The sequence below is a fragment of the Anastrepha obliqua genome, chromosome 6 (assembly GCF_027943255.1).
Source record: "Anastrepha obliqua isolate idAnaObli1 chromosome 6, idAnaObli1_1.0, whole genome shotgun sequence".
In the NCBI taxonomy this organism is placed as follows: domain Eukaryota; kingdom Metazoa; phylum Arthropoda; class Insecta; order Diptera; family Tephritidae; genus Anastrepha; species Anastrepha obliqua.
Window position 1 is genome coordinate 59,707,489 of NC_072897.1, and position 72,089 is coordinate 59,779,577.

Consider the following 72,089-nt stretch of genomic DNA (forward strand, 5'->3'; position numbering starts at 1 on the left):
TTAAATTTCAGATGAGGCATCCCCGTGCCTTACATAGAAGTGAAGAAATAAGATTTAAGTAGCAGATAGAAATGTGCTGGTAATATCTTTTTTACTTTGAACAGAAGTCCCTGGTGCCATACCCTGTCAAATGCTTGTTCAACATCTAAAAAGGCTGCAGAACAGTATTTTCACAGAGCAATGAGCGATTTTTAAATCGACCCGCCCTAATATATACATAAGTAATCAGAGCCTTAACACTGTCGACCTTCGTGTTTACGCCAACTCCAAATATTTTGGAATTGCGGAAGTTTCTGCATGGAATATTCAGATTTATTCGGTTAAGATGAAGAGGGAAATCAATATTGCCGGAGTACAAGGTCGAAAAGAAACAAAGCTGACAAGCTACATAGAGTGTATCTCCTGTAATAACAATAAATTGATTAATCAGCAACGAAATCAAAGGATGGAATCGGGTCAAAGCTGTCACATTACCGTATTCCGTGTGAAATCCGCTGATATCTGTTATAACTAAAAGCAAAATCAAAATATAGTACACTGAGTTTCGGAATATGAACATACGTGTGACATAGAATATTAATTTTATGAAATTAAGTTAAGCTAGTTTGATAAATTTAGGCATGTAGTAAAGCTGCTTTTTATATCCGCATTTACCCAGTCTGGTAACGTCGCTGATTTTTAAAAGTATATACATATGTACATTATGAATGAGAGAGTGGCTGTTTTTATGCTAGTTATTGGAAATAGTTTCTTCCTGCTACTCAAATAAATGATAATTCAACAACAGTGTTAACGAAATTGCGCTCGCTTGTTATCTCGGCGTTCGCTCTCCTTCGTAATTTCACGCTTGATGCGAACGGAGACGAAAGCTCTAAAGCAAGCCACGAATATTTGACCAAACAATGCAAACTTTACGAAGAACCAAACAGTTCTTACTTTTCGATACGTTTGAAACGTACGGCCGACGAAATCTGGTTAAACAAGTTAGTTATTTACAATTATATTATCAACAAATTTTTTTGATAAATTCACAATTGTTAAATAGAAGAAAATGTTCCAGTTTACGGCTAACGCAAATATTATGTGGAAGAAGAATACATAAGTGTGCATTTAAGGAGTTCTAATCTTAGCAGTAATTATGAATGTAGACATACCCACATACATATGTAAATTCCCTTAAAAATAAACCTACGCATAAACGTATATGCAATTTAATAGATAAAGAAAATGCACACATATGTAACTCACTAAGCTATCTAGTATGCAACAGAAAAGAGGAGAACAAGAGCTTCGCGGATGGAATGCCTGTGAGAAGTGGTTACATATATGATTGATACAATAAATAACAGACGTTAGCAATAAAGGAAAAACCATCGACACATTACTGTGTTTTTGCGTGTGTTTATGTTCATGTTTCAATGTTTATTCGTCAATGCGTGACTACAAGCTTTATGGATAATATAGTGCAGCGTGTACAATAGCCATACCTTCCCCATAAGATGTTTAAACATTTTTTGCAAGCACATTCATACATATGTGCATACGTATATGTGTGTATAATAAGGCAGTTATATTTGTAATATTGACAATATTAGTATGTTTCAAAGCCATTTCAGAAACAGCAGAATCCAGGATGTTAGGTGGGGTGTATTAGCAATTAAAGGAAATCGGAGACTGACACAGCCACACACCCCTAAGTTGCAGCTCATTGGAAAAGTAAATACAAATAGATAATATACATATGTAGTTTATGAAAAACCCTGACTGTTGGTTGCTACCATCGTTTAAATACAGTACGGTGACGACGCTTTGCAGCGAAATATCCATTACCATTAGGGCTCAATTTACGGTATCTACATACAATGCATACAGTATGTCAACAAAGAGTTTTGGCATAGAAAATAAATTCAATTTTTCTACTTCAATAGAAAAAATTAGCACTCTTTATTTATAATTGCGTAATATCAAAGATTATGTTTTGCCAGGCATTTTTAAAAAAAGTATTTAAATTTAAAGTATAAATAAAGCCGAAATTGTTCACTGAATGATAAAACGAACATATCAAAGTGATCATTGCAAATAGAAGTTAATATTGCATCCACACATCCTGAAGAAATTAAAAAAGCAACATGTAAAAACAGTTTATTGACGGTGTCGAAATAGTGTCTTATTTGTTTTTGTTACTCTAGATCATGTTTTTCCAAAGAATTTCAAGTTTTTTTCTCTTTAAATGCTGTGAATAAATATGATTCAGTACAAAAAAGAAGTCAAAGATAAAAAAAGTGTGCTATATTTTTCTATGGAGCATATTGACATACTGTATGTATGCATGTAGTATGTTTGAATCTCCAATGGTTTACCATTCTCTAAGTATGATTACAAGCTGGATTGAAATCTTACGAATTTTTGTACGCTGCTTGTAACTTACTTAGTTAAACATATTTTACAAATACATTTTCAGGGTAAGGATTAAGTCCAAGAGTAGATTTTCTTGATGAACATTCGGTTTTCTATCTGTAAAATGCGTATAAAAAATTACATTTCTAGAGATAAAATTCAAACACTCAAAACACCAAGGCCTCTAATCACGCAGAATTATTAGTATTTGTAGTAGTTAATGTACACACGGCTTTGTAACTAATCCAATTTTCCAATTTTTTTGTTTTGTTTGGTTTTTATTTGCTTGCAATAATAGGCGCGCATACCATTACTTATGCGATTAATATTTTTTATTTTGCAAACTAATTTCTTGAATTTTTTTCATATACATATCCAGAAAAGTGTGACGTTGATGCAAAATCATATATGTTATTTTATTTCTTTAAGTAATATTGCGCAAATTTATTGGTCTTGTTTAAATTTTCTTGTTTTAAAGAAAAATATTCTTTTGTCAGCTGACAAGGATTATCATTTTTGTTTAACTAGCCTGGAGGTGGCAACAAAGTATAAACAAGGTATTTACATATGTACATATGTAAGTTAATATTTTACATTTCGATTTTAATTTTTTAAAAAGGACAATCGGACTATTGTCCGATTCATTTGTCTTTATTCGTTTAAGCTCAACTTAAGATTAATTACATTATGTTTCTTACTTCTACATTACACCTATTTCGACCATCAATATGCTGACTGTTGTTGACTCATTATTGTTGCTGATCGATACATTTACTAATTTGATGTAAATGTTCGTGGAATGCTGATGCAGCGTCAGCGGTTATAACAAATTCACCGGATGTATTATCGGTGCCACTAACCCATGGGGTTATTGTCCAATTCGAGGTTTTGTAAGGTGTGGTGTTAACTCCTTTCGTCTTAAGTATGATTGTCCTCGATCATTAATAGAAGGGTAAGTCGTTGAATTTTACGTATGTTGGAATGTCATTACTTTCTTGTTGCGGGCTTCCTGCTTTAGGCTTTGATACTTCTTTCTCGATTTATTGTATCTTTATTGATTTTTTTCTTTAGCAAAATGAAAAGCGCAATGGTTATCACGGATGTTATGGATATTAAGCCTCCGATGGATAGTGTTGCCTTTTTGAGAGAATTTATTCTATGTGTGTTGTTTATATGTAAGTCCTTTAGGGACTCGAGCGAAAGTATCTCGATATGGTTCTTCTCTAATGGAGTTGGCTGTAATATTGCTGGGATAGATGTAATTGGCATTACTTCTATATTACTATATTCTTTGTTGTTGATTCTATTGGTAGCGTTGTAAAATATTACAACATGGGTTCCGTTTATCTCCTGTGCCATTTTATTGGCTTCTATTTTACCGCTGAATTTGTTGAGTAGAATTACGCCTTTGTTTATTTTTTCTATTGTTGGTATGTGGTGGTCATTGCTATTTATCATTCTAGATATACATAAATCATTACTAATATCTATGACATCTGCTTCTTTGCAAATCATTAAATCATTGTAAGTTTCACATTTATTTTTGATATCATATAATTTATCTTTTCCTTTTAGAATTTCTTTGTATTTTGTTTCAATTATAATATTATTCATTTTCTTAACAGGTCTTACAATTATGCCTTTGAATGTTTCACTTATTGTTAGGGGTATTTTAATAATATAAATGATTTTCATATCTTTACTCAAAACGTTTATTTTTGCTAATCTTAGTGCATCTTCGGCACTCGTAAATGGAACATTTTCCATTTTTAGTTTGCTAATTGAAAATTCGATTTCTTCTTTACTTAGTAATACAGAGTTAATTATATCGCTCTTTGCCCATTGAATGGCGTATCCTATATTAATTAATTCTTCTTCTATTAATCTAATTTTGTTTTGCAAATTTACTATAGTTTCCATTACAATACTATCATCTTTTCTGATGGTGTTCAACATCTTATTTACTATGCCAGATATAATATTTATACGTTTTTCAAATACATTGTTTATTACTACTTGTTTGTCGTTGTTTTCATTTAGATTATTCAAATTATTAGTTATTATATTTAAGTCTTCGTGATCAGGAGATCCGGCTATAAATTTCCATGCCTTTCCAAATTATCAATTGATATTTTCCTTTTAATGTCGTTAATAGGTTTTAGGGTATTAAGGATTTCGAAAGTTTGGATTGTTTCACGTTTTAGGACGGGATATAGGAGGTGTGAGGAACTTTCGTCGCTATGGTCTGTAGTTGTAAGAGTATTAATGTCCGTTTGTGGGGGTCTCGAAAGTGCGTCTGCTACGACGTTGGTTTTTCCGGGTTTAAACTTCATCTCGTAGTTATATTCTTCGAGGATGCACTTCCACCTTTTCATTTTTCCATTATGGTTTTTGTTGCTTAATGCAAAGTTGAGCGGTTGGTGATCTGTAAAAATTACAACTTTAGCGGATCCGTATAAATAGTTCCTCAGTGAAGTGAGGGCCCAAATTATTGCCACCATCCATTTCAATTTTCATTCGCGGCATAACTTTCCTCTGACTTATTCAGTGATCGGGATATGAAGGTAATTGGCTTTCCTGATTGTTCGAGGACAGCACCTAGCAGCGTAGTTTGATGCATCTGTCGTAAGGTGAAACTCCTCTTTGAAATTGGGGTATGATAAAATAACTTCTTCTGAAGTTAACGCTGTTTTTATATTCCTGAAGGCAGTTTATTGAACGCAACTAGCTTTTTGCTGGAGGCATTTTTGGACACTCGTCCATCTTCCCCTCTCAAAAGCGAGGTCAGAGGTTTTGCTAGCATGGCATAATCTCTGATAAAGCGCCGATAATAGCCTGATAGTCCGAGGAAAGGTCTAAGGTCTTTCAAGGTTTTTGGACATGGAAAATTTTGAATTGCACTTACTTTGACGGGATTGGTTTTTATACCTTGCGGGGATATGATGATTCCTAAAAATTCGACTCCCTTTCGAAAAAACTCACACTTGTCCAATTAGACTTTCATATTCGCTTTTTCTAGCGTGTGAAAAATTTGTTCGACATTTTGGAGGTGGCTCTGTTCGTCTTTGCCAAACACTATTATGTTGTCTATATAGACATAACATGTTTTACCGATATGTTCCTTCAAAATGTCGTCTAAAGCTCGCTGAAAAATAGCGGGTGCATTCTTTAGACCGAATGGGAGTCTAGTAAACTCATATTTTCCGTTATTAATTGAAAAGGCTGTCTTCTCAATGTCGCATTCCTTTAATGGAATCTGATGGAAGCCACTTTTCAGGTCAAGAACGGAAAAGTATTTGTTATTTCCTAGTTGTGAGATGACTTCGTTAATTTCTGGGATTGGGCTGCCTGGACTAAATTCCGTCCTTCTTGTCTTATAATATTGTTCACTAGTCCTGTCACTAAGATAGTCAGTTGGTCCATGTTAAATGAATTGGAGTTGCAATTCGAAACACCTGGTTGTAGGGGTGCGTTAAGAACAGGGGGTCGGACAAGATTATTGGGGTTTGCCATTGTTAAGAATTTACTTAATTTTGGCTTTTAAAAATTAAACTGAAAATTTGTTTTAAAAATTTGAATTAGAAATTTTAATTTCTTCATTTTAAATTTTTACTAAATTTGGTGTATTTTTTTCTTTTCTTAAAGTATTTTTTATTATGTTTTCCTTCATACTTCTCTGGAGGGTCCCTTGGGTGGTGAATCGCAGAGAGTTTATTTTTAACACACTTTTATTAGCTCGGGTTGTATGTATGAATGACTGTAACGGAATCTTTGAGCTTAATTTTCACTAGCTTCTAAAAATCTGATCGACTCGGAACACACAACATAGATGACTATATGGGAAACTCTTTTTCTCGTGAGAGCGCTGAAAAATGTGCATTTTTTATAACATTTGCCAATATTGCCATACCGGTAGAAACATGAATTGGGTATTTTTTTAAACAAAAATTGGGAATTTTTAGTTTCCACACCACCATTGAGGTTAGTATTCAGTGTGCGGTTGTGTAATATATTAGTATATTACTCGTAAACACCTACATATACTAAAAATAAAAAATAGTTAAAAAAAACTAAAAAACACGCTTTTTTGCTAATCGAACTAAAAAGTAGAAAATAAAAATAGTTTAAAAAAACTAAAAAACACGCTTTTATTGCTGATCGAACTAAAAAGTAGAAAATAAATTTTAATGACAAAGGGACCTATAATGAAGTAATAGCAAATCGAAGGATCAGTTATAGTCAACTACCTCAGAACAGAATTATAACAAAAATTAAGTTTCTAAAGAATATTTGGAAAAACACATTCAATCAATTCATCTATCGATTTCGTAATTGCACAAAAATTGTTCGGTACAGTAATCAATCCGTTGGTTCTGTCGATTTGTATTTTGCCATCACCAATTTGTAACAATTGTTTTGAAAACTCATGGGCAGCTGGATCATTTTGTAGGTGAATACGCATATTAATGTTCAGTGTCAATTTTTGTACATATCTTCAAAGAACTGATGACTTCAAACATGCATTTATTTCATCAGCAGGAGTTGACCGAGGAATGACAGGCAATGTTTGTCGAAAATCCCCTGACAGTAATATCAAAGCACCACCAAAAAGCTGTTGGTTACCACGTAAATCTTGCATTGTTCGATTAAATGCTTCTAGTAATTTTTTATTCGCCATTGTACACTCATCCCATAAAATAATTGACGTTAATCGCAGAACTTTTGCCATAGCAGAATTTCTTTAAATATTGCAAATTGGAGTTTCAATCACCTGTACATTCAATGCCAATATTAATGCAGAGTGTGCTGTCCGACCACCTTCTTATAATGTAGCAGCAATTCCCGAAGATGCAAGTGCCAATGCAATTTTCTGTTCCAATCGAATAGTGGCTAAAATCCGTGATATAACGAACGTTTTGCCTGTACCACCAGGTGCATCCAAGAAATATAACCCACCTGCATTATTGGAAATGGCTTGCATGATTGTGTCACATAAATGTTTTTGCTGAATATTCATTTTGGTTATATTCGATTGTACAAATAAACGCAAATCATTAGAATTGAATTCCTGCTCACGTTGCAATTCACGATCAAACAGATCATGCATGTCACGATTTGGTGCGGTCATACCCAATTGTACTAATGTTTTATTTGCAATCCGTAGACACATATCTTCAATTGTTATCAAAGCTTCGTTGTACATTTCCAAAGTTATCAACAAATCAGGATTTCTTGCATGATGACGCATACGAATTAAAATATCTTCTGCAATATTATGTTTATATTTGTTTCATAATTCAAGTGGATTTGATGGCATACATGTTGATAATATAACGGCAAACAGCATTCGTATTTATTGAGGATGAGCCGAAATAGATGCATCATGAAGTGTTGAATCCCAATGTGCATCATCCTCCAACAAATGCAAAAGTTGGCATGCTTCACGGTATGTTTCACACAAATGACTGTTGACTGTTCTCAATTCTTCAAATGATTTTGGGCCATTCACGTTAACTAATAACAATCTCAAATAAAAACACTCAACATTGTTTGGATGTACTGTATATATTCTGCCAATTGCATCTGTTTGGAAAATGCCAGGATGTCCATGAACTGCTGTTCCTTGTTTACGTCTTTGAAATTTTTTCGAAGACACATTCCATGTGTAATACTGAGGCACTTCAGAATATAACAAAGTTATCGCAAATGTATCAGTTTCGCATAATTTGAAAAAACCTGTTAACGTAGTTGCTGGGGGTTGCGCTGCTCTTTCCAACAAATTTGCTACATTAAAATAAACACGTTGGCCATTCTCAAGATGCACAGCCAAGTGAACAACCGCAGGATGCCTTTCGTGCATTGGAAACGACATAATCCTCCAGACAGCTTCATTGCTACTAATATAGCGACCCATTTGATACTGAGTAATTTCATCATTTCTATTATCACCACCAACACCGAAAATAGCCATATCGCTCCCTTTATTTACATACTTGAAAATATATTTAATGGAGTTGACAGAATTACAATATTCCACATTTATATGAGCGTTGAATATTTTCGATAATAATGGGCAATACGGAAACACCTAACGATTATCAACTTCAACTTCCTGGTTATGCATTCTAATGATTGCCGTTTTGCCATTATCATTAGGTGATCTACGTCGATACAACGGATATCCGCCATTGCCCGTTATTGTGTCTGAAGTAAATTTCCTTGGGTATCGTTTCGAACACTTTTCATCAATCATACATGGTGAATTCACATTTAGTTCACCGCACGGTCCATGTATCATGTTTTTAACGACAACTTGAAATAACTCAGGATCAGCAGTGTGGTTAGGAATTTCAGCTGATATAAGGATATCGATTTGATCCGGAGTTATTTTATGTACCAGCCAAATTAGTATATATGCGTGCGGCAATCCCCGTTTCTGCCATTCGATGGAGTACATATGGCAACGCACCTCCCCAAATACATATAAATTCACAATTAAATCCATAAGTGCTTTACATTTTTGCCGAAATGGATACTCATGTGGTTCAAACACATCCTAGGGCTATCCAGGTCCACGTTTTGGTCTATATCTCGAGACCCTAGTTACGGAGGGGCATTAAAAATACTCTATACTATAGAAATCATCAACGGCTCCCATTTGCTACCCATATTGTACGAACACATCCTTAAGTTATCGGGGTCCACATTTTGGCCGATATCTCGAGACCCTAGTCACGGAGCGGCATCAAAAATACTCTATACTATAGAATCATCAGCAGCTTCCATTTGCTGCCCATATTGTACAAACACATCCTAGGGTTACCCGGGTCCACGTTTTGGATTATATCTCGAAACCCTAGTCACGGAACGGTATGAAAAATACTCTATACTATAGAAATCATCAACAGCTTCCATTTGCTACCCATATTTTACAAACACATCCTAGGGTTACCCGGGTTCACGTTTTGGCCTATTTCTCGAGACCCTGGTATCCGATTCTTAAAATTTCAAAACACAAACCATCTACTGAATAGTCCAAACAAAGCCTAAAAATTTGGTTTGGATAGGTGAGCCCGTTCTTGAGTTATAAGATTACCAAGGAAATGTAACTTCTTTTTATATATATAGACTAGCATTACCCAGTGGGCTTCGCACCACCATACATAAAATGTTTTTTTTTTTTTATATCGCAAAAAATTTTTCATATTAAGTTTTCTTTATAGAACTTGTAAAATGTTTAAACAGTTGAATTAGTCACAATAACCTTTTCTGTACTTTTTTAAAATTTGATTGTGGTGGTCACCTATATACAGGTAAGGTGAAAGAGCCGATAAAAACTTGTAATTAAACTTTGATTCTTTAATATCAATTTCAATTTCTTACGCTAAATAAATTATGCTAAAATAAATAAAGTTAAAAATGTTTTTCCAGTTCCTCCTGGAGCATTCAATTTTTTATTATATTTTCGTCCAAAATGACTTGCAATTCGATAAAAAATTGATTGCTAAAAGGATTTGATTTGTGAACACAATAACGTACAAAATAAAATGAAATAATTTTTATTTTTATTTCGGAAAAAGAAGAGCAACGTTTAATTTAATACAATTGTATACACAACATTTTTTGTTTTATTGTGTGGTGCATAAATAAACAAATTTTGTGACGCTCCAACTCTCGAACATGCAACGTATAGTTGGCCGTGGGAAAAGCAAGTTTCCTCTAAATTAACTCCACAAACCTGGAGCGTTTGCCCTTGGGCTTTGTTTACGGTCATAGCAAAAGATAGCCGAACAGGAAATTGAAGACGTTTAAATTCGAATGGCATGTCCGTTGATATTAATGGGATGCGCGGTATTGGTACAATTTCACCTTTTGCTTTGCCAGTGAGAATTGTTGCTTGAATTAAATTTGGCATCAATTTCTTCACTGAAAGTCTCGTCCCATTATAAAGTTTCGGTGCATTAAGATTTCGGAGAAGTATAATCGATGAAACAACTTTCAAATTCAAATTATGCGGTGGCATGACTGGTGGTTCCAAAGAATTTAAAAATTCGACCGGATAATTGACTGCGTCTTCATTATTCATAGCAGTATCAATGGATTTATATGTTACCGAATCACCTGGCAATTTTTCCTGGATGTGGAAATTGATTTCATTGACATTGATATTTTTTGGTGCTAAAATTGCACGTTCTCGTAACCAATCATGGTTATTGTAATTTTGAACAATATTTGGGAAAACGCGATCAATGAGTTCTTGTTTTGATGATACAATTATGCAAAAATTATTCGGTAACATGATAAACCCATTTTGATCACTTGCAATTTTTCCATTGCCAATTTTCAGCAATTGCTTTGAAAACACGCATGTTGGTCGTCAACGAAAGCCTTTGTACGTGTGCCCACAAAAATGAACTTTTCAAACATGCATTAATTTCATCAGCTGGTGTTGATCTCGGAATAACAGGCAACGTTTGACGAAAATCACCAGATAACAATATTAATGCACCGCCAAACAGCTGTTGACTCTGTCTCAAATCTTGCAATGTTCGACTTAAGGCTTCCAAAGATTTTTTATGGGCCATTGGACATTCGTCCCATAAAATAATCGATGTTTGTTGCAAGACTTTAGCCATTCCAGAACTCCTTGAAATATTGCATGTTGGTGTTTCAATTGCTTGCATGTTCAATGGCAATTTCAAGGCGGAATGTGCTGTGTGGCCGCTATCAAGTAATGTAGCTGCAATACCGGAAGAAGCAAGTGCCAATGCGATTTTTCGTTCCGACCGAACCGTTGCCAATATCAATGATATCAAAAATGTTTTTCCAGTGCCGCCAGGTGCATCTAAAAATACAATCCACCAGTGTTGTCATTGACAGCTTGCATCACTTTGTCATATGCATCTTTTTGTTGATCATTTAATTGTGGAGTATACGTTTGTACGAACGCACGCAATTCATCACGATCGAATTGCTGTTCGCGTTGCAATTCTCGTTCAAATAAATCATGCATTGGACGATTTGGTTGAGTCAATCCTAATTGCCCTAATGCTTTATTTGCAATAGTAAGGCACAAATCTTCGATCATTATCAAGGCTTCATTATACATTTCCAATGTCAGCAGCAATGCAGGATCATTTGAACGATGTTGAAGTCGAATAAAAATGTCTTCAGCCTTGAAATCTTTGTATTTATTCCACAATTCCAGTGGATTTGATGGAAAACATGTTGATATTATGATCGCAAATAACATACGAATTTGATTTGGTGGAGATGGAATTGATGCATCACGAAGCGTAGAATCCCAATGCGTATCATCTTCCAGCAAATGCAATTGGTGACATGCTTCACGGTATGTGGCGCACATTTGACCATTGATAGTTCGTAAATGTTGGAATGATTGCGGTCCATGTACGTTCACCAACAAAAGTCGCAAGTAAAAACATTCAATATTAGCTGGACTAACTGTATAAATGCGTCCCAAAGCATCTGTTCGAAAAATACCTGGATAACCATCAACAGATGTGCCTTGTTTGCGACGTTGACATTTTTTTGTTGATGCATTCCATGTGAAATAGTAAAGTCCTGGCAAATTCATCCGTTTCACATAATTGGAAAAAAGCTGTCAGTGTAGTTGCTCGTGGTTCTACTGCTCTTTGTGCGGCATTTGCAGCAGTGAAGTAAACACGTTGGCCGTTTTCAAGATGAACTGCCAAATGTACAACAACGGGATGTCTGTCATGAATTGGAAACGATAAAATACGCCATACAGCTTCATTCGTACTAATATAGCGCCCCATTTGATACTGTAAAATTTCATCATGACTATTTTCAGGAGCCACTCCAAAAACAGTCATATCGCTGCCCTTATTCACATACTTGCAAATATATTTGATTGATTTTACAGAATTGCAATATTCTACATTTATGTGAGCGTTGAACATTTTTGACAGTATCGGTGAGTACGGAACTATCCACCGGTTATCGATTTCGACGTCTTGATTTTGAAGTTTAATTACAGTTGATTTACCGTTGTCTTCAGTTGATCGTCGACGATACTGTGGATATCCATCATCTCCTGTAATTGTTTCAGCAATCATTTGTTTTGGAAAACGTTTCGAACATTTGCCATCAATCATACAGGGAGAATTTCGATTAATATCACCACAGGGACCGTGAATCAAATTTTTCGTGACAACTTCGAATAGTCCTGGGTCGATGGTTTGATCTGGAATTTCGGCCGATATGGCAATATCAATCATATCAGGTGTTATTTTGTGTACCAACCAAATCAAGATATGTGCGTGAGGTAAGCCCCTTTTTTGCCACTCTATGGTATACATAAAGCACCGCACTTCTCCAAATACACGGAGTTTGACAATCAGATCCATTAATTTTTTCAATTTTTGTTGAAATACACGGGCCGTTATGCCATGCCGATCTTTTGGCACCTGACCATCAAATAAACAATCAGACACATCGACCCACTTCGGATTGCATGTAAATGTGATGAATAGATCCGGTCGCCCATAATTTCGTACATATGTCATCGCATCTTGCGTATATTCATGCATATGACGTGGGCTACCAACATATGATGATGGTAAAATTGTTAAACGGCCGATATCATTCACATTTTTATCCTTGATTATTGCGTCACGCAAATGTATGTATTCCTCTGATCTCAATCGGGCTTGATTGTGACGGATGAAATTGAATCTCTCACTTTCAATTTTGGCGTACATATCGACGATATATTGATGCGAAAGTTGATTGCATCGCAAAATAAAATTGTTTTCTTGAATCCTCGAATCATCAATCGATACGAATAAAAATTCATCGCACTGACGGCTTTCGTTGATTTTTGACCTGTAATGCAAAAATTAATTAGCGTATGAAAATTATTTAAAAATCATATTTAAACAAAAATAAAATGTGTATGTACCAGTTGTTGGATTTATCATTGGTATGTTGATATGATAGCCATCGTCCCCTCTCCAAAACAAAATGGGGTATTGCAATGCATCATAACAGCGATGGAGTTCTGAAATACGTTGTAATTGCTCATTTCTACGATACAAAACAATATTTCGTGGCCGAAACTGTTCACCAACCACAACAATGGCTACTTCATCAATCGTTGGTACATTAAATCGTCTGGCGTGCTCCCCACTTGGTGTTTTATCGGCTTTTATTATGATTTTGTGGCCATGGGTGGGCATCAGATCGAGTGCCACTTTGAACAATTTCACCAATTCATTGTGTTGACGGAACATTGTTTGCAATTCATTCACGATTGATCTTCTCGTATTCGTCGAAATTGCACAGCGCTGATCTAATTCACGATTCTCATCACCAATAAAATATATTTGCAAAAATTGATGGTCACCATCTGGGAATGGTAGTAAAGGCCCAGATCTATGGTATATTTGACCTTGAATCTGTAAAGTTCGAGAAATATATGTAGATAACGGATCTGAATATTTAAAAACATCGAACACATCAAACGAAGTAATAACCTTAAACGTCGGCATAAATCCATTTCTTATAATATTTGTAGCTCCAAAAGATTTCATTTGAAAGCATTAATTGTATTTTTTAATGTTTAAGAGGAAATGCTTCGACGTTGGTGAATTGCCAAAAACCAATGAATGCAAAGGTTCTGGCGGAAGTTCTAGCAATTTGACTTTCCCACCAGCACAGAACACACCAGGCGTTTCGTTTCTGAATTTAATTGCTTTGCAATGTATACATTCTACATTCATTTGGCCAATGTATGCATGCATGCTGTAATCAATGGTGGCATCGTAATTGAAAGCCGCACGTTCCATTTGATGTATATTAAAAACGGACGTACGCCCACAACGGTTTCTTGGTGCTTCACTATTAACCGACTGATTTCTCCGTTTGTGTCGTTGTGTTTCCACTTCATTTCGTCGAACACGATCTTCTTCACTTTGTGATCTTCGATTTAATGCTGTAGCATTTGATTGAAGTGAGCGTCTGCCAATGTTTGCTCCAATCCAACCAACCAACCAATACTCACATAAAATGTTAGGAACGGCTGCACCGATTTCAATCAAGCTTCACACAAACCACCTCCTCAAAGATAGAAAATAACTCTAAAATTCTTGTGTTAATCGGTTCGGCGGCTCTTGAGTTATAATATTACCAAGGAAATGTAACTTCTTTTTATGTATATAGAATGTTTGCTCGTCTTGCACGTGGCATTCTTTCAGTACAATATATTACTAATTAAATGTATTAGCACAATATTGAAAATTATTTCAAAAAACAGTATATTACAGGCATTTCGTATGAGAGGAAACCATTACTCACATAAAATGTCAGGAACGGCTGCACCGATTTCAATCAAGCTTCACACAAACCACCTCCTCAAAGATAGAAAAGAACTCTAAAATTCTTGTGTGAATCGGTTCGGCGGCTCTTGAGTTATAATATTACCAAGGGAATGTAACTTATTTTTATGTATATAGAATTTTTATGTATATAGAATGTTTGCTCGTCTTGCACGTGGCATTCTTTCAGTACAATATATTACTAATTAAATGTAATAGTGAAATATTGAAAATTATTTCAAAAAACAGTATATTACAGGCATTTCGTATGAGAGGAAACCATTACTCACATAAAATGTCGGGAACGGCTGCACCGATTTCAATCAAGTTTCACACAAACCACCTCCTCAAAGATAGAAAACAACTCTAAAATTCTTGTGTTGATCGGTTCGGCGGCTCTTGAGTTATAATATTACCAAGGGAATGTAACTTATTTTTATGTATATAGAATTTTTATGTATATAGAATGTTTGCTCGCCTTGCACGTGGCATTCTTTCAGTACAATATATTACTAATTAAATGTAATAGCGAAATATTGAAAATTATTTCAAAAAACAGTATATTACAGGCATTTCGTATGAGAGGAAACCATTACTCACATAAAATGTCAGGAACGGCTGCATCGATTTCAATCAAGCTTCACACAAACCACCTCCTCAAAGATAGAAAAGAACTCTAAAATTTAAAACTCTAAGATTTATGAAATGCTAAGTTCTAAGTAAGACTTAAGTTCAACTTAAAAATGTATTGTAATAATGCATTGTACATTGACAAAGTTATACCCGTCCCAAATAAATTAACTTGGTCACACCTAAAGCACTACATACAGGTATATACTCTCTGGGTTCAAGTTAGTAAAAACTAATTATTGCATATTTTATTCCTTATATTAGCATAGACGACTTCGAAAAAAGTTTTTTTTTGACAATTTTTTAAAACCTGAATATTTTGTATTTTCCAGACGCGTGCCAGCAAGTGAACTACAGAAAATTACAATAAAAATGTGATTCATATGTACCTTTTCTTAATGTAATGAAACACTAATATAAACATAGTAAGCACTTTTAACAGTCAACATAAAAACAAAATAATAATATTAATATAAAAATACTGGTAATAATAATAAAAAATAGTTGCAAGACAAATAAAGTTCAGCCGAAAAATTGTTAGCAGAACATGACGCGGAAAAGAAGCCTACTCCGACTATTTTATTTTTAAACATGAAAACAAGGAAACTTAAGTTTTGAGATCAAATTAAACAACTAAAAATTCACAAAAAGTTATAAATTTACCTACACGAGCAGTATAAGGACAAATTCGTTATGTTATAATAATACAAATGGTTAGGACAAAAACACATATGCGCAAATATGATAAAACAAAAATTGCCTTCAAATATAAAGTGTTGTCAAATACCCAAACCAAAGAGCAAAGTGAGCAATTCTAACTAACATTAGATACAATTAAATCAAGTTAAAGTTAAGGAATACAGAAGTATTGCTCCAAGTAAATCTTAAATCAACGAATTCAGAAAAGTGATCACGAATTTTTCGTAAATAAAACCAGACAAAAAATTAAAACGAAAACACAAGCATATATTTTAGGCTTAAGCGTTCTTTGTTATTAGTGATTTTTAGGCGTCGTTGTCGTTAGCCGTCAAATAACTTTTATGTAGATGTCCGTATTGTCAAATATTTTGCATATTTGCGCTTAGTTGACTAGTTATCCAATATATAAACCAAATTAAATAAACATAAATATTAGATGAAAATATTATGTGAATAACAGCAAAGTGCCAGTGCAACGGAGTTCCGATGAAAAACTAAAAGAAGATAAAAATATTTTAAACAAAATAAAAAAAATTCCTATAAAATATTAAAATGATATGCACTGCAATAAAAATAAAAACAAAAACATAACGCAAAATAAATAAAAGCAAAGTTGAAGCAAATATCCCTACGGAGTACAGGTCTAATGAAATGTATACCAAATACAAATAAATTTTAAATTTTGAATTTCCAATCAAGCTTTCAAGTTTAAATTGATTGCTGATAGCAAATCAAAAACGATTGCTTAAATGTGGGTGCAAAAATTACTAAATCAGAATAAATAACAGAATTTAAAGCAAGTTTATCAATATTAAAATTATCTGAAACATATTGAGATTTCAAATTTCAATTGCAAATACTTTTAAACTATTTCGAAAACACTTGTGAAACCTACAATCAAACACTAAATTAATAAAAACAAATACTCTGTATTTCAATATTCTGTATGAACTCATAAAAACTGCATTAGTAATAATAACATTCAAAGAGGCACGGAGAGACCAGATCCTTTCGAACAAGGATTTGGAAAGCGAAAATTACGATTCGATAATTTATGGAAAAACCGGGATTTGTTTCAACTCACGGACGTTAAGGTAGGTAAAAAGTGAAATGTGTGTGAATATGAAGGATTTTAAGGAAGCATGCGAGTGATCGGCTATTTCAAATTGACTTTTCACTAATTTCAGTGTTTTTTCTAAAAAGCATACATAAAAGATAACTATTAAAAACGCCAATTTTGAGATTAGCGTAATTTTATGTCAGTTATACAGCTTTGTTCTTTGACGGCTGTCGTGTGTGCATATGCATGAGTTTTAGTCCCTACAAGACAGCTGACTATCATATAAGCACTCATATTATCATCATCACTATCCTCATTAGACTACACATTTTCGTTCTAGCCATGGAAAAGTTCTGATAGTTTCCCCTTGTCTGTGTGATGTTTTAACTCTCTTTTACCAATAGCAATTTCTTATAACTGAAAAATATATTTACTATGCTCTAAAGGCAAGGCAACTGCTGACAACTAAACTCCTCATTGTCGCCATCACAAACTTCTCCGCACTAATAATCATACTTCTCATTTTTATTTTTGTTATCAAAAAGTGATAAAAACTCCACATTTTCGTTGAAAAGTTATAAGCACTGATGACAAAAACTCCTCATTTTCGTAATCATAAAATGTTTTATTTAGAAATATATAAAATCAATACATTTTTGTATTCATTAGAAAACTCTTAAATATCAATTCGGTGTTTCCTATATGCCTATATGAAATTGCTATTGGGAACAGAGAGATAGAATTCACACCGACAAGAGGAAAGGAATATCAAATGAAATATTTGATTTCCCTATTAAAAAATGTTGTATATGCCATTCTGGTAATGCGCATGTATTAGAGACTAATAAAATAATTGTAAATGTGTTGGAATTTTCGCCGAAAGTACATAGCACTGTCTTGTAGGGGTCATAGTGAATACACGGACGTTCAACGCACGAATATTGGGAAAATCTACATACATATAACCGAAATGGTTAAAGTTTTGCGGCCTAAAATTTCGTCATCTCACGCTGCGCGATATGAATTGCTGATCAAGATCATACAATTAGATGCATTGGATTTTTTAATTCGAGAAACAATTCTTAACCCAAAGAACGAAATTTAGCTGAAACAAGCCACAAATGTTATTGTAAATTGCATCATCAATTAAGAGGCGTTCTTTTATCGGATGTGTGATGATGCCTTTACTTTTTATTAAAATATAAACATCTGCAACTTTTAACCCTTGAGTTGCCACCCAAAAATCTACATACTCTGCCTCCCGCGTACCCCGACGACAATTTTTTGGGTAAAAGTCCTCTATATCCCGAAATATTTATTTATTTATGTTGTAAGCAACTTTCGTACTCTATATCAGGTATCAGCTGCACCCTAAATTTCGCGTTTTTGTGAGGGCTGAGTGGATTGAAGTTGAAAGGTAAGCGAAAAGATCGGTTTTCCTAATCTTTTATACCTAAGGTATTATTATTTATTATTATTAGAAGGCCATTACGCACTGCGACCAGAGTTGATCTATTGTGCAAGACCTATTTTGTAACCCTAGAGTTTAAGGCTTTTTATAAATTTTAGCACTATTGTGGGTTTGTTGTTCCAAAGATTACATGGAGATACTACGATACCACCAAGGTGGTGAAGTCTTTGTCTGCCCAGCGCAGGACATTCACAAAGCACATGTTCTGAGCTTTCTATATCCATTTCGCAAAAGCGGCAGACATTGGTCTCTGATAGACCAATGTTATTTAAATGATACCTCAGGCTGCAGTGACCTGTGAGGTATCCTGTTAGAAGACGCAGATCTACTCTGTTTAGTGAGAGTAGCTTGTCTGATATTCCTTTGTTGGGACTAAGAAATTGTCTGGCTTGACGCTGACCGGCACAATTTAGCCAAGGTATTACCTAAGGTATGTCCGAGAACACTTTTGAAACCAATATGGTTAAACATTATTAACCATTAAACATTTTGAAAAGCAGTATAGTTCAGTTTTCATCGTCGAAGAAGCAAGCGGTGCGCAGTCATTACTAAGACAGTTTAGATACTTAAGCGTACGTGAGAACGCGTGTGTTAATATTTTATGTGATTGTGTAACTTTATATTGCGTGACGTATTTTCTGAAATTTGTGTATACTTTTTGAAGTTTTTTTTTTATCTAAAATAACAAATAAAATTGCAATAAGTGCAAAACCATGGAGGAGTTATCAAGATCGGATTTTTTGAGGTAATGTTAAGAATATAAGTAAATAGGATATCAAAAATATTTATAATACATTTATTTTTTATTAAGATTGAATGAAGCTGAAAAAGATGCGTATTTGAATCAGCTACTAGGCGAGGACAATGACGATAGTTTGGATCCTTCGGACAGTGAAGACGACGAGTGGTTTCCAAGCGGCAATAGAACGCATAATTCTCGTGATGCTGAAGCGTCAGATAATGAAAAATTTGAAAATGAAGAAAGTGCAAATGTCGACGAAGATCAACAGCAAGAAGAAGAAGAAGAAGGCGACGACGATGACACCGAAAGAGAAGTTGACGCTGGGGAGGGGAGCGAGGATGAAGCAGCCGTATCCACAGGTAATTTCTGTTTTCTATTATTGTGTATACCGAAATATTCCTCATAGTACTATAACGCTAGAGCACAATGTGTCTCTTCGTTTTGCAGCAGGTAAAAACTCTCTCTCTCGTCAGGTAGAATCGGTGTATGCACATTGGCGGGGCTCGTCTGTGCCTATGTTACAATATATTACAGCAGTGCTGTCCAAAATGAAAAATGTGAGTGTATAAGTAAGAACGAGAGAATGGGAGCAGCCCAGTGGGAAATTTAAACCAAAATAAATAAATATTGGATTGGAGTAGAAAATTTTTGTGGGAGGAATCGAAATGCCTTTTGATATTACATCTATAGCTTCCTTGGAACGACTTGTAACATAAAAGGCATTGCAAGTCGCCAAAGGCATTTTCTAGCATAAAAAAGTTCTCACAGGGCATTGTATTGCATACACTAAGCGTCGCGGACAAACTCGGTGTTTATTCGTTGCTGGTTTGCTAACGACTGAACGATGGAGAGTAAGAATACGTGTGATCAATTGATGTATGGAATGGACAGCACTGTATTACAGGCAAATTTACTTATGATCACACCGCTACTATACTGCACTGCAGCCAAATCCTAACTGACGAGAGAGTCAGTATTTTTGACTATACAAAATAGCAGAAATACACTCTATGCCTACAATATTATACTTACCCGACCATTACTTAGATAGTCTCTCTTTTACAGTGTGTATTTCAAGAAGTATAGTAAATATATAGGCGAAAATATGTAAAAGAAGAAAATATTTACATGAATTTTTTATGTGTTTCAGACAGCACCAGTACAACATTTGTGGCTAAAGTCAAAACGGTTTGGAATAAAACTCCGCAACCAAATGGTCTAACTCCTGCGAGCAATATCGTAAGACAACGGGCTGGGCCACATACATAGGAATACAAAAATGTTAACAATTGCCGATACATTTAAAAAAATTATAAAAAGCAGAAGCTATGTATGAAGATTATAATAACAAAAATCCTCAAAAGGAGCCGCGCATATGGAAGAAAGTTACGGTAACAGAAATGTATTCTTTTTTTGGAATTTTGTTAATTGCGAGTGCAAATAACTCAAACACAGACCACGTAGATGAAATGTGGAAGAAAAGCGCGTTCCCTTTATACCGTGCAACGATGGGACGAAGAAGATTTCAATCCCTTTTACGGTTTTTACGTTTTGATGATCATATTACACGCCGTATACGAGCAGCCACAGACAAAACTGCACAAATAACTGATGTATGGAATATGCTGAATGCAAACCTAGCAACGTGTATAGAACAACGGAACACTTGACTATTGATGAACAGATTCTTCCTTATCTAGGAAGATCGAAGTTTACCCAATAAATGCCATCAAAGCCTGCTTAGTACGGTCTCAAAGTATTTTGAGTGTGCGATGCAGGTAATGCTTATCCGCTTAAATGGATTCTCTATGCAGGCAAGCAAGGTAATACTTGTCGTCGCTTACAAAGGATCTGGCCGAAACATTAGCATGGAGAGATTTTTTACAACGTTACCGCTGGCTAAAAGTCTTCTTTCTAGGAACCTTACTATCGTTGGTAATTTGAAAAAAGAAAAACGTACATTCCTCCAGAAATGAAACCGTCGAATTCTACAGAACTTTTATCAACTCTTTTTGGCTTTCATGAACAAGTTACCATGTGTTATTTCATACCAAAGAGACACAAAACCGTGATCCTTCTTAGTACGATGCTATGACCTCTGATTTAGCACATCAAAAACCAGAAATGATTCTGTTTTAGAATAAAACCAAAGCCGGCGTTGATTCTATGTATCAAATGTGCATGAGGTACTCTACGCAACGGCGTAGTCGCTAGCTTTATTTTACAATGAGTTGGATATTGCTTGTGTTGCTGCTTACGTCATTTATTATGAAGATAATAATATGCTTTCCAACAAAAGCAATCGGCGCAGATTCTTTTTGCGCCAGCTTTCAGAACAGTTAGCTATGCTGGTGATTCAAGAGCGAGCTTCCAACCAGCAGGTTATGCGAAATCACGTAACGAAAGTTACTTGAAAAAACCAATAGCGATGGTAGTACCTGCTGACAATCAATGTCGAGACGTCACTGGCAGAAAAGATATAGTTGGGTCATGATACATTTGCAACAAGCAGCCTATTCGTAAGCGAAGAAAGACAAGGAAGTGTTGTGCCGAGTGCGAGAAGCCCATTTGTGATGAGCACTCAGTAATGATCAATAAATGTTTGCATTGCGATCAGTAATTTTAAATTACGCTAAAAATTAATCATTAAGATTTAATTATTTATATGTATTTCTCTATTTATTACTTTTATTCTTTACTTCTATTAATTTTTCACGTATTACTGACTGTACAAATAGTACAATGTCGATGTTTTTTTTTCGTAACAATCATATTGCAAAATGTAATAATTATTATTATATACAGTATATTTATTCAATAAACAATTTAAAAATAATATAAAATATAATTAATTACTAATAATACTTATTTACTTTTTATTCATATAAATAAAGATATTTTCATGACATAATGCATGAATCTCGTCTTTTCTGGTACCCGAATACCGAGGTGGCTTATACATTTACTTTTTTTCAAATGCAAAAATTTTTAAATCAAAAAATTTTTCAAAATATGTTCGATACAAAATAAGCCAAATCTTGGGAATCCATGAGGAAGTTGGCCTATCTCTCGTAGGAATAAAGTTATTCAACAAAATGTACGCCGATGATCCGGGGTGGCAACACAAGGTTTTAATAAAATCTTCGGGAATCCTGATATGAGTTGAGCTTTAAAAAAGTGGACCGAAATAATAACGAAAAATATCGAAAACGAAAACAATTTAAATTTTATTTCAAGGATCTTTGCATTCGATTAGCTCGAACTTCGGTTACGTTCACCCCTATTGCAAATATTGTTAAAATACATACATATGTATTTAAGTACATTCGACATAGTTTTGGTGTGTTGTTTTGTAATTTCTAACAACTCTTACAAACGGTTAGCGATTAATGCTAATACGGCATTAGTCGACTACAATTAGTCTCATTTCGAATATTCTGCATGACGCTAATTTTCGGTTAATCCATTCTTATGAACTATTATTATAATTATGATAAATCATATAAACTCCATTGGTAAAAGTTGTATGTAGACATTTGGACATCATGCGGACGGTTACAAATCGACTAGTCGATAAGTTAAGTTAAGAAGAGAAAATTGCCAGTTTTAACTTGATGCATTTCTGTTCGTCAGTAAGAGCAGCTGATTTCAATCCTATGTTCATAAAATAAGCAAATAAAATCTTATGTTCATAAAAAAATAAAAATAAAAAAGACTAGACTTACATTCTAGATACGTAACTTAAAAACTTAAGAGCAACCTGCGAATCGGGAAACATGTGTAAATAATTACCCCACCCTTTAAAAATATATTAAACTCCTGATTTTGGATTCTTAGATTACGTCAGTTACGTGAATTAAGTGTGGTGAGAGAATCATACAATCATATGATTAATTGCTTTGGAATTCAAGAAACCTTCACAAATTTGTATATGACATCTTTAAAAACTGAATATGCAGTACGCTGTAAAGTTATAATGTCTAGGATAATTATGAACGGTATTTTTATATTAAATGTGTATATTTGAAAAGTAGTGTTTACTAGAGGGAGAACAAGAGACTAGATAAAGAGTTTGGATCGAGTTATAGAAAGAATAATTTACTTTTTATTACTTTTTAATGGAAGTATTTATGAAACTGAAAAGAAAAAAAATACGCAAAATTACGTGCTCTCATTTATTTGACATACTGAGTAAACATATTTATATATTTAAGTAACTTGAGATAAGTTTATGTTTAGAGTAATTACTTTATAATTATTAATTTAAAAAAACGTAAAAAGAGCTAATATGCTTCGAAAATCTAATTTTCGTGAGAGCCATAAAGAGGATTTTTTATAATATTTTCCAACCATCAAAAATTGAGATACGAGCATTCATTAAAGACTTTTTGGGTTTTTTTTTTCAATTAAATAAAATGCGCAAAACGTATGTTAAAAATTAATTCTTTTTACTGTTGTTAATTCGTAATCGTTGTAAGATTTAGACACTGCCTTTACTATTTGGCTTTGAACGATATGGATCTTTTAGTGGTAACTTATGTTTCATTCCGCCTGCGAACTGCAGATGAATTGGAGATGAGGAGCTTTTTCATACCAGTTATACATTGGTTTGCCCTTGCCTGCCTAGAGCTATTAGAAAACATCTATCACGTAGTGTTTCATGCCAACCATGGGTCTCGAATCCAGGCTCTACCAAATAGTAGTCATACATAAGCCACTGGGCTAAGGCGGTTGCTATAAATTTTTGTTAGAGAGAGTGTTGAAGTGCGGTTCATCGTTCAGCTCGACATATTTATTTTCTTCAAAGTTTTGATGCATGTGAATTGTTATCAAGCGCATATAAACCGGTAAGTCGAATCTATACAAGGTGGTGGCTTGAGAAACAACAACATTTTTTTGTTTTTTGCAATTTTGTGATTAGAATGTAGAGCTGCTGCAGGGGCACCACCTTGAAAGAGTTCGCCTATAATTAGAGGTGATGACAGCTCTAAAAATAAGTTCGCTGGGACAGGAAAACAAAATGAAATTAATTGGAACAAAGAGTTTTCAACAAATTTTCGCAACGCTCTGAAACTCTGAGAGCAGGGAAATTGCGTGCAAAACTACCAACAAAAGTTGTGCAAACACACGGTCGTTTGAATTCGCCTCAGTTCTTACGAGTGAGCTGCAGAGAACGTTAATGAATAGAGAAGTCTTAATGACTGGAAAGTGTTCATTTTCGAGGGGTACTCGTCTCGCGAAGACAATTCACCATAGACAGATTTTTCAACAAAAATTAACAGTGAGGGGCTGAATTATGTAAATTTAGCAGCAGTCGATAAGAATTTGTTGGTGATTAGAAGCAAAGAATGTTAGGTAGCTTTTTAATATGACCTATGTATATATTTGAATTTCTCCAAATCATCCAAATTATGTACATATGTTATGTCTGTCTGTCTGGTGTCTGTAAAACTTTGTTGAATCAAAATCCTCTATAGCAAACGCTTCATTACCAGGCGCACAGGAAGATGGCATATGCAAATGTAAATTTGTGAATTTATATACATTTGCGCATATGTATATGCTGTGTGTATGTGTGCTCACCAGCCACAGCTCAAGATAAAACGGTAAAACTTCGCAAGAAATCCAGCGCGCACTCATGGCGCAGCGCACATTCATTGGCACAGCATTGTATGTACAGTAAGCTTGAAATGTTACAGGCATCTTCAAATGCTCTGATTTATTTATTTATTTATTTATTTAGTAAGTTTCTAACTGCAGATATATGCATATGTTTTGTGCACTTTTTATCAATTGAAAAACTACATACGTAAAGTAATCTACTAATTAACTATTTGCCTACTATCAGTTAACATAAAATAATTGTTTCCAAATTTTATCTTAGTATTAAAATGTCCGAATCAGACCTTTTTTTTAAGCTACTTGTTTTCTTCTGCAACTTACTGTATGCTCATGCGCGCACTTGACGCACAGCAGCTGCGGCTGTCGAGCATTTAGAACGACATATTTACATACATATATTTTTGCATACATATGTACGATGCCGCGGGCACTCGACTTGACAAAAATTGAAGATTTATCAAATATTGGCAAATAATTCTTCGCGAAATATTCCAATATTGACTAATTTCAAATTGTCGAGAAAATTGGCATATGGGCGGCTCGTTTTATGAATGAAAGTTCTTGCTCTTAGAACTATGAGCTCGAATTTGTCAATGAATTTTTTGAAGATGAGTTTTTGTTGCACAGAACAATAGTTGAAACTGTTCGGCGCCGCCGCGACTGTTCAGCGCTATGGCAACTAGAATGATGGCCGCTACGCCTGCGTCTATGACTGCATTTTATTCTTGTAGTCGCTGGGCATAGAATTTTAGCTTTGAACGACATACGCATTTTGAGGAATAAAGCGAATGCCCTGTGTGTGCGGTTGTATGTACATGCATATGTGTATATTAATAAGCATTGTTTTGCTTGAATTCAATATTTATATTTGCATATGCCATCTTCCTGTGTGCCTGGTAATGAAGCGTTTTGTATACAGCATTTTTTGATTTGATAATTGAACGTACATATATATATACATATAGTTAGGGCATCAAGTGTGCATATACGCACATGCACATACGTCGATGCATATGCAGAAGAAGTTGTTTTAGCATTTGCAGGAATTCGATCATTCGAAATTTACTCCCTAATTATTGCATGAAATATGATAAGGCGATGCTCGTGAGGTAGGTCATGTTGCTTCAGTACACACATATGCGTGCAACATATACATATTTATTAAAGATGCAATAGAACTTAGTTGTCCCATATACATATGTATGCAAATATGTTTCTTTGAAGTTTTATTTTATTTATTTTATTTATTTTAAATTTCAAAGTTTTATACTATCTATAAAATGCATACATATATGAATTATTTATTCCCTGTAAAATACATACATATACATATGTATGTAAATTGAAAAAAAATTCGTTTGGCAAAGGAACAAAAAATGCATATTCAAATGTAAATACATATGTATGTCGATATACCAAAACACTTGTATGCTATGAATTAATTTCGACTCAAAATATTAGTAAACATTTTCATCAAATTTGTTTAGCTTTAAATTTACTAAAACGCACATACCAAAATGTGAGAGGTAAATTAAATCAAAATTATAAAGTTACTTTGATTTGAAATGTTGGCGCATATAATAAATTCAATCATTTTTTCTTCATCACCTTTGTTTGAAAATACAAATTGAATAAAGTTTCGTTTATCAAGGGAACATAAAAATGCACAGGCAAATGCCTTGCAAAATGCCGTCGGCATTCGTCAATTTGATTTCATACAGAAACCAAAAACTGAGCAGAGCCAATGTACTTGTACATAATTCACTGTAATCAGCTCTGTTAAGAACTTCCCCGCTGTCGAGTTAAGCGAGGTGAAATAGTGTTCGCGGTTTCACTTCATTTTTGACAATTCACACTATTCGTAGCTCGTGAGAATTCTCTATATTTAACGTTCTCTGTGAGCTGTTCGTGGAAACAGAGTATTTTTCCTCTGCATGCCGCTTCAAATATTTGTTTCGTTGCAACCTAAAGAATGCTCGGCCCAAGTTGGACATGTACCGGTGCCGTCCAAAGCACCGTGGCTTTTGTGTGATAGATACTTTGTCACCATGCACTGTGGTGGAAGATCCGTTTGTAGATTTTTGAATATTTGTGTCACAACATAAAAAAAAATGCGGCATACAATTAACATGGGCAAAAAAAATATATTTTGTTCCAAAGTTGGACAGTCTCCATGACTAAACCTCCAATAATGAAAGAATTGTTGCCAATGTTTTGGATCTCTCCCTTAGACCTTTTTACAGTCAATATCCACACATGCTTCTGTGCAGCAAACTGGGCACGCCAAAGCACATAAGGACAGCTTGACGTAGAAAATCTGCAATCAAAATAAGCGGCAACTCAACTATCCCTCGTGCTCGCTGAAAGCACTGTTTTTCAAAAAGACATGCGCGAGGAATGTTATCTCGATATGTACTTGAACTTAAAGCACATCTACAAGGATGCAGCAGTGGACCAAAAGCAACAATGGCGTGTGTTTTATTGTTGTTTGATTTCTCTATACAACAACTAGGCAAAAGGTAAACCAAGTTTGACAATTTAGAAAACACATAAATCTAAAAGTAAATTAAAATCATCTGCTCTATTGCTAGTACCTTGTATATGTGCCTTGCTTAAGCGTGCATCCCTTACCTATGGCTCTTTTACAAGTAAAGAGTTTTTTTTATTTTTATTTAACAACTTCTTATATATGTATGTATCTCCCAAAAAACGTTACAAACACTTCATTACTATTGCCCCTTTTCTTGCAGGAGAATGGCTAATATAATTTTGATTGCTTGCCTCTCTGTACTTGGCATCATAATTGCCATCGCGTTATTTCTTGCTGGTGGTTATCTTTGGTGGCGCCACAAACGTTCACAACTTCAGTTTATCGAACCGAATGAGGATGAGGGTTCGAGCAGCTATAGTCTGAGGTAAATACAGATATTAATATATACAACACATACGCACATGAATACACATACCATATGTATGCCTATAAACAACATTCAGATACGCATATTAAACTTTTACAGTCAAAAACAAAAAAAAAAAGAGTTTGGCTCCGTTTTGATATCTAATTTTCACCTTTGTATAAAAACCAGTTGGTTCGCGAGGTTTCGATTCCGTATAAAATGAAATATATTTAATAACACAATTACCCTACATTATAATCTTTAAACGGAAGTTTATGTTTTTAATAGATATTTGTTTTTTTTTTCAAAGCATGTATTGGGAGTTCTTTGAAGAGGTAGAGAATTTAAAATTATAATACAAAGCAGAAATATTGTTGGAATGAAATTTTTTTTATCTGATAGATAATTTTCTTGCATTTCCTGTAACGTCAGCTCATTGCGAAAGGAATTAGGGCCGATGATGCTGCTGGTGCTCTATGAACTTTGCGAACAGTTTTATTTTTTTCAAAATAAATTTCCACAATGATTCATGATCACTTGCCAAACCTTACTGACTACATACAGTGAGTTAAAAAAGTTTAAGTACACTTAAGTTTTGTTCAAAAATTTACTAAAATAATTTTTATTTTTAAATATAAACATAAACTTTTGGCATGTAGTGTAAAAAGAGAATATTGTTAACTTAGTTTCACTCCTTTCACCTCTCTCACTGTTGTGAGTTGAAGAATAATTGTCGTAAAGGGGAGAGAGAGAGCTAAAACAGCCAAAAAAAGTTTACGTACGTTGTTATTTTTTCGTTGTTTCTTTTTCCAAAACTTACGGGTTTTCTCCGTTATTTCTTATCATCGCTTAAATGATCAAAGTTGATAGTACTTTGATGCAAATGGTATGTATAACTATTAATAGTTTTGTGTTTATGGTGACAGTTAACGTATATGATGGGTCGCGGGTGTGAAATATCAGTCGATTTGCGTAAAGTGATTATAAAATTATATTTAGAAAAAAAAATCTTTGCGTGAAATCGGCAAAATTATCGGTAAATCACATTCCAGCGTGCAAGGAGTAATTAATTCTTATATAAACTCTGGAAATATTCGGCCAAAGCCGCGATCCGGCCGGCCAAAAAAACTCTCACAGAGAGACGAGCGCCGAATCTTAGATTCAATAAGGTCTAATCCCAGAAAATCTGCTGTGGAAATACAGGAAGAGGTGCAGCAAAGCGTTGGAATAAGCGTCCACCCACAAACTGTTCGAAATGTACTCCATAAGGCTGGGTACAATGGTCGAACACCGCGTAAAAAGCCTTTTATATCTAAAGTAAATAAAAAAAAGAGGATTGCCTTCGCTAAAGACTATTTGAACAAGCCCGAATCATTTTGGAGCAACGTAATTTTTAGTGATGAGTCTAAATATAATTTGTTTGGTCCAGATGGAGCCGTAAAAGTTTGGAGAAAACCAAATGAGCAGATGAAAGTGAAAAATTTGGTACCCACAGTGAAACACGGTGGCGGTAACATTATGGTTTGGGGCTGTATGACAGAAGCTGGTGTTGGAAAGCTTGTGTTTGTTGACAATGTAATGGAAAGGCACCTCTACCTAAAAATCCTGAGAGAAAATCTTGAGACAAGTGCGACACAATTGGGGTTTGAAAAAAATGGGTTCTTGTTTCAACGAGACAATGACCCGAAACACACGTCATATTTGGTCAGAGAGTGGCTTCTATATAACTGCAAGCAACTACATACACCTCCGCAGTCCCCGGATCTAAATCCTATCGAGCACATCTGGGATCTGCTCGAAAACCGAATACGTAAAGACACAATTACTTCGAAAGAATCCCTAAAGAAGGCTTTACCGACTGAGTGGATGAAAATAACCCAAAATGATACCGGAAACTTAGTGAAGAGCATGCGGCGGCGCTTACAAGCAGTTATCGATGCCGGGGGAGGGCCAACGAAATACTAATAACACTTAACCTATAAGAATTTTCAAATGTTTTTAATATTTTCGGTTAAGTGTACGAAAACTTATTTGACGTGCGCTCAGGACTTTTTTTCATTTTTGTATAGCTATTTCTATGTTTTAAGTTCGTAACCCATGAAAAAGCTTATTTTGTGTTCGTTAACCTTTAAATATATCTATTTCGAAGAATAAATTTTCTTTTTAGATTGTATGATAGAGTTTTTATTGATAATTTTCTAAAACTTCAGGTGTACTTAAACTTTTTTGGCTCACTGTTGGTAGAAATGTTAACTCAGCTGTCAAACCATAGTTTTCGATATCGATAGTTCCCAAACAGCTAGCTAAAAACCCCTTAATACACATATTTTAAAAAATATGTACATACTTTATATTATAACGCAATTCCAATACTTTTTGTATCAAGAAATAAGTGGCAACGACATTCGATATACTTTTGAATTAAAATATTCTCAATCAAAATTGGCGTGATACGCACATCCTAGGACTTAATTTAAAAAATTATTTTATTTAAAGCCCATACCCCAACCTCTTATTAAATTTTATTAATAATTTACATTTCTTCTTTAAAATTAGATATTATTAATAATAAATCTATTTACCTGTAAAAAATAGGTGGCAACACCACCTAAGAATATTTTTTTTATTAAAGCTTGTTAAATAACTTTCATCCGATATATGTACATAATTTAGTATTCATATTAAATGTGGCATAGGTTGCTATTTTACAATAAAAATCAAGTAGCAACACCAGAAAAAAATATTTTTTTATTAGAGCTTTTTAAAAACCTTTCATTTGATATCTTTATCTTCCAATTCCAGTTAAATTTGCGGCAAGGTACCATTTTTGAAATAAAATTCAGGTAGGAACGCCATAAAAAATTATTAGGATCCAAAGTTATAGATGGTTATAAATTATGACCTGGTAAGAGTGATGATGAATATTTCGTTACAAAGTTTTTGAAAAATTTTGAGTACTGGTTATTTTACAATATAATATAAAAAAGTGAAACGAAAATACATACATGCATATATACTTAATATATATAAAGATGTGAAAAATTCAGCTTCATATTGGAAATTATTTTTAGTACTTGCGGAAAATACACTTAATTAAAGTAAAATTAAACATTTTACCTTAATTTTATATCTTCAATATTATGCATAAAATGGCTTATTTTATATAACAAGTATTGATGTTAGTTATGTCGGAGAAATTAAATTTTCAACAGAAGCAAATGTATATATTGAATTTAATTCTATGAGTACAGACAAATATTCATTGGCTTTAAATTATTCTTTCAAAATTTTTGATTATTCTACATTTTAGACTTCCTCAATCTTCAACTCAGGAGATGCCGGACACATCACTTCCACCTACGAAAACGCAACAGTATCAAACCACCGCCCAATCACTAGCTACTCCATTACAAAATAATATCAATCGTAAATTGAATGGATTTCTCAATTTAAAAACTCCATTGATCGGGTGAGTCTATCATGAGCAAATATCTATACTTAAAAAAATCACTAGCTAACTTTCAAAATCTATGGGTAAAACCTTCGGGAAGGTAATACTTTTTAAAGAGGAGTGAAGGTAATAGAATTGAGTTTCTAAGTAACTTCGACCGAATTATGCAAATTTGGGAATAAATAATAAATTCATATTTATATTGCTTAAACAGTTTTTATTTAATTGGAGGGACACGATTTATCTGTGGCGATTCTAGCCATTTTCCTTGATTGTTTCCTTCGGTATCAATAGTTGTTAACAGTAAATTTCCGCATTGAATTTTTAATTCCTTGCAAGATTCTTTTTGTAAAAAATACCTTTATAATTTCACCAAACGTGCTTTGCTTTGATGAAATTTGGTTTTTGATAAAAGCTATGCTGTTTTAACACGTTTAAATCATTTCGATAACCTTGATCTACTTTATATCAACTGATCGAAAACCATCAATTCATCTTATCTTAAGCGCCGTGCTTTCAACTAACTTGGCACTATGAACTTTTAAACATTAGCCATGTTTTTCTGTACACAAATAGCAAACGAACACTCTTATTCGGTTCACTAAGCTATGGCAGCAGTGGTATAAACTCTCCTTTATTAACCCTCCGTTGGAAACCTTTTTTAAAACCTTCGGTTGGACATCTGGGTCCTGTCAGACCCCTATGTATTTACTTACATTTATATGGGAATATGTGGCCACTGCGCTACATTTATAATTCTTTTTCAAGTATCGCAGGTATACTATACATATGTATATTTTTAATTACTGACCTATTCATATGGTTTTGACATTGGCGCGACAACCGCTTATGCGCTTTTGGCCGAGTTTAACAAAGCGCGCCAACCGTTTTTTCCTCAAGCTAACCGGCGTCAGTTGGACACACCAAGTCAAATCAAGTCCTTCTCCACCTGATCTTTCTAACGCAGAGGGGCTTTTCTCTTCCTCTACTACCACCAGTTGGTACCGCATCGAATACTGTCAGAGCCTGAACGTTGTATCCATTCGGACGACATGACCTAGCCAACGTAGCCGCTGGATCTTTATTCGTTGCGCTATGTGTATGTCGTCGTAACACTCATATTCGCCGTCGCCAACGCGCAAATATCGCTCGACGCTTCACCGGATATTCTTATTATCCACGCTTCTGAGCCATACGTTAGAACGGCCATGATGAGAGCCTTGTAGAGTATTATTTTTATTCGTCTAGAGAGGACTTTACTACTCAATTACGTACTTCGTCCAAAGTAGCACTTGTTGGCAAAATATATTCTACGTTGAATTTCCAGGCTGACATTGTTATGGGTGTTAATGCTGGCTGCTAAATAAACGAAGTCTTTTACAACCTCGAAATAATAACTGTCAACAGTGATGTGGGTTAAAGGTTAAAGAAGTCACACGACAGCGAGTCACCTCGTCTGAAACCTCGTTTAGTATCAAACGGCTCGGAGAGGTCCTTCCCAATTCGGACGGCTCTTCTGGTGTTAAGCAACCTCATCTTGCATAGCCGTATTATTTTTGCGGGGATACCAAATTCAGAGTTACCTTCAGAAGTAAAAATAATCGATGAAAACATTTTGGCTCGAAAAAAAAAAAGTTTTTTTGTTTTATTCTTTATTTCGACTCATTTCGAAGAAAGTTGAAGAAAAAAAGTTGATTAAAATGGAATTTATGGTCAAATATGAAATGATATTATTGGATAAACTTCTTCGTCTTACGCATTTATTTAAACATGTTGTTTTAGTACAATGAACAAAAGAAAACGAAAAGAACAGTGTTGCATGAATATGTACGTTGTATGAAAGGGTGCATTTAAATGTATTTCAACACATATTTATTTATGTATTCGGTGGAAGGCAAGCAAAATATGTATAAGAGCTTTTTGAGTGCTCTTGACATACTGGATTCTTGCTTACAATACAATAAAAACAAGTTTTTCCTAGAAGCTTCTCGCTTCCTGTGAGTGTATCGGCTCGGGTTACAATATAGGGATAGTAACTGGCTTGTTGAAAAATGATTCCGTAGCCAAACGAGTAGTGATTTGAGAAATAACGGCTGGATTATTCATACGATTTTCGATGTTTGCGAGAACCAATGTGTTTGATAAAGTCGTCAAAAAATTTCGTTTTATATAGGGGTATACAGCCACTTAAAAAAAAGGACAAAGAAACGACACAACAACCGTTTTTTTTATGTGTTGGTAAGCTAAATGACCAAAAATTTAGTCTAAATATAGATTTTTGTAAAAGTAGAAAACAGCTGGTAGAATAGTCAAAATACATCATATTTCCATACATTTATAAGGGGTCCATCAGCCAGATGCGAAGGTGTAACTTTTTAAATTTTTTTATTCGTCCTGTTCGAGGATCCATAAATCGATAGAAAATTAAATTTTAGGAAGCTACGTAGAAGCTCAAGTCGTTAGGTGTACTAGAAATATATTAAATTCACGTCCAAAGTCGAAAAAGATCTGGCCAGCAACGGGTGCACAACGGAAAAATTGAATAAACTGAGAGGACAACAAAAAAGACAATTCTTTTGAAAACTTGATAAATATCTACGAGGTGTGAATTTTCAAATTTTGCGAGCTACGTACATTCAATTTTTTCATTGTGCACCCATATCTGGCAAACCCTTTTTCGACTTCCGATTATTATTTTTTTTATGTTTTAACGGTTTTAGCAATATAGCATGTTTAGCTTATTTGTGAGAGGCATAAATAAGACAAGTGTTCTCCGTGTTTTTTCTGCTATCGAAAAAAATGGATCAAAGAAGTTGCATCAAATTTTGTGTAAGAAATGGAATTAAGTGTTCAAAACCACTTGAAATGTTGACAGTGGTATACGGTAAGAGTACTCTAAATCAAAAAAATATTTGATGAAAATGTTGAGAAAGTGAAAAAATTGTTATAGAGAATCGTCGAATCATAATTAGAGAAGTTGCGAAGTTCGTTCCAAAATTGCTGAATTGTGGCCAAAAACAACGTCGCATGAGCATCGCTCAGGAATTCTTGAATAACGTCAACGATGACCCAGATTTGCTTAAAAGGGTCATAACTGGTGACGAATCATGGGTATATAGTAATGGCATCGTCCCAAACTCCAATCGTCTCGATGGAAGAGTCCAGGAGAGCCAAGAGTCGAGACTTAAAAACCAAACCATCCAATTCCTTTGTTAAATCTGTAGCTGAATCCGAAAATCTTCATAACTACACTTTTCATAATAACGGTTTTGAATTAAGGGAAAAAAGTAGATTATAATCATTTCTTATATGAGCAGAATCCGCTCACCGAGCGGTGAGCACAGTGGTTCGCACGAGATATTTGCACTTACTATGCTAGGTCGGTGGTGCAACCAGAGTGGAGAGAATTCAGAACTTGTGGCCAAAATCAGGCCGTTAACTGGCTCTCAACGATTTTGAAGGAATCAGCTAATATGTTGACATAAAGGGGGAAGTTTTTTACGGCAAAACTGACACCATGTTGATGCTATACAACAAAATCAATGCAATCGTCTGAAAAAGAACTGACTGTTTAAAAAGTTTTTATTATTATTGAAACAGTTTTTATACCATAAAAGATAGTAGTTGTTATAGCAACAGCACCGTAGCAGTCGGTACCTATTCCATCTGTACCAAATCTACCAAAAATGTTGCCTTTAGCGCTGTGAGCTGTACCTGTCGCTAATACTCCCATACTAATTAATCTTCTTAACCTAATCGCTGTACACCTAAGCAAGCAATTAACAACATGGAAAAATCCTAATTGGACACCTGAATCCTCTCCCAAAACTCTCCTTACACCCGCATTAACTGTATTTGATGGAATGGGGAGAAAACTTGAACAGAAGAGAGACTCTATCATCGAACAGTTGACTGCAGTAATGACAAAATCGGGAGAGTGGGTAATGCAGAGGAAGCAGAGCTGGCTGCTGAAACGGCAAATTTGAAGTTGCTCATGATAGCCACCGAGAAGAGAATTACAGCAGTTGAGAACGAGTGTACTGATGTTCTTACTATTCGTAGTGAATTGCTTATTACTATGGTTCAGTTCTGCGTTACTGGAAGCCGCGCAGTTTTTACTGATCCGATTATCAACGGGATCCCTCAAATAGCTGGTGAGTAGTTGGCTGAAATGTTGGGAAAGGTATTACACTGCGTCTCGTACGAAACTTCGCCTTTGCGACAAATTTTTCGGCTGCGGAGTACAAAATGCAATGAACAAAAAATAGCAATTCGTGTACTATAGTTGTGAAGCTATTTTCTACTAATGACCGTATTCAGCTCTTGTCGCTTGGTCTCACATATCTAAAAGGAGATTGATAGCGCTCTTATATTTTTATGAGAGTGTGTTAAAAGCTCAAGTGATGACGTATGCACCAAAGCTGAACCGAATTAATATATTAGATCGGCGTTTTAAATCCATAGAAAAATAATAACTTTATTCAACTACTTATGTACTAAATTTGAGTTAGTTATTTATTAAAAAATAGTTTCGTTATATTTATACCAAAAATACAACCTCTCCTAAACTGTAAACACCTTTGAATTACCGAAATGATATTTTTAAAGTTCAGTTACTTACGGGATTCCAGACGCGAACGAGGCATGAAAAGCTATAAGAACTCCACTTAGCCTACCCCAATTTCTTTTACTTTAAAATTACTTACATACATATGTATATTTCATATTTCATTTTGCTACAACGAATAAACATAATTAAAATTAAAGTGTCGTTTTTATAGTTTCGAAAGTCTCTCACATTTGAGCCAATGTTGCTTTTGCCTGCAACATACTTTTATATCTCTCCTTAAATTTATATGTCATTACTGAAAGAATTGCATTTGCAATTATGTATCTTTTCGCAAATTATAAATATTGTTAATGAAATATTCGAACAATCGCGACTGCATAAAAAGAAAACTGAGTTTCTGGAGTGACGACAAAAGCGATTGACAACAGTTCAGTAAGACAAAGTGATCGACTAACTACGCAAGCAAATAAAAGGCTTACACAAGTCGTTAGCCTCATCGGAAAAGGAAAAAGTTCAATAAATCAGGGAACAGCTAACAACGCTCGACGTACCTAGCATCGAAGCTTTTCCTGCCAGCTTGAAGCTTGCCGAAGTTACTTCTGTCAACTTCACCACATAAGTACCTACAAACAGCCGATGTAACTTGCCCTTCAAATACATATCCGACATGTTCCAGAAGCTTCACAATAACAGCGCTACCTCAGCCAGAGCTAATCCTGCTGATTCTGACAGTACCACTTACACCAGCGCTACATTTGCAAGGTGCTACAAGTGACAGCATAAATTCTACCAACACAACCTTCACCAGCGCTTATTTTGCCGGCACTACTACTGCCAGCACCAATTATGGCATCGCTATAATTTCTGCCAGCGTCAAAACCGACATTGCCTGTAGTACTTACATATTTGCGGTCTGCCACATACTCGCCTGCAAGCTAAAGCTAAATACACACCAGGCAACCGTTGAAGCAACGGTTGCAGCAACGTGTTGCCTTTGTTTAAGAAACACGTTGCGACCGTTGCTTCAATCTCAGTATTGTGTATAACTGTGGTGCAGGAAAGGTACGAGCGGAAGATACGCAAAATTAAAATTTTTAAATGATCGACGAAATACGTAAAATTACTTCTCTTATTATAATTGACGAACTTTTGTACGAAAATGAGAAAGAAGAGATGCAACAACAGAAGAGAAAGAAAATTTGGTCCAAAAATTGGCTTTAAAAAAAAAATCGAATTTTCGAACGAGAGGCTGCTGAAAGAACTGAAGGAAAATGAGCCGGCGGACTATAAAAATTACATGAGGATGGACGAAGCCCTGTTTAAAAAATTGTTGGACTTCGTAAAGCCCAAAATAACGAAACAAGATACCATAATGAGAAAGGCAATATCAGCAGAAATTAGACTGGCAATAACTTTGCGGTATCTTGCAACAGGAAACTCTTTTGCGGACTTGAAATTTTCGACGGCGGTATCCCCACAAGCTATTGGAAATATTGTCATTGAGACATGCGATGCCATCAACGAAGTTTTAAGGGACTACATTAAGGTTTGTCAGCTAATTCTTTTAACATTACATATCCTAAAGTAATACACATTTTTTTAGCTACCGAAAACTTCGGCTGAATGGTTGGTTGTAGCTGCCAAGTTTTGTGAAAAAACCAAGTTTCCGCATTGTCTCGGAGTCCTGATGGAAAGCACGTTAGAATAAAAAGGCCACCGCATTCTGGTTCTAAGTATTTTAACTACAAGAAAACATTCAGCATTGTACTGATGGCGATTGTTAATAGCAACTCCGAATTAATGATGGTGGACAAATTGTAGAATTTCAGATGGTGGTGTCTTTAATAGCACTAATTTTTTTTTAAAATTCGAAAGAGGCCAACTAAACTTACCAAGCCCAAGCCCAGTAATTGGTGAAGCACCGATTCCATTTGTTTTTGTGTCGGATGACGCCTTTGCTCTTCGTCCAAACATAATGAAGCCCTATGCATACAGCGCCTTATCGCCCTCACAGAATTTATTTAATAAAAGGCTCAGCTCGGCAAGGGTAAAAGTGGAAAATGCATTTGGAATATTGGCAGCAAGGTTTCGAGTAATGAATACTACCATAGCTCTTTCGCCCGAAAAAGCAAGCAAAGTAATATTAAGTTGTTGCTACTTGCACAATTTCATAGAGAAAGAAATTTGTTCCGCTTACAATGGCGCAGAAGATATTAGCGAAAATCCACTACTAAATTTGGAGCCAACTTTTGGTAGGAATTCAACATCTGAAGCAAAAACAGTACGAACCAATTTATGCGAAGCCATCTATGCCTTACAAGGTTCATAAAGAAATTCAGGATTGTTTTCTCATATTTTTATTCAAAGATTTGTTTTGCTTATTACTAGTTACTTAAATACTGAAAAAATAAAAGGAATAAAAGAGTAATTAAATTTTATTAATTGAAGTCTACATCTGAGAGTAGGTCTTGAAATGACGAATACTGCACTCTATTTGCTCCATCAGCATCTCCTACATGAATGATTTGTAGAGAAGACGGTGAGTTGAACTGGATTGGGGTCGAGTGAGAAACAGACGCACTGTTTGAAACATCGCTCATTTATATTCTTTGCTATATTGGCTTATAAATAGCATGCCGAGGTGGGTATGTGGACGTTTGGGTCTGCACAGAATCCAATGTCAATTTCTCCAACTGTCCCAAAATAAAAATTTCGTCGCAAGCCTTTTTCGCAAATAGCTTTTGTTCCACTGATAATTTGCGATATGAGCACGCCCAGGCCTTTGCGTAAGTATCGGCTTCGTCGCTTTCTTCTTTCTGTGCCAAATTTTCAATATGTCTGGTAGCTTTTCGTAATAGCTCATTCCTCTCACAATTTTGTGAGCTTCTAGATTTCTTCGTACTTGGCATAGGACTCTGAAAGATTAATAGGAATGTAAAGTTAGAAAACATACTTTTTCCAGTGGCTCGCTGCATGCTATTGTAACTGACAGTTTTAATTAAATTATTGATTTTTCTTGTTGAGCTTGAGGCCAAGTATAAATAAAAAACAGGACGGCGTTTGTATTTTGGTATTTATTTCAAAATTAATAATCAAATCAAGGCTAATAACAATTTTCAATATAATTTAAAATAAATATACTTACCCTTGAAGCATTGTCTTCGTCTGAACTTATTACTGTACTGATCCCAGGCTCGGGCATCTCTAAATCTCTTAAAAAATCAAGGGCTTCAAAATACCATAAATTCGGTTCATACAGATCATCAAGGCCAGCGCCACTTTTTTCACTTTGATTTTTTTTTTAACTCGCGACGGTAGGCAGTGCGCATTTTTTTGATTTTGTTTTTTACCGTATTCACTGTAGCATTTTTATCAATTTTATTGTACTCATTTTTTAATTGTTCGTATGCTTTTTTTCTAAAATTTTTATTTTTATATTTTTCACTACTTATATCCCACAGCTCTCTCAAATTTTTATATTCGTTAATAAAATTAAGATAATTTTCATTATTTTCAACTGCCATTTTTTCCTTTTTCACTTAATTTTCTCCGCACGAACCTTCTTCTTCGCTTGTTTTCAACGAACTGAACGAGTAAAAGCAGTAAACAATGATACACACGAAGCAACAGTTGCAGCAACCTATCCCAAAAATCAAATTTATTTGATATTTCAGGCAACGGTTGCAGCAACACGAAAATCAATTGGCAACACTGCTACACACGAGGCAACGGTTGCTTCAACATGGCCGTGTTGCTGCAACGGTTGCCTGGTATGTATTTAGCTTAAGTGCTTGCAATTATGCTTGCAGTATGCAACCCGCAAAGTCCACCGCAGCTCATGAACCACAATGCACTAGGTGCACCCGCCGATGACGTCACAGCGAATTCGGAAGACCCAAACTTGTATTCTATCATTCCTGGGATAAAGATAATGTGAAATGCCCTAAAGTTTACAATATATATACAAAGTTGTTTTCGCTGTCAATATTGATCGTACGTGGTATGTACGACATTTTGCCACATGTAATGTAAACAAAGGAAACAAACATTAGGACTCTTCTTTCCTCCAAGCGTTAGTAAGTGGCGAATAGACGAAGCAACTGGTATAAATGAGCATATATTAGTAACGAGGGAAAAGACCTGCCTTAAATTACATGTGTTTGTAAGATGTGAGTTATACCAGTCTAACGAGCTATAACCATACTCGCTGGCGGTGAATCTTACTTGATAACTTTGTAGTTGCTTTCGCATGGGACTCTTCTATTCGCCATTTCCCGTCTCGCTATCTTTATGCTCTATTAACTTAACAAAAAATTTGCATGCGAAGGCTACAGCAAAAATAAATAATGTTTTGTTGAATTATTCGCTTATGAATTGAATTATTGAATTATGCCGCCATAGCAGAATGGGTTGGTGCATGACTTTCATTCGGAATCAGGAGAAAGAACGTAGGTTCGAATCTCGGTGCAGCACCAAAATTAAAAAAAAGTTTTTTTCTAATAGCGGTCGCCCCTCGGCAGGTAATGGCAAGCCTCCGGGAGTATTTCTGCCATGAAAAGTCCACAGTTTCCTTCCTCATCTCTTTTTGTCTGTCCATTCAAAATTGGAGTTCCATTTTTCCAGCAAAAGTCCATGAACCTTTTCCTGTTTCCATTAAAAACCCAGTCCATGGACTTTCTAGTCTCATAACCTGCTGTAAATGCCATTCTCACCAACTCGTCGCTATATTGCTGTTCTTGTCCTATTCTTACATTCATATCAACTACTATTATTTCGTTATTCCACTCGTTATCTACACAGAGTTTCTCTATTTTACTCAAATCAATAGAGCCGGCTACTCCCCTCAAAGAGCTTGAAAAAACTTCGAAGCTGTCAGACCTATATCATTTAATGAAATGCCAGTTCCAATTTTTTCCAGGTGCCTCTTCACCCCTTAAGCCCTCCTATTCAATTAAGGAGAAGTACAGTGTAATGAAGCAACCACGACCCCCTCACGTGACCGAATTCCTCTCTAACAAATGCAAAGGCAATTCTCATCGCATATGCGTATACGTATATGTATGTAAATATACACACTTGATGCTCCATTAAAACGGATGATTTTTTAGCTGTTACCTTTTGCAACAGTTGGTTTAAACAGCTGACGCACGTTTCGTGTTTTGTTTCACTGTCAAACATCTTCAGTTTGGTTTATAATTTAACCATGAATCGTCTTACAAACGAACAACACTTGCGAATCATTGAATTTTATTATTATATAAAAATGCGTGTTCTGTTAAGAAAGTTTATCGCGCGCTTCTTCCATTTTATCGTCAGTTTAATCGACCCACTGAAGCGGCTATTCCAGCTATTGTGACTAAATTTAGAACCAAATTTACATTATTAGACATCAAACCACCAACACGCTTACATAGAGTGCGAACTGAAGAAAATATCGCAGCTGTTTCGGCCAGTGTTAATGATTACCATCAATTATTGATTCGGCGCCGTTCGCAGCAATTGGGCCTCTGTTACTCAACAAAGTGGAAAATTTTGCGAACGGATTTAGGTGTGAAGCCTTTCAAAAAACAGCTGGTGCAAGAATTGAAGCCGAACGACCTACCGCAACGCAGAATTTTTGGTGAATGGGCTCTTACAAAGTTGGCCGAAGATCCACTTTTGAAGTGAAAACTTCTTTAGAATCGTTGGGAGTGATTTGAGACCCGATGAAACCAAAAAGCGACACTCTTGGCTACGAAGCGTTATATTATATGTTGATATAAACGTAGCGACGAACTAAATAACTTTTAGGCCAACGCCGACAGCATGGCGCGATAGCCGAGCGGCTAGCGATGTGAGCTTCAGATCCAAAATCCTTGGTTCGAATCACAAGAAAAAAAATTTTTTTATACAGTTATTTTATTTTATTTTATGATATGTTTATGAGGAGCTTTTTTTCATGGCAGAAATACACTCGGTGTTTTGCCATTGCCTGCTGAGGGGTGAGCGCTATTAGAAAAATAGTTTTCCTTAATTTTGGTGTTTTCACCGAGATTCGAACTGACGTTCTCTCTGTGAATTCTGAATAGTAGTCACGCACCAACCCATTCGGCTACGGCGTTTGTTTAATTTTACTGATGCAAAAATGAGGAAAAATATATGAATAAAGTTTGCTTACTGTTTACACATTTTCCAAAGGTGACGGAGAACCAAAAAAAAAAGTCGATTTTCAAACAAATACGAGTGCATATGTGTAATTGTGTTAGAGTTTCGGTCACGCCCCAGCAAAACCTGCGTGCATATGTGTTTGTAACATTCAAAAAAATGTAATTGTGTTAGAGTTTCGGTCACGCAGGTTTTGCTGGGGACGCTCATAATAGCAACCGCGTGTGTATTTTTATATTCGTAAATATTTTCATTTTTAAATATTTACCGCAATTATGCCGAAAAATAATGCAGAAAAGTGTCGTGAATATCGACAGAAAAAAAAATCAATAAATAGCATCACGGAATTCATTCACGAAAATTTAATAAAGTATACACCAGAAGTATCGCGGATACTTAGAAAAGATTACAATAAAGTTCCAATGATTTTAAGTGGCGATTTTAACGTAAATTTTGCATTGGACACAGCGTTCCTTTAATTGACGTTCTCAATACAACATTCAATTTAAAAATGTGTAACAATCGCACTGAATCGACAACACGATCAAAAACAACCATTGACGCGGTATTTCAAAGACATGTTGACAACATCGAAACCAAAGCATTTGTATCATATTTTAGCTATCATAAGCCACTCGTATCATTTGTTGAAATTGAAAACATTGAGGATGAATAATAATAAAATGAAGAAAATAAAATATGAACTTTATAGCAATATTATAATGCACCTATAATTATCCCGCTCCTAATGCTGCTTTCGTCTTATTCTCTCTCAGTTTGTTTTACGGAAGGTTTCACTTCTATCGCGTCTAACCGTTAGACTGGTATTTTTTTTTTATCGAAAAGTTGTGTTCAGCGACGAAGCTCATTTCTGGATCAATGGGTACGTAAATAAGCAGAATTGTCAATTTTGAAGTGAAGATCAGTCAGAAGAATTGCAAGAGCTACCAATGTATCCAGAAAAGGTCAAAGTTTAGTGCGGTTTATGGGCTGGAGGTATCATTGGACCGTACTTCTTCAAAGATGCTGCGAATCGTAACGTAACTGTGAATGGTGAGCGCTACCGTGAAATGATATCCAACTTTTGTTTGCCCAAAATGAAGGAGCTTGACTTGCACGACATGTGGTTTCAGCAAGATGGCGCCACATGCCACACAGCACGCGTAACAATGGACTTGTTGAGAGGCGAGCTCGGTGATCATTTTATTTCACGTTCGGGACCTGTCAATTGGCCACCCAGATCGCGCGATATAACGACTTTAGATTATTTTTTGTGGGGCTATGTTAAAGCTTATGTCTATTCAGACAAGCATGCTTCAATTAACGCATTGGAAGACAACATATAGCATTTATATGTGAGATACCGTCCGAAACATTGGAAAGAGTATGCCAAAATTGGACTAAGCGGATGAACCATTTCAAGCGCAGTCGCGGTCAACTTTTGCATGAAATAATTTGCAAACATGAATCCATTTAAATAAAAATTCCATGCCTTTTTCTGAATTTAACGTGTGTTTGTTTGAAAAGCTTTCCTATAGCTCTTAAAAAATCACCCTTTACATATGAACGTACACATACATTCTCGACTCTCAGCAAAACTATGCTTATTAGTATACACATATACATATATGCTCATACAACAGTACACACAAAGCACTCGCTTTATGCCTCTGCATGCGTATGTTTCCAAAGCTAAAATTATAAGCCTAGCGACTACAAGAACAAAATACATTCATAGGCGCAGCCGTAGCGGTAATGATTTTCTTAGTCGCAACGACGCTGAAAAGTTCAAAATATTCTATAACACTAACAAAAATAAATTTATTAATAAGTTCGAGCTCATATTTCTACGAGCAAAGTACTTTCATTCATAAAACGAACCGCCCATATACGAATTTTCTCGACCATACGAAAATATTGGAATATTTCGCGTTGAATTATTTGCCAATATTTGGTAAAACTTTTTTTTTGTCAAGTCGAGTGCCCGCGGCTCCGTACATATGTATGTATCAATAAATGTAAGTAAATATGTCTTCTAAATTCTCGACAACAATAGAAAATCGTAATATTTTTTCTGTGGCAAGTGGTCGCAGCTTCATATGTATGTATGTCTATGGAAGTTTGTATGCATGTATTTATGTACATATATGCGTGTTTGCTTTTGCACATCCATATGAACGATTTTTTATATGCAGATATTCAGCTGATTTAGCTGAACAAATATATGGATTGATTTTATAACGAAATCCTGTCGAATTATATTATTGGTAAATGTTTATTTAAGATCCTCTTACCAAATAAATATTATTATCCTTAAGAAAATTGAAATACCAGTTTTTTAATTTTTTTTTTTTAGTTTTATCAACAAGTTATTTAACTACTCATCTATAATATAAAAATTAATCGCAAAATGTGTTGGTAGAAGTCCAAGGATGGTTTGTACGGCAATAAAAATTCGAATAATTTCCGGGAAAACCCTAAAACAGCCGTTTTCTTTTTTCCGATACAAATATTGCGTGTTCGTGTGTGTGTGTGTGTGTTCGCGGTGGAGGATCTAATGCGCTCACACAAAAGTGATAATATTCTTTCCTTTGTTTTAGTTTCAGAACGATTTTATAAATGATTTCATTCACAAATCTTCTATAATCTATAATACAAAAATGAATCGCAAAATGTGTTGGTAAGCGCATAACTCAACAACGCATGGACCAATTTTAACACGTTTTTTTTTTTTAATGTTCGTTGAAGTCCAAGGATGGTTTGTACGGCGAGAAATATTCGAATAATTTCCGGGAAACCCCTAAAACAGCTCTTTTCTTTTTCCCATACAAATATTGCGCGTTCGTGTGTGTGCGTGTTCGCGTTGGAGGATCTAATGCGTTTACACAAAAGTGATAATATCGTGAGCCTGACCAAATTGAAAAGTCAGAAAATCTAAGAGCTGTTGATTTGATTGGCCTCGCAATATTCTCTTCGGAATTCAGAGAGTGAACGTCGGTTCGAATCTTGGTGAAGGATAAAAAAATTAAGAAAAAGTTTTTTCTAATAGCGGTCGCCCCTCGGCAGGCAATGGCAAGCCTACGAGTGTATTTCTGCCATGAAAAAGTTCCTCATAAAAAATATCTGCCGTTCGAAGTCGGCTTGAAACTGTAGGTCTCTCCATTTGTGGAACAACATCACGCACACCACAAATAGGAGGAGGAGCTCGACCAAACACCCAAAAAGGGTTTACGCGCCCTATATATATATATATATATTTGAAGGAGAACAAAAGATAAACATATGTTAAGAATAACAAAAGACGAACATTATTAATTAATCTAGAAAACCCATGTTTCTCACATGGTCAATTGTATGTTGCCTGTTCCAGTGTTGGAAAACAATTAGATTTGTTTGTATATTCACCAGGTAATTAAACAAAAAACATTGTATATCATTAAGCACTACAACGAAAATAAAACAGATTTTAGTTAATAATTATGATTCACTTGATTTACAATAAAGCGATTACTGAAACTACTTATACACGTTTTATTTCATTATTCTTTATAATATCGATTACTAACCCTATGTTAATAATAATAATAATAAATAATTTATTATCTCTATGTTTTGTCATTGAAGCACCCACTTTATAAATATTTGTCACCTTTCGGTTCCCACTATCCCCTTAGATTTTTTTCAATCGGGTTTGAACCTTAAGTTCCCTTCTTAGTTTGAAGCCCTCAGGCAAACATCCCTGTCGGGGTTTTTAGTGTGTCCCAAATAGGTGGCCAAATTTCGAGGAAGCGAAGATACTTAGGTCATCCTAGCTAACCCTTTCCTTTAATTCTCCTGAACAGAACCGTCATCTATTTGACAGAACGAAGTCTTGTTTGTCCGCTAGTATATATATATATATATATAGTATATATATATATATATATATATATATATATATATATATATATATTTCAATACTATAAATAACCCTAGAACACACACCCGGGATACGTTTGAACCCGGGACCTTATTTTGCGGTTTTTTTAATGCTTATTCAACCGATTTCTATGATTTTGTTTTTGAAATGTATATTTTAATATATAACAAGTATTTTGTCTTTTGTTTCATTCGAATATTCCTACTGGTTCCAGCGATATGGGCAAATAAAGTCAGGACATGCAACAGTGGATTTTTGTTTTTGTTGTTGTCCTGATAAATGCAAAACAAAATAATATAGTTTATAATAATATACTTGTAGAGTAACAACGAATACACATTTTGGTTTTTATTTCATTGAAATATTCTACCTGGTTCAAAAGATATGTGCAAAAAGTTCGCGCAAGGTATGGGTACGTAGGTAGCAAATACACTGGTATAACTGGTTTTTGTGTTTTATATGCAGCTGCAAGGGTTGTTTTCACACGAGGTGTTGTTATAAATGCTGCCTGTTTTCATTATTGTTTTGGTGCTCAAAAGTATAAGAAGTGAAAATAAATATAACTGAAACTATAAATAACTGGATACGAAATGACTTCAAGAAGAAACGAATATTTATCAAGTGCAGCATATAGAAGGTAAACAATGTAAAATAAGCAACAATGTAAACATATACTAATTTTTTTTATTATGCAGGCTAACTGAGGAACAGCGAGAATCATATATACAATCTTTATTTGATGAAATTTGTGACGATGACGCTCCCTATGACTTTGACTCAGAAGATGAAGAAGAAATTCAATTCAATGACATTAAAATTGCTGATGACGATGCTGAAGTTTCGCAAAGTGCCGCAGAAGTATTACCTGATTATGCGGACTATGAGGATGATGAAGAAGACGATGAAGAAGAAGAAGTAGAAGAAAATAATGAATTACCTGCTAGTGGCGAAAAATTTGTTGCACGTGATGGTACTGAGTGGATGAAAGAACCAAATGTAAGTCGTCAGGTACTCAGACAAAATATTATAAGAGAACGTTCTGGACCAGCTAGATGCACTGAAATGTTGTCAATAGAGCAAACATTCAAATGTTTCATGAACGTTGAAATGGCTGATATAATTATGCGCCACACAAATAAGTTAGCAAAAGAAACTTATAATGCTTACAACAATGCGCATACAAACACAACTCCTAAGTCATGGACGCCTGTGTTAATAACAGAGCTGTATGCATTTTTTCGCATACTTATTATGACTGGTGCGAACCATAGCAATGGAGAACATGTTCGAGATTTATGGAGCGTCAAAAACTATCCTTTATATCGCGCCACAATGGGAGTCAACCGTTTCTGTTCGATATTGCGGTTCCTAAGATGTGACGATAAAAATACTCGTGCAACACGCTTACTAACTGATAAAGCAGCACCGATCAGTGAGTTGTGGACGATGATGAACAATAATCTTGCTGCACATTACAAGCCCAGCTCATGCTTGACGATTGATGAACAATTATTTCCTTACCGTGGACGCACACGGTTTACGCAGTACATACCGTCAAAACCTGCTAAATATGGTGTCAAGGTTTGGTGGATTTGCGATGCCACAAATGCATATCCTCTGCATGGACAAATATATACTGGCCAAGCAGAAACTGGTAGGGAAACGAACCAAGGCGAACGAGTGGTGAAGGATTTGTCTGCCAAATACCAAGGAAGTGGCCGAAACATTTCAATGGACAATTTTTTTACGACCTTGCCAGTTGCAGAACTGCTTCTCACCTGGAAACTCACGACCGTTGGAACTTTGCGCAAAAACAAATCATATATTACTCAAGAAATGAAGCAGAACAAAAACAGGACAATTGGTTCAACGACATTTGGCTTCAAAAATAATGTGACAATGTGCTCTTATGTTCCCAAAAAAAAAATAAAGCAGTAATTTTGCTTTCGACCATGCATAATGATGCTGAAATAGCTGACAGTGGGAAACCTGAAATAATTGAATATTATAATCGTACCAAAGGTGGTGTTGATCGAATGGACCAAATGTTTGCGGAATATCCAACACAAAGACAAACAAAACGATGGCCACTAGCGATGTTCTTCAACATGTTGGACATTACAGCACTTGCAGCCTACATTGTCTACGATTTGAATAACCCTATGTTGCCTTGGAGAACAAACAACAAGCGTAAGCAGATCCTGCGCAGCTTGGCTGAAGCATTGTGTATGCCCATTATTGAAGCCAGAGCCATAAATCGTCAAGTGACGCGAAATTTTTCGGCCAAAATTGCTATTGAAGCATATTTCAACCGACCGCTGGAATCAATGGTGTCAACAGCAGCATCAACATCTGCCGCAGCGCGCACGCCAAAACCTGTGTCCGGATCTTGCTATTTATGTTACGCACAAGAGGAAAAACGCCGTAGAAAAACCAGAAACCTGTGCGCCAAATGTAAGAAGCCAATGTGTCTTGAACATTCGGTCACATCAACAAATTGCTCTATTTGCCATGATTTTCCTTAGATATAAGATTCATTTTTATAATTTTTATAATAAAAGTCAATAATATAATGTGTGAAATGAATATCTTTAATTTTTCATATAAAAAAATAATACAAAAAATGTTTTTTTTTTCGATTATTATGAGGATTTTTACTATTGGGGTACAAACGTATCCCGGGTATGTGTTTAGATATATAATGTGTTTGGAAGGCTGTAGCTCCTAAACCAAAGGTCCGATCTGGTTCAAATTTTGAATTTGAACTCAAAACTAAATATTCTTCCTAAATCCGAAGTTAGCGGTATAGAGGTATAGCGGTTCAAAAGTTACAACACTTAAAAGTTGAAATAAATACATTTGTACCCGGGTGTGTGTTCTAGGGATAATGGGTATTTACATTTCCTGAAATGAAAAAAAAAAATAAAATTGTGAAAGCACGAGTTACGAAATTGTTCTCATATTATAACAATTTCTCACACGACCTATGTGAAGGGTGCATATCTTTTCGTGGGGCCTTACAACCTACTACAGTTTTTTTACTTTATATTGAACCTTTCTCAATCTGACACTATTAACCTCATTTCGCAAGAACCACTTTGTATTTTTGAACAGAAGAACAGTTAAAAGAAAATCTAATAATTTTACGCGATTATCTCTACACTCGCCAAATCCTACAAACCAGTCGGGAAATATTTTTTGTGTTTTTTTTTTTTCTTTTAAAACGGACAACATGGAACTTCTCAGACCTGCAATGTGGGCATATTTTGCGAAGAGCTGACGGTACCACACCATTTATAGTCGGCATACTTCGAAAACCCGGTATTCAGGATTGACAAGCCTTAAATCGCTGTCATCCGTGACGTTTTTGGATCTAATCAGGGCTTCTGAATGTAACTTCAGCTCTCCTTTTGTTTTCGTCATGGCGTGGGTGCACTTTTCACATTTGAGCTTACACAGCACTTTTTGGTAAATACCATAACCAGTGAAGTAACGCTACACTTGTACCACAGCTTCATCAGTTTCTTCAGCAAAATTGTCGTCTTCCACATTAATCTCTTCTAAAACGAGATCCTTATTTCTGTCCTACTTCTGTTCTTGAGGTAGGCCCTTCGGGGAGTATCGTGGTGGCTGTGGTTAACACCTAAATGCGGGTAGAGTCTTTGGCTCGATGTGGAGTTGCATTGCAACTGGGTGCCGGGACCCATAGAACGGCAGAGGGTTAGATAGACCTCGAACCCTACCAAGGTGGTTAGTGTGTCCATTCCACACTACCAATTGGTATCCTTAAATGCTTCGGCATTTTTGGGGCGCTGATCAACGCATTGTTTTGATCCGTTGTGCCTTTGGGTACCGTGGGTTGGGGCTGTTGCCAGCAGGCACTCACGTATAAAAACACTGGACGCTGTCCTACTTCTGTCTCAGGATGACAATCCGCGAGGCCTACATTCCAATCTAAATTTATATCAGCGTCTGTACAGTTTGAACCTTTTTTCTCAAATCTCTGGCGTAAAATTTTCATTGAGATTAAACGCGCTACTATATATTGGACTTCATGAGCTGTTGGATGGGTATTCATACCCGGAATAGCTCGTATGCAATAGGAAAAGTTTTCCAACGCATCTTGATTTATTTTCCCGCTGAAAGTAAATTTTAAGGAGCTTTGTTCGATAAAAAGTTCCTCGCATAACTTTTGCATCGCTAAAATCGTTATGCGGAAACCTCCGATGCATTTTACGCGTGCTTTTTCCGGCAACTGGAATGACCGCAAAAAATCTACATGTTTATTTAATCTATCGAGTTTTCTTGTGTTACCCCGCCTAATCGGACACATTAAAGGATTCTTAGACTGGACATTTTTTGCTTCCAATTCATCAAACAGATCATTAAGTTTTTTTATCAACATCTATGTGGGCTTAGCGCAGTTGATCACGTAGTCGTCACTGCCTAATAAACTTTGGGTCAAGCCCATGTCGATACCAGAGGCTAACGAATTGCTCAGGACCTGAGTTGCGCGTGAAACGCTCATTTTTTCCAAAAAACTGTGATATATATGGGCCTCCGTTAGTTTCGGATATACCACCACTGGAGATATAATACCGAAATACGTATTTCCATTTGGAACACAATCCCTTGACCATAAAAAATAAACATTTATTGCTAATTTTATTTTAGCTTTATTATAGCTCAAGTCCGATTTGATGATGATTTCATCCAATAATAGAACGCTTATGCGTTCGGTGTCGGACATATTAGGAACAATTTTTTCTAAATTATTTAAGACGTTGGCATCGAACCCCGGATCAACATATTTAATGGAGCGCCAACGCGAAATAGATGACTTATGGGGCAAAGCAAAACCCAGATCGTCACGCATAAACGTATATATTTTGGAGGACATATAATTAATGTTTTGAACCTTTTTCTCCTCGCTGTAACGGTTTTTTTTGGCCACTGACAATCATTATCGCCAAAGCTATATAGACTAAGAGCTGGCGGCCGCGGAGGTACTACGATAACACCTCCGGCTAGAATTTTGAGAAGTGGTTGGGAGAACCATGAAGCAGTGCCATTTGCAAGGATTTTGCTCAAAACCCCTGCAAAAAAGACGTCAGACAACTTAAAGTTGCAAAAAAAAGTTGCTAAAAAAATGTTCGTACCTCCGGCTGAAAATTTGTAGGCTTACTGTTTGAAGGTCACAAATGCTGTATATAAATCGTCAGACGTCTAGATCGCTGCAAAAGTAGTGTCAGACGACCCCAAATTTGTAAATTTTTTTCGAAAATTTTTTTTTTTTACCTCCGTCTGACGTTCTCACATATTATAGTGGGCACTATTTTAAGTGTATATTTAAATCGTCAGACGGAAATACCGCTGCTAAGTCATCCTACAATATCCGTGAAGTTCCGGTCTGCCTGAATTTTTTTTTTTTTTCGGATTTTATTTTTGTTACCTCCGTCTGACATTTTTACATACTTTTGCAAAAAGCATTTCAAGTACACATTTAAATTGTCAGACGAAAATACCGTTGCAAAATACCTCTGCGATATCGCGAACTTCCAGTCCAGATTGCTGAATACAGTTTCATCATTTATTTAACTTATTGAAATACTTTGTTGAGTTACTATACGCAATAAAAGAATATCAATTGAAGGGAAAATTTTACGCATGTGTCGTACATATAAAAAGTAAAAGATTCTTCGTCTGAATAAAATAAAAATGTTGATTTCGGTGTATTGTAGAGAATTATTATTGAATAGTTTGTGCGCTTAGTAAGTTTGTTTAAGAAAAAAAAAATATTATGACTAGGTACATGACACAAAAAAAAATAATTTCATCCCAATCTTATTTGAAGAAAAGTAATTTTTTTTCTATTTTATTTGTAAAAAAAAATAATTTCATTTCAATCTTATTTTGAAGAGTAGTAGTTTTATTTTAACAAAAGTAATTTTATTTCTATTTTGTTTGTAAAAAAAGATAATTTCATTTCAATTTTATTTTGAAAAATGAAATTTCATTTTAATTATATTTAAAAAGAATTTTTAAATAGTAATTTTTTTTCAGTTCGTCATTATCACTGTGAATGTTGCTGGTATCGGAGTCGTTGCATTCATCATCGAACTCGTCGTCTTCGATGATTATATCCTGTTCTTCATCCTCATCGGATGCGTATTGTCTTTCTGCCTCTGCAACATGATCGAAAAAATTAAATAATTAGATTATCATTAGAATTCATGTGATATCGATGATAATGACTAATAATATTAACATACCTAAATTTGTTGGCTGTTGCTGTGTGTCATCGAGAATAATATCATCAATTGCTGACGGCAACTGATCCCCTATTTTCCTGTTTTTTCCGGCATTCTATATCAAGTATATACGTGCTACATATTCGTTTAAACGCATTGCATTTTTTTCGTTTACTTTAGAACTGTTTTAAGATTACAACAATAACAACAACAAATATTCTTCCAAACTATTCGTTTAGGTAACAGTAAACCATCGTTGCATTTGTTTATTATCTATTGCTTTTTGTTGTAAAATAACGGGTCTCTATTTAAAATTGTGCTTAGAAATGCTACATATTGGTATAAACGCATAGTTTGTTAAAGAGTGCAGTAGTGAAATTAAAAGTGATTAACTTGTGAATATTGTTTGTAACTAAATATTTTGGTAAATTCTTACAATTTTTTTTACACATTCATTCAAATTTCTTAGCTAAATTAAATTTTTTAACCTAATTTCTTCAGATTTTCTAAAATGCCTAAGGCAAAATACTTAAATGATGAGGAACACCCAGGAAGACCCAATTTATTTTTTATTTGCAATTCAAAAAATTTTTCGTAGCCTCATACTTTATTTTGTTTTTGTCACGCTGTGACAATTTTGTGTTGCCTCTTGTTGCTTTCTTTATTCCATAAATGTCTGCTTTCTTTAAGAAAGCACACACAACTCCTTCCGATCTTCCAATTTTTTGTCCAATTTCACGATTGGAATAGCCCTCCTCATGGTAAACACTGACCAATACTCGTTCCTCATCATTTAAGTATTTTGCCTTAGGCATTTTAGAAAATTTGAATGAATGTGTAAAAAAAATTGTAAGAATTTACCAAAATATTTAGTTACAAACAATATTCACAAGTTAATCACTTTTAATTTCACTACTGCACTCTTTAACAAACTATGCGTTTATACCAATATGTAGCATTTCTAAGCACAATTTTAAATAGAGACCCGTTATTTTACAACAAAAAGCAATAGATAATAAACAAATGCAACGATGGTTTACTGTTACCTAAACGAATAGTTTGGAAGAATATTTGTTGTTGTTATTGTTGTAATCTTAAAACAGTTCTAAAGTAAACGAAAAAAATGCAATGCGTTTAAACGAATATGTAGCACGTATATACTTGATATAGAATGCCGGAAAAAACAGGAAAATAGGGGATCAGTTGCCGTCAGCAATTGATGATATTATTCTCGATGACACACAGCAACAGCCAACAAATTTAGGTATGTTAATATTATTAGTCATTATCATCGATATCACATGAATTCTAATGATAATCTAATTATTTAATTTTTTCGATCATGTTGCAGAGGCAGAAAGACAATACGCATCCGATGAGGATGAAGAACAGGATATAATCATCGAAGACGACGAGTTCGATGATGAATGCAACGACTCCGATACCAGCAACATTCACAGTGATAATGACGAACTGAAAAAAAATTACTATTTAAAAATTCTTTTTAAATATAATTAAAATGAAATTTCATTTTTCAAAATAAAATTGAAATGAAATTATCTTTTTTTACAAACAAAATAGAAATAAAATTACTTTTGTTAAAATAAAACTACTACTCTTCAAAATAAGATTGAAATGAAATTATTTTTTTTTACAAATAAAATAGAAAAAAAATTACTTTTCTTCAAATAAGATTGGGATGAAATTATTTTTTTTTGTGTCATGTACCTAGTCATAATATTTTTTTTTTCTTAAACAAACTTACTAAGCGCACAAACTATTTAATAATAATTCTCTACAATACACCGAAATCAACATTTTTATTTTATTCAGACGAAGAATCTTTTACTTTTTATATGTACGACACATGCGTAAAATTTTCCCTTCAATTGATATTCTTTTATTGCGTATAGTAACTCAACAAAGTATTTCAATAAGTTAAATAAATGATGAAACTGTATTCAGCAATCTGGACTGGAAGTTCGCGATATCGCAGAGGTATTTTGCAACGGTATTTTCGTCTGACAATTTAAATGTGTACTTGAAATGCTTTTTGCAAAAGTATGTAAAAATGTCAGACGGAGGTAACAAAAATAAATTCCGAAAAAAAAAAAAACAATTCAGGCAGACCGGAACTTCACGGATATTGTAGGATGACTTAGCAGCGGTATTTCCGTCTGAAGATTTAAATATACACTTAAAATAGTGCCCACTATAATATGTGAGAACGTCAGACGGAGGTAAAAAAAAAAAATTTTCGAAAAAAATTTACAAATTTGGGGTCGTCTGACACTACTTTTGCAGCGATATAGACGTCTGACGATTTATATACAGCATTTGTGACCTTCAAACAGTAAGCCTACAAATTTTCAGCCGGAGGTACGAACATTTTTTTAGCAACTTTTTTTTGCAACTTTAAGTTGTCTGACGTCTTTTTTGCAGGGGTTTTGAGCAAAATCCTTGCAAATGGCACTGCTTCATGGTTCTCCCAACCACTTCTCAAAATTCTAGCCGGAGGTGTTATCGTAGTACCTCCGCGGCCGCCAGCTCTCCGTCTAATAGCATCACTGCTTGAAGTTTCCTCCGCAAGTACTGCGCGACTACATAAATATTTATATTTTTGCTACAGCTTCTAATTTTCTGCTTCTTATTCTTCAATTCTTTTCTTTAATTTAATTTCGTGGCGTCTATAAAAACGAGCAGCCTGAGCAAATCGTTCGCAACTGCTAATGATATCTAAGTCATCACAGATGTTTTTGTTTTGGGGAACCTGCCTTGTTTCCTCTAGCATGGAATATTTTTCGAATTCTCCTAATGTAAGATCGTCTCCTACACCTAATGTACGATTTACATACACTTTAGTAACGGGCGGGCAAACCAAATCAGAGGCAGTACTAAGTTAGCGACTTCTACTAACTGGCTCTAATCTTAAGCAAGGGACAGCCCCATCTAAAACTTTAAATCTAGACACTTGTTCTATACTAAAGTGGCGCTTACAAACATATAGCCCATCTGTATCTGCTGGTTGTACGTTGCAAGCCAGGACCCAGCTTTTCTGAGGCTGTCCGCCTCAACGAAAGGCGTACAATGTGTGACCCTTTTCTACGAAACAGCCTCCCACGCAACAGCTCCGCTGCTTCTTTGGGATTACACAACTTTACACAGGGTCATCATCATGTCCTATTTAAAAATTAAATTTTATTACTACTTTGTACGAATTTATAAATATCGGTCAGTCCTTATGCGTTTTTTAAAGGTGGTTTTAAAATTAATAAAAAATATGTTTAAAGTTATTAATCAATAGCATATTTTCATTTATTTTTTACAATGTCTTCCCAACGTTTAGGCAAATTTTTAATTGCCTGTTCAACAAATTTTTTGTCATTGGAGTCAAAATACGCTTCGATATCCCTTTTCATACCTCCTTTTGAGGAGTAGTTCTTGTTGCTCATATGGGATTGAAGTCCACAGAAAAGGTGATAATCACAAGGTGCAATATCCGGAGAGCATGGTGGATGTGGAATTAGTCCCCATCCGAGCTCATTCAGCTTGTCTAATGTTTGCCTTACGGTATGAGGTCTTGCGTTGCATAGTGAAACAAACCTTTGCGTCTATTCACTAAAGACGGTCGATTTTTGTTAAGTGCCTCATTCAGGTGAAGGGAATAATATTCAGTTAAAAACCATACCGGCCATATCTAAACAAATAGACAGGAGAATCTTCTTGGGGTGAAGGCCATCTCTAGGGGTCGGTTCTGGTGTTTCATCTTTATCTAACCATTTGCCTTTGCGAGCAGTATTATTGTAAAAGACCCATTTTTCATCACCAGTGACGATACGGTTCAAAAAACTTTCATTTTCAAGCCGTTGCAGGAGCTGAGAACACACATTCACTCTCTGCTGAAGGTTGGTGACGGAAAGTCTATGCGGAACTCATTTTCCCAGCTTTGAAACCTTTCCCAACTGAACCAGGTGCCTGTGAACTATTCCATGTGATGAATTTAACCTCTGAGCTATCCATTGCCAAATTTGGCTCAGCTTCCACGAGTTCGAGCAAGCCGTCGGATTTAAAGATTTCAGGATGACCAGCGCGCGGGGCATCTTCCACGTCGCCGTTACCACTTCGGAATTTTGAAAACCACTTTTGCGCACTACTAACGGTGCCTTACACTAACGGTATCCTCTCCGTGAACAATGTTTATTTCTGCAGCAGCAGTTGTTGCATTTTTATCACTTTTATAAAAAAAATACAAAATATCCCTCTTATACGCGTTCAAAGATTCCATTTATTTTTTAACAACACGTGCTTCCATCCGCGATTAAAATCACATGTTGAATGCACAATATATCAAAGAAAATATAAATAGTTCCGTTATATTCCGCGAATAATTTTTTGTATGCAAAAATCGTTCAAAACTGAAATTATGGGTAAAATACGCACGAACTTATGGACTGACCTGATATTTTGAATAAATTACTTTATTTATTACTTCTGTTGTACGGTTTTTTGAAAAATATTTACAAATATAATATATCCTTAAATTTAAAGTGCCTGCCCATAATTATGAAAGTGGTGTAACTCATATATATTTTTTCTTTCGAGATATTTAATGAATTGCGTTTGAATGAGTTAAAAATATTTGTATATTGCTAGGTTTTCATTTATAATTTTCTTAGACTTGATTAATGGAAATTTATTATCAATATAAAATTTTGTACGAATTTCATACGAAAATGTTTTAAAGCTCTAAATTTAGACCATTTCCAAAATTAATTGAATGTCCTATAAATGACTTTGTTGTCGTCGCGCAAGAATTTTTGCGCTCGATCGAGTAGAAAAGAATAGCAAAAACAAAGACAAACAAGAAATGATACGCAGATGTGCAGGTGTTCACCGAATGAAATCCAAAATCAAATGCTATGGCGCTCTGAACATTCTCCCCCCGTTGGGAGATTATACTGCCAACCATGTTATCATCGATGGGAAAGAAAGGCTGAAACGAAAAAAACCGCACCAACTCACGCAGTAGCCCATTTCCCTGCAAGCCTGATGCAGAGTATTTTTAAATTTAGTTGTATTGTACAAAATTAAATCCAAATTGTTCGTTAGTTTATAATTTATTAACTAGTTACAATGTAAATAATAATAAAAAAAAAAAAAAAAAAATCGATGGGAAGAGCGCACAATTTGGCAATGGCTCTTTTACAAACGCCACCTTCAGTTTTAACTTCAGCTACTCCAACCATGCCATCATCTCCCTTGAAAATCTGAGTTATTCTACCAAGCGGCCATTTGAGCGGTGGCAATACTTCATCCTTGATGAGGACAAGCCTTCCGACTGCGATATTGTCTCTTGACGATCTCCAACGGGAGCGTTGTTGCAGAAGTGATAAGTATTCGGAACTCCATCTTTTCCAAAATACTTGCTGCATGAACTGAATTCGCTGCCAGTGTCCAAGTCGGCCGATGTTAAGTGTCAAAAGGTTTGGTTCTGGTATGGATGTGAGTGGATGGATGCACATCTAAGTCGTTAGGATTTTCTGAAATTGAACAAAGTGGTCGAGAGTTTATCACCGCTGAAATTTGACATATAAGAGTCCTAAGTTCATCAAAAGTAAGCAACGCTGAACCAACAACTCGCCAGAAGTAGAATTTCACCATTTTGATTGAGGACTCCCAAAGGCCTCCAAAATGTGGAGACCTTGGTGGTATGAACTTCCAATCAATTCCTTCGATGAGACATTGCCGGTGAACTTCTTCAACGTGTTGTTGCTTAAGGAAATGTTGTCGTAATTCAGCCATCTCATTTTTCGCCCCAATAAAATTTGTGGCGTTATCGGACTAGATGACCATCGGTTTGCCGCGAATAGAATAAAATCGCCTCAAGGCGGCTAGAAATGACTCAGTAGACAGATCCTTGGCGAGTTCCATATGAACAGCCTTCGTAGTAAAACATATGAAGAGACAAATATAACATTTGGTTGGTGGCCTCCCTCTTATTTCAGATCGGTAGTGAAAAGGTCCGCAATAGTCAACACCAGTGGTAAGAAATGGTCGGCTGGGTCGGACGCGGCCTTCAGGTAGATTGCCCATGATTTGTTCACACATCTTGGGTCTGAGTCTAAAACATCGCACGCATTTGTTTATGATGTGACTTACGGCTTTTTTGCCACCAATGGCCAGTATTGTTGTCGTATTGCTGCCACTAAAGCTTGAGGTCCGGCATGTAGATTCTGATGATGAAAATGCATTATTATAGAGTTAGCAAGTGGATGTCCCTTCGGCAACAGTATTGGATGGCGAGACTGAAAATTAAGCAACGAGTTTCTTAAACGACCTCCAACTCGAATGAGTCCAAAAGAATCTAAAAAGGGCGTCAGAGATGTTAGTTTACTTGATGGACTTATGGGCAAATTCCTTTTCAGAGCCTTATATTCCGAACAAAATTGAACTCGTTGTACCATACGAAGTAAATACCAAGTTCCTTGTTGAATGTGTGCTGTAGTGAGATTACCTGAGCGGTCCATCTTAATGAACATATGCACATAGCCATATATTCGCTGCATTGCTGCAAAGGAATTAATGTATTTGCAATTCAGCGAAGCATCAATTACTGAAGACGAGGACAGTAAAGCAACTTTCCGTCGTTCAGGTAAATTTTCAAGTTTAACACTATGTTTGGGCCAATTTATTTCTGATTCGTGTAGAAATGGAGGCCCGTTGGTCCAAAGCGACGAACTTGCCAATTCGATTGGTGAAGCACCTCTTGATAAAATGTCTGCCGGGTTGAGACTCGTTGGCACATATCGTCATTCCTTATCTTTTGTGGACTGTTGTATGGTTGTAATGCGATTGGCGACAAAAACATTAAAACTAGACGGTTCCTCCTTTAGCCATGATATAACCGTTGTGGAGTCCGACCAACAGAAAAACGAACAATTTAAAACGCGTAACTTGTCGATGGCATGGACTACTTGCGCCAAAAGCGTAGCTGCACATAACTCCAGCTTGGGAACTGTAATTGATTTCAGGGGTGCAACCCTGGACTTTGAGCAGAGTAATGTAGTGCGAACATTTCTCTGTAGGCGGGCAACAATATAGACACAAGCGCTGTACGCTGAGAGGCTAGCGTCGCAGAATGCATGTAACTCCAGACTAGCATTTGGGCTGGCTACGTATCGAGGAAATTTCAATTGTTTTAGGGTACCGAATTCCCCATACAGCTGAAGCCAAGCTGTTTGATGCGATATTGGTAGACTTTCGTCCCAGTCGAGCCCTTCCATCCATAAGCGTTGAAGAAACATTTTTGCTTTGCATACGATGGGTCCAATCAATCCTAGTGGGTCATAAAATTGAGCAATTGTTGACAAAACTGAGCGTTTAGTTATTTTCTTATTTGCCTGGCGTGCAACAAACGAAAATAGAAACAGATCGGAATCAGGGTCCCATTGGAGTCCAAGCGTCTTTGTGATGTAACTACCATCATCAAACTTGATGAGTTTCGCTCTATCTGCGTCTGGTACGTTGCTGAGCACTTTTGGTGCATTCGAGCACCATTTCCTAATTTTAAAATTACCTTTACCTAGTAGCTCAGATGTTTGTTGCATTATATGAGTTACGTCATTAATGGTATCGCCGCCGGTGATTAAGTCATCGACGTAGAAATCGCGCAAATTGATCTGAGCGCCAAAGGGATATGTAGCTGCTTCATCAGTCGCAAGCTGATTCATGGTGCGAACTGCTAAATAGGGTGCGGACTTTGTGCCGTAAGTCACTGTATCGAGTTTGAACATTTGGATGTCATCTTGAGGGTCATCCCTCCAAAGTATGCATTGCAAGTAGTTATCGGGGGCTGCGACTTTAATGCACCGATACATCTTACAAATGTCACCGCTCAGTGCGACCGAATGTGATCGAAAACGAATGAGAGTATCTACTAGCTTTGCCTGTATCGTTGGACCCGTCATCAGTACCTCATTCAATGAATACCCAGTTGTCGTCAGCGCCGAGCCATCGAACACAACTCTGAGTTTGGTTGTTGTACTGTCATTCTTGAATACGCAATGATGAGGCATGAAGTAAACAGGTACTGTTGTTGGTAGTTTTAAGATAGGAGACATATGATTGAGCTCAATATACTCCTTCATGAATAATGAATATTGTGCTTTCACTTCGTGATTGCGCTGAAGACGCCTTTCAAGAGCCAAAAACCGTCGCAAAGTCTGTTGGTACGAATCTCCAAGTAGATGTACGCTAGGTTTTAAAGGAAGGCGAACCCAATATTCACCTGTCGCCATACGACTGTAATGCGCCTTGAAATGAGCCTCGCAATCGATTTCCTCCTTTGTAGCCTTTCAAATGGGCTCAAAACTGTTTTCTACCTCCCAAAGTGAACGCACCATATCGTTGGTAGTTTGATGAAGCGCATCAGACTCAAATGAATTTGTTGCTGTAGTTGTGTAGGATGATAACCTTGACGAGATACCACGACCGCCAGACACAACCCAGCCAAAACGAGTTTTTTGCAAAATATGATTATTTTTTCTTAAATGAAATTGACCAATACATAGCGGGTCAAAGAACATGCTTGCGCCGATCAGGAGGTCCACACGTTGCGGCTTGTGAAATTCGGGATCTGCCAGAGTTATGTTCGCTGGAATATCCCAATGAGTGATGTCAAGTGAATAATTTGGTTGGCAATCGATGATTGTTGGAGTTACTGCTGCATCTATAGTCGCAGTGAAGTTGCTATGTAATGTCTGAATGAAGATGTTCACGCTGGAGTTGATAACGAGTTCTGAGTCTCCAATGCCCGAAACTGTCACTAATGACTTAGATTTTTTAAGCTGTAATTGACTAGCGAGTCTAGTTGTTACAAAATTAAGCTGGGAAGCGGAATCAAGAATGGCACGACATTGCACGAGAGAACCGACTAGGTAATCCGTCAGGTGGTCTGAGATTCGTCTGATCCGTCTGATTAAAATGCAATAGAGTGTGGTGCATCAACGAGCAACGGCGACATGCAGATGATTTGTACTGCTGCACCTGATGGCCTGGTTTAAGGCAGTTAATACACAATTTAACGTTTTTTGCCTTTTTCCAGCGTTCATTCGGGCTAATACTGGCAAACACGGGACAGGAGTAAACGACGTAATTGTGCTTATTACAGACAGCGTAGATTTTTTGAGCAGTCTTTGATACGACAAATGAGGTTTTTCGATATTTGGCATTGCTCACTTGAGTGCTAGGTGTCTTCGTTACCATAGCGTGGGCCACATTTTCTATTGCTTGGCATCTCTTTTGCAAAAAAGTAACCATGTCCGTCCAAGTGGGCAGTCTGTCAGTGGATACTCGTTCTTCCCATAGCGTATGCGTGGTCGCATCCAATTTCTGTGCTAGAGTAAACAGTCGGCTATTTGTTCGGTGGTGCCCAGCGACTGCAAACCTCGAACATGCGATACAATTCTGTCCACAAGCGACCGTAGTTCTCCTGATTGCCTATCAGCACTCACCTTTTGCAGCTTGAATAACTCATGAATGTGCGCCTGAAAAATTAAACGTCGGTTATCAAATCTTTCAACTAGTAAGTTCAATGCAGTTATGTAATTTTCATCACGAATTTCAAGAGATTGAATGGTGTCCAGCGCTGCACCCTTCAAGCAGGATCGCAGGTGCTGGAATTTTTCCAGATTCGACAGTTCAGAGTCATTGTTAACAACCGTTTGAAACATGCCAAAAAAGTTCGGTCATTCTGTATATGCTCCACCAAATTGTGGTAGCTGTAATTCTGGTAGGCGCGACCTTGGCTGCTTCACTATGACGACGGATGGCTGCTCCTGAGGTGGTGGATTCCTCGTTGACGACATTGGTTGGTAATCCACCTTGTTTAATTCTCTGGTAAATGCTGCCTTGTTCCTAATGAACGTGGCTGCAAATTTATCGCGATTGTTGGCGTCAAGTTCATTAGGGTCTTCCTCTTCCAGTTGAGATTGCGTTGACTCGAATTGATCTTGAATACGATCTAGCTGCTCCAATCTCACTGATAGCTCTGCATGATCCATGGCGTGCAGTTCCTCTACAGTAGGTTGATTCAAATTAAGTTGACGTAGGAAGGCTACGCTTTTCCGTTTTAAGAACGACATTTCTTAAAAGTTAGTCCGCTTCTCTATTAAAAACTCCCAAAGCTTTTTGTTAAGATCGAAAATGATTTGTACGTGGCAACTGTTTGCATGGCAAACATCGAAGAAAGAAAAAATGCGACTGTACAACTCGGGTAACTGTTGGGTCGCGAGATTTTTGTACTGTGCTTATGTACAAGCAGTACGGTGCTTATGTGCAATATACAGCAAATTCACATCGGCAAATAGCGGTGCCTATGTGATCACGTCGGGGTCACCAAAAATGTTGTCGTCGCGCAAGAATTCTTGCGCTCGATCGAGTAGCAAAGAATAGCAAAAACAAAGACAAACAAGAAATGATACGCAAATGTGCAGGTGTTCACCGAATGAAATCCAAAATCAAAGTATATTTTGTTTTACAGCTTTGATATAAAGTAAAGTAAAATGTAACATAGGGTTGCGGTGTGCAAAACTAAAAAATGTAGTAGGTGATGCCACTTAATTATGCTATGGCGCTCTGAACAGACTTAATGCAATAAAGAACTATGAGTTTTATTTCAAACAATAACTTTTATGAAATAAGTCATCATAATATCAACATGATTTTTTCGCACTTTTTCTCTCCTCCATAATACCATATCATATGAGCATACATAGGTACATATGGTGTGCTTGCCAAATAGTAGGCTTACTTTATTGTAATACAGCACAATATAAAAACACACATTCATGCTTACGAGAATGTTTCCACATTTCATATTATTGAAAAACTTACCTTAGTTGAGGGTGGGAATTGCACCCTTCTTTAAACATTGTGCCCCCACAACACATACCTCATAATGTTTTATACAAACAAATGAGTTGTGGGGCGGAAGATGCTCCGTCCAGGCAACGTGCCTATTCTGCCTCCATTTTTTCGCTTGTATGGTCTCCTGTGGGAAGGAAAACAGCTTCACATCACTATTTTTAAAATTACACCCGCCCACACGACACGATCTGCTCTTTTTATTTAAATTTATCAAAAAATTCGTAAAATCGAGAATAATTGAAAATTACGCGACGCTAATCAAAAGTTTTTCTCATTCATTGTTTGGCATTGACTTTTTGGCGCCAATTACGCAAAAATCAATATAAATTCAAAAATATTTGAATTTGCATGCAAATAAAGAAATAAAATAAATGCTATTAATTCTCAACTGTTGTTAAATTTCACCAGTTGAGCATATTTCTGTTAAGTTTGGTGAAAAATGTTGCTGTGGTGGACTTCGCGCTCAAATCGAGTACCCCTGAAAATTCTATACGTTGCTGTCATTGAGACTTCTCCATACATTGACGTTCTCCGCCATTCGTAGCACAATTTATCAATAAATTGACATCAGTGTTCCACAAACGTCAAATTTGGTCTTTGGTTTTGATGATGCAAGCAGCTTCAGTTTCGATAATCTTACATTTCTTTGCCAAGTGGCGTAAATTTTTCATTTTTATGAGTTTCAATGATATTAACTTCGCCTGCTTCGCAACACTGCTTTAGGCATTGCGACTCGCGGAAGCATACAATAAAAAAACTACATGTATATGTGTATAAACACGTATTTATGTTTTTACTGCATTAAAAACAAGTTCATTGCACAGAACGTTAATGTATAGAGAAGTCTCAATGACAGAAACGCATGGAATTTTAAGGTGTACTCGTTTTGCACGCGCAGTTCCTCAAGACATATTTTCCACCAAAAGTTAACAGAAATATACTCAACTGGTCAAATTAAACAGCAGTTGAGTAAAATTCGTTTGTATGAATAAAGAAAGATTGTTTACGCTGTAGGCTAGCTACAGGCATTTTATCATAAAAAACGGAAATGATCGTTCGGCCCGACCTCGTCAACAATTGGACCTTTAATCACGACATTGCGCCGGCGCACACCGCCTTCCTCTGCACCTCTGCATTGGCCAAGATGGGGGTTCCGGTGCCTCCCCACCCTCCTACAGCTCAGACCTGTACCCTCCGGACTTCTTCTTGTTCCCGCGCCTGAAAAGAAAGCTGAAGGGGAGGCGTTTCGACTCCATCGAGGCGATCCAAAAAATTGTGACAGCCGAATTGAACGCGATTCCGGCGGATGAGTTTAAAAACTGTTTCCTGCAGTGGAAGGACCGCTACCAGCGGTGTATTGACGCTTAAGGGTCCTATTTTGAAGAATATTAGTTGTATAAGCCAAAAGGTTTAATAAAACTGCTTACAAAAAATAAGGCTCATTACTTTTCAATCAAACCCTGTATATTATGTCTGCCTAAGGCATCTTCTGTAAAACTTTGTTGAATTCCTTCAACCAAATCAAAATCCTCTATAGAAAACGCTTCATTACCAGGCACACAGAGGGATGGCATATGCAAATTTAAATATGTGAATTTATATGCATATGCGCATATATGTACGCTGTGTGTATGTATGTGCACTTACCACAGCAAAATATATTACTGTAAAACTTCTCAAGAAATCCAGCGCGCATTCATAGGCACAGCATTGTATGTACAGGGACTTTCAAATCTGTGATTTCAGAGTAAGTTTCTACGTTTCTACCCTTGCAGATATATGCATATGTTTTTGTGCACTTTTTATCAATTGAAGAACTACATACGTTAAGTAAAGGGTTTTTCAATTGGCGCGGATCGATTTTGGCGCCCTGTGGCAGCCATTTTGTTTTGGTGACATCTGTCAAATCTTTTGTTTATTATTCAGTTGTTTATGCCAAATCATTATGGTAAGTTACACGATTCAACAGCACGTTCAAATGATAAAACTTTATTATCAAAATGTGTGTTCATTAACGCAAACGTTGCGCGCATTGCGCCCATTTTTCGGTAGACATGGTGGCCCTTCAAAGTCGACTCTTCAACGTTTGGTGGTCAAATTTGAGACGACCGGGTCAGTAAACAATCAGCCAACACCCGCACGTTCAAGGAACGCAAGATCAGCCGAGAACATTGCCGCGGTCCGTAAAAGTGTACGGCAGAACCCGAGGCAGTCTATTTCTCGCCGTGGACAAGAACTTGGCCGTTCGCAGACTTCAACTTGGCGAATTTTACGTGGGGACTTGGGCATAGACAACGCCGTTTGTTCGCCGACTGGGCATCGAATTGTTTGGAAGAGAACCCCAGTTTTGGGCGAAAAACCGTCTTTAGTGACGAGGCGCATTTTTGGATGAATGGCTGTGTTAACAAACAAAATTGCCGTATATGGACGACACCAATCCACACGAGGTTCACCAGGTGATAATGCATCCTCAAAAAGTTACCGTTTGGTGTGGATTTTGGGCCGGCGGCGTCATTGGTCCGTACTTTTTTGAAAACGACGTTGGTGAGGCGGTCACCGTCAAGAGCGAGCGCTACACAACGATGATAACCAAGTTCTTATAGCCCATATTGAACCATATGGACCTAGACGACATGTGCTTCCAGCAGGACGGCGCTACGTGCCACACAGCAAACGCCACGATTGACATTTTGCATAAACGATTTGAGGGTAAGGTTATCTCTTGCAGGGGTGATGTGAATTGGCCACCAATGTCATGGGATTTGACCCCGCTAGACTTTTTCCTGTGGGGTTTCTTGAAGTCTCAGGTCTATGCAAATAAACCACAATTGACTGATGCTCTAAAGGTGAACATAACACAGATCATCGCTCAAATTCAGCCGGATCTATGCGGAAGAGTCATTGAAAATTGGACCACTCGGATCCGTTCCACCGTAGGAAGCCGAGGCGGGCATTTGAATGATGATAAAGTTTCGATATTTTCTCTCAGTATTGAAATGGCCGACACAGGACTTTTTTACAAGTTTTATATTTTTATTTATATAAAAATTAGCTTACAACATAAATCTTATAAGCTATTTTAAGTTAGGAGCTATAGCAGCGAGGCCTTAAGCTCGATAATTTTATATACATATACATACTTCCATTCTTAAACTTAGTAGATACAATTTTATTTTAAATCTTATGGTAAAGATTGGTTCTTTTGAGGAATTTTGTTATTAGGGATATTGACTCAAGAGAAGGGACTGAGAGGTGTGAAATTGGGTTTGTGTTAGTGAATATTTGTTCTCTACAGGTAGCATACAGGGGCAACTCAGTAGAAGATGAGTTACTGTGACTAAGATATCTGTGTTGCAAGTACAATATAATGGGTTTGTGTTATTCATAAGATGGCCATGTGTTATTTTCGTGTGTCCTAACCTAAGGCGTTCGAATTTTATAATGTCTAGTCGTGAAGGTTTTTTATTAGTTTTTTGTAGAAAATCTGTTATATTGGTCTTTGTGTAGTTAACGTTTTTATACCAGTCATTGGTTAGATTCCATTCAAGGAGTTGTTTGTTGTAGAAGTGTTGTTTAATATGATTTTTAATATCGAGTAAGTTGAAATTGTCTGTGCTGGTTACTGGGCTTCGATGAGCTTGTTTCGCGGATTGGTCAGCGAGGCTGTTCCCAACAATATTATTGTGCCCAGGCACCCATATTAAAATAATTTTTGGGTAGTGTTGTGTGATAATGTGTCTGATTTTGTTTGGGTAATAGTCGCTGTTATTTATATTGGCTATGGAATTAAGAGCGGAGAGTGAGTCTGAGCATATAGCAACCTTTTTTCTCTTGTGCTTTACTAAATTTATTGCTTCAGATATGGCAATAATTTCGGCTTTTTTACAAGTTACTTATGTTGTTTTCTGCAAGTTCTTGTATGCTCATGCGCGCACTTTACGCACAGCAGCTGCGGTTGTCGAGCATTTAGAAAGACATATTTACTTACATATATTGATGCATTCATATGTACGGAGCCGAGGGCACTCGACTTAACAAAAATTCAAGATTTACCAAACATTGGCAAATATTTCCACAAGAAATATTCCAATATTGACTATTTTCGAATGGTCGAGAAAATTGGCATATGGGCGGCTCGTTTTATGAATGAAAGTACTTTGCTCTTAGAACTATGACCTCGAATTTATCAATGAACTTTTTGATGATGAGTTTTTATTGCACAGTACAATAGTTGAAACTGTTCGGTGCCGCCGCGACTATTTCAGACTGTTCAGCACTATGGCAACTAGAATGATGACCGCTACGGCTGCGCCTATGACTGCATTTTGTTCTTGTAGTCGCTAGGCATAGAATTTTAGCTTTGGACGACATACGCATTTAGAGGAATAAAATGAGGGCCCTGTGTGTGCGGTTGTATGTACATGCATATATGTCTATTAACACGTTGGCTGCCAAAGCCATTTTAGAATTTTGATCGTTCAGTGTCATTAAACAATTTTGGTCACCTGAGGCCAACAACTTATTTATGTTCTTTTTTGTTTCTTAGTGCCTAAAAATAAGTTTTGACTACTCGCGACTTTATTTTGGTCGCTAATTTTGCAGTTATAATGGTTTTTTTGTGTCGCACATTTTCGTGCGACATGGCCTGGGAGATCATAAAACATGTTGTGGGGCCACGTCGCACGAAAATGTGCGACAGTAATTTTTTGTAGTTTTCGAGTTGTATTTGATATTTTTAGTTTATTTTACTTAGCGAAGGCAACGAGCTTTTGAAAAACCTCTTGGTGTTGATATATCCGATCAAATGACCGCCTCCGCCACCACTCTCAGAAGAGGTGTTAAGTGGTACCGCAAAGTGGCTTTTGAACTGTTACTAGGAATGTCTGTCGTAAATGCTTTTATAATATAATATATAAAAAGGCTGCAAACAAACAAATTTCAATAACTAAGTTCCGGCAGGAGACTTCAAATGCTTTGTTGGACTTCATGTCTCCAGAACCCATAACAAAAGGAAAACATTTTATAGAAAAACGAAAGGACGACAACGGAAAAACAATAAGGCGTGCTTGTGTATTGTGTTATGCCATGTCAAAAAAATCTGCTGAGAGAGTAACAGCCAGAAAGAGCTTGAAAAGGACCACCACCTACTGCCCAATAAACCGCAACTATGTGTAGAATGTTTTCCTAAATATTCCCACCAGAAAAATTAATTTTTGCACTGATCTCCATTAAAAAATTGAAATTTTAATTAAAAGTTTATTGTTTTTCTACTGATTTCCATTTGAATTTACATATATATATATATTTTTATATTTGTTTTGTTCATAAATGAATTAATTTTTAAAAGAATTAATAAAAAGACAAATTTTAATTTACAATTTTTTTATTATCCAAAAAATACCATTAAAAATACACAACGGCCATGGGAAATACACCAAAATGTTCACCACAGGCCAGAGAATCCAAATTCTATGTAAAATTCCATATTAAAATGTACAAAAATGTGTGACATGGCCTCAGGGTAACATTTACGTGTCGCACGAAAATGTGCGACGTGGCCTCAGGGTAACATTTAGGTGTCGCACGAAAATGTGCGACGTGGCCTCAGGGTAACATTTAGGTGTCGCACGAAAACGTGCGACGTGGCAGCCAACGTGTTAATAAGCAATGTTTTGCTAGAAGTTCAGAAAACAAATATGTACGTACATAGGCTAGGGCATCAAGTGGGCATACGCACATACAAATATGTACACACATATGCAAAATAGAATTGTTTAAGCATTTGTTAGGCAGAAATTCGATCATTCGGTTATTCACGCCCTAATTATTCCATGAAATATAAGGCAATGAGCGTGAGGTAGGTCATGGTTGCTTCAGTACATACATACATATGCACGCAGCACTATATTTAATAACGATAATTGAACTTAGTTGTCCCATAGTTTTCCTTTATTTATTTCAAAGTTTTATACTATCTAGAAAATGCATACATATATTATTCCCTGTAAAAAAATGTAAATTGAAAAAATTTCGTATGCCAAAGAAACAAATAAATGCATATTCAAATGTAAATATGATAAGGCGATGCGTCGTGAGATAGGTCATGGTTCCTGCAGTGCGTGTGTACATACATACGTACATATGTAACACAATAAGAAGTGAAGATGCAATTGAACTTTCATATACATATACATTGATATGCATACATATAAGGTTGTCAAAAAAGTCTTGCGGTATTTTTATTGATTTTTCAATTGTTCATAAAATTGGTTATAATAATGCGATTTAAGTCAAATATACGCCATTTTGTTCGATGACGAGTTCCCAACGAGATGCCAACTTCATAATGCCCCTCTTATAGAAGCTCGCTTCCCTATTGTCAAAAAACTCGGAGAGCCAATTTTCACAGGACTCTCTTGTGGACAACTTCCGACTACCAAGCTCGTTCGCCATGGACAGAAATAGGTGGTAATCACTTGGTGCGAGATCCGGACTATACGGTGGATGCAAAAGAACCTCCCATCCGAGCTCCGGGAGCTTCTGGCGCGTCACCAAAGATGTGTGTGGCCTGGCGTTGTCCTGATGGAAGACAATTCGGCCTCTGTTGATCAAAGATGGCCTCTTCAGCATGAGTGTTGGCAGTAAAGGTCCGAATTGAGCGTTTGGCCATAGAGGACCAGCTCATAGTGCATGATTCCCTGCCAATCCCACCAAACACACAGAAGAACCTTCCTGGCCGTCAATCCAGGCTTGGCCACCGTCTGGGCAGCTTCACCGCTTTTCGACCACGACCGTTTGCGCTTCACGTTGTCGTAAGTGACCCACTTTTCATCGCCAGTCACCATCCGCTTCAAAAACTGGTCGATTTTGTTGCGATTCAGAAGCGATTCGCATGCATCCATACGGGCAAAAATGTTTTTTTGCGTCAAGTCGTGTGGCACCCATACATCGAGCTTCTTTTTGAATCCAAGCTTCTTCAAATGGTTTATAACGGTTTGATGACTCATGCCCAGCTCTTTGCCGATGCTACGGCTGCTACTATGCCGGTCTCTTTCGATCAATTCAGCGATTTTATCGCAATTTTCGACGACAGGCCTTCCGGACCGTGGCGCATCTTCGATCACCTCTGCACCAGAACGAAAACATTGAAACCATCGTTGTGCGGTGGAAATGGAAACTGTATCGGGTCCGTAAACTGCACAAATTTTATTGGCAGCATGAGATGCATTTTTGCCTTTATCGTAGTAGTACTGTAAAATATGCCGTATTTTCGCTTTATTTTGCTCCATGTTTGCGACGCTATAACTCACGAACGACTAAAAGCAAACAACAATTAATCAAACACGTGTTAGCACGTAAAAAGAGCTTTCCAAAAAGCTCTAGCGTGAACCGATGCGACGAATACAACTAGAACTACGCGCTTGCAAAGACAAGCTTGCGGAAATACCGCAAGACTTTTTGGCCAACCTTATATATATATATATATACATATACATATATGTCAATACACAAAAATCGTTTATATGGGCGTGCAAAAGCAAAAACGCATGTACATAAATACATGCATACAAACTTCAATAGGCATACATACATATGAAGCTGCGAACACTTGCCACAGAAAAAATATTACGATTTGCTATTGCTGTCGAAAATTTAGAAGACATATTTACTTACATATATTGATGCATACATATGTACGGAGCCACGGGCACTCGACTTGACAAAATTTCAAGATTTACCAAATATTGGCAAATAATTCAACGCGCAATATTCCAATATTGACTATTTTCGTATGGTCGAGAAAATTGGCATATGGGCGGTTCGTTTTATGAATGAAAGTACTTTGCTCGTAGAAATATGAGCTCGAACTTATCAATAAATTTATTTTTGTTAGTGTTATAGAATATTTTGAACTTTGCAGTGCCGTTGCGACTAAAAAAATCATTACCGCTACGGCTGCGCCTATGAATGTATTTTGTTCTTGTAGTCGCTAGGCTTATAATTTTAGCTTTGGAAACATACACATTCAAAGGCATAAAGCGAGTGCTTTGTGTACTGTTGTATGTTTTTGTTTTGGTATGCGGACCTTGGAGATGGAATCTTCTAAAGGTACGTATGAGCCGACTCATCCGTATGCCCGATTCACATGCGATATTCTCCGGCTCTTTTGAACTGAGTTTCTTAATGCCAGCGGACTAAACCATCCCATCACCTCACTGTTCTGCTTTTTCCCCCTCGGTATTACCAGTTAAGATATTCCTTCGAGGGAGCAGGATGTGTTTATTCTCTCATTTGTCTGCGTTCGTTGTCATCATGTCTGAGCTTTCGCATAATTGTTGAGGGTACGTTACAACCATAGTTCCACGTTTCTTCAGATTCTAGCAAATACCATATTGTACTAGGCTAGCAGCTGTCATCCTGTCGCCGATATTTGAGCGCCACATGCTTCCCCATCAAACCTAGAGCACTTCAACAGGGCATGCTCAGGCGTTTCATGTTCTTCCTGGCAGTATAGGCAAAATGGAGAGTCTGTGTGTTTGTATTTGTACAAATACTGCCTGAAACAGCCATGCCGAGTTAAAAACTGTGTCAGCATGAAGGTAACGGTTCCATATGTTCTCCGGATCCATTTCTGTATGTAGGGGATCATAGTGAAAGTGGTTCTTACCTTCCCACTAACGTTCCATTTGGTTTGCCAGTTTTGCACAGCGGTATCATCGATCCTCTGTAGAGCGTCCCTCACTGAGGCTTTGTCGCCAGATACCCACGCGTTTTTTGCATGCTGGTATTTTTGTTTCATGCAGTTTACCTTTATATCGAGGGGGCTTCTGCCTGCTATTACCCCTGCCGCTTCGTCAGATATGGTCCTATAGTCTCTAATGATTCTGACATTGCATAATCTGTACACCTGTTTAGCCTGCCTCAAATTGACATATAAAAAGGTCGAGCAA

The 72,089-nt window shown here is 36.2% G+C and overlaps 2 protein-coding genes across 2 annotated transcripts; one reads left to right on the forward strand and one right to left on the reverse strand.

Annotated features, from left to right (window-relative positions):
* The first annotated feature begins 821 nt into the window (after positions 1-821).
* Positions 822-31,397, forward strand: LOC129249818 (uncharacterized). The gene is made up of 7 exons (XM_054889479.1): positions 822-983; positions 1,046-1,307; positions 15,719-17,179; positions 18,503-18,562; positions 27,212-27,499; positions 27,731-27,895; positions 31,188-31,397. The coding sequence occupies exons 5-7, from the start codon at positions 27,378-27,380 to the stop codon at positions 31,348-31,350; spliced, it is 450 nt and encodes a 149-aa protein (XP_054745454.1). The 5' UTR covers positions 822-983; positions 1,046-1,307; positions 15,719-17,179; positions 18,503-18,562; positions 27,212-27,377; the 3' UTR covers positions 31,351-31,397.
* A 27,624-nt stretch (positions 31,398-59,021) lies between these two features.
* On the reverse strand, positions 59,022-61,476 carry LOC129250587 (uncharacterized). Its single transcript, XM_054890199.1, has 3 exons — positions 61,142-61,476; positions 60,612-61,077; positions 59,022-60,563 (listed from the first exon to the last, which is right to left on the reverse strand). Exons 1-3 carry the CDS (start codon positions 61,474-61,476, stop codon positions 59,022-59,024), a joined length of 2,343 nt encoding a protein of 780 aa, XP_054746174.1.
* Positions 61,477-72,089: the final 10,613 nt, after the last annotated feature.

Excerpts from the sequence above, each read along its gene's own strand:
- LOC129249818 (XM_054889479.1), top strand. The coding sequence starts at position 27,378 with ATGTTATCTCGATATGTACTTGAACTTAAAGCACATCTACAAGGATGC. Across the intron at positions 27,500-27,730 it reads ATACAACAACTAGGCAAAAG|GAGAATGGCTAATATAATTT; the intron begins GTAAACCAAGTT and ends CTTTTCTTGCAG. Across the intron at positions 27,896-31,187 it reads TCGAGCAGCTATAGTCTGAG|ACTTCCTCAATCTTCAACTC; the intron begins GTAAATACAGAT and ends TCTACATTTTAG.
- LOC129250587 (XM_054890199.1), bottom strand. The coding sequence starts at position 61,476 with ATGGTAACGAAGACACCTAGCACTCAAGTGAGCAATGCCAAATATCGA. Across the intron at positions 61,078-61,141 it reads CCTGACGGATTACCTAGTCG|ACTCGCTAGTCAATTACAGC; the intron begins GTTCTCTCGTGC and ends TGTAACAACTAG. Across the intron at positions 60,564-60,611 it reads ATCAAACTACCAACGATATG|GCTACAAAGGAGGAAATCGA; the intron begins GTGCGTTCACTT and ends CCCATTTGAAAG.